The sequence below is a fragment of the Callorhinus ursinus genome, unplaced genomic scaffold (assembly GCF_003265705.2).
Source record: "Callorhinus ursinus isolate GAN/ISIS: 27379988/994484 unplaced genomic scaffold, GSC_fseal_2.0 scaffold13, whole genome shotgun sequence".
NCBI classification, from domain to species: domain Eukaryota; kingdom Metazoa; phylum Chordata; class Mammalia; order Carnivora; family Otariidae; genus Callorhinus; species Callorhinus ursinus.
The window spans coordinates 23,617,860-23,689,948 of record NW_027397075.1 but is presented as its reverse complement, the minus strand read 5'-3'; the positions used below and the strand labels follow the sequence as shown (position 1 = coordinate 23,689,948).

The 72,089-nt window shown below is 42.4% G+C and overlaps 2 protein-coding genes and 1 long non-coding RNA gene across 3 annotated transcripts in view; 2 read left to right on the top strand and 1 right to left on the bottom strand.

Annotated features, from left to right (window-relative positions):
* The first annotated feature begins 36,329 nt into the window (after positions 1–36,329).
* BECN2 (beclin 2) lies at positions 36,330–37,628 on the top strand. Its single transcript, XM_025878063.1, has one exon. The coding sequence runs from the start codon at positions 36,330–36,332 to the stop codon at positions 37,626–37,628; it is 1,299 nt and encodes a 432-aa protein (XP_025733848.1).
* A 27,337-nt stretch (positions 37,629–64,965) lies between these two features.
* Positions 64,966–68,874, top strand: LOC112828910 (uncharacterized). Its single transcript, XR_003209611.1, has 2 exons — positions 64,966–65,486; positions 68,701–68,874. It is a non-coding gene; the product is annotated as an uncharacterized lncRNA (long non-coding RNA).
* Positions 68,875–70,020: 1,146 nt separating this feature from the next.
* Positions 70,021–72,089, bottom strand: part of MAP1LC3C (microtubule associated protein 1 light chain 3 gamma) — a 3,763-nt gene continuing 1,694 nt past the window's right edge. Inside the window, exon 4 of the mRNA XM_025878060.2 lies at positions 70,021–70,309. Coding sequence (XP_025733845.1) covers positions 70,021–70,309 — 289 coding nt within the window. The remainder of the gene's footprint in view (positions 70,310–72,089) is intronic.

The following is a 72,089-nucleotide window of genomic DNA, read 5'->3' as shown; positions in this document are numbered from 1 at the left end:
CATTGGGTGTGGAGCCTACTTAATTAAAAAAAAAAAGTAACAATAAAAATCTGTTGCTAATAATTCTAGCATTTGAAGTCTTTGGGGGCTAGTTTATGCTGGCTTTTCTGTTAGTACTTGTTCATTGCACCTCATTTCCTTGTGCTAATTCCTTTAATTTTGTGCTACTTTGTTCCCTTGAAAATTTATCTGTGAGATTTTTCCAGAAGCCTAGGATGAACATTTCTTCAACCACAGAGGTTCTGCATTTGCAACTGCCAAGCACCTGGGTACTGGGGACCTGTAACCATTTAGAAGTAAATATGCCTGATATTGTTAATTTGGTCTGCAAGTGTTCATAGGGTCAGCATTGGTTTTTCAAACTTGGGGGCAGGTCTTTTCCCCCACCCAACCCCAAACTCTTCCCACCTGAGAGGAGGTAAGAAAGGGAGCCAGACATACTCTGGTCACTCTGTCCTTTCGAGGCAGCTCAGTTTCCACTCAGTTTCTCAGCTGTTTCCAGCCAGATCTGCAAATGCCTCCAGAACCAAAGTGAACTGTAGCCCACCAGCAACCTCTTGTTTCTTGACTTCCAAATTTTGAGCTATCTTTTCTAGACCTTTTAAGAAATTACCTTTTCAATAACTTTTAAGAAAGTTTTTTATATTCTATCCTTTTAAGTCATCTTCAGTAGGAATGTGGTCCAAATAATACAGCCTGCTGTCATAGAAAATGAAATACCCTTAATTATCATTCTGCTTATTTCCTCATTCCTATCAAGTCTCTGCATAGTCCAATATTAACCATAGAGTTTTCCTCAGCTCTTATATGGGGTTAGTTGTTTTTTCCTGGCAACAGAGTCAATGTGAAGGTCAAATAATATACCATAGGTAGAAGTTCCTATAAACTAGTGTCATCCAGAGGGAACAATTAGGAGGGATGTGAGCACAGTGAGTTCATCTTCTGTGTGTTCTTCTCAGCTCTAAAATTCCAAGAGTCCATATTTTTGATGAATATTTCCCATCTTCACTTATTTATATAAATCTTCACACCCTCCTCTGCTAATTTATAATACCCAGCACCATTTTTTTTCTATATAACTCTACCTATCCTTCAAGACTCATACAAGTATACCTTCTACATAAGTGGTCCTCATAATGGCTACAAGAAATGTATAATGACATATACCCATCATCATAGTATCATACAAGATATTTTCATTGCCCTAGAAAGGAATTTTTTCATTGCACTTCCTTTTGTACCTCTTGACCTTGAGCCATATAAATGAATTGCCTAGGTGAAAAAACATTTAATAATTTAAAATATTGCAAACCTGCTAGAGTGTAAGGTTCATGGAAGTAAGGGACTATGTCTACCTTGTAGGTAGTTCTATTCACAGCCCCCAGTACAATGCCCAGAGTGGAGTAGTTACTTAATAATAGCTGATGAATAAATGAATGATTAATGTTTTGTAGTGGGATTCCAAGAAATTTTTTTATAATTTGTAAATATTCTATAACACACAGGTATTGATTTTTTTGTAATCAGAAATAGAATTTTTGAGTGGAAAGAAAAACTCAGATTACAGTATAACTCTTAGACCCAGGCAAATGGGGCCCCTGCTCTGGGTCAGCCTTGTGCCTCTGGAAGCCCTGTGTGTTGGAGTGTCTTCCTCAAAATTTTCTGAGACCCCTCTTGTTGGCTGGGACCAGCTGGAACCTGTAGTGCCATTGCAGCAGGGTGCCACAGGTGCGGACCAGGTCCCAAGGTGCTCTCCAATCCCTGGCCCCTGTTCCCCTCAGGAGTGACCAGAAGCACCAAGGAACTCTAGGACTCATGTATATGCATGATCCCTGCCTGGCCCCTTGGCTGGGTCCTGGCTCCAGGAGAGTGACCAGAGAACAGATAGCTTTCATTGGCTGGTATGGTATTTCTTTTGTGGAATTGTGTGGAATGGGCCACCAGTTGGTGCTGATACCCTAATTTTGAGTGACTGTCACTCAAGTCAGACACAGGGTAGTGTGTCATTTCAGGTCTTGACCAATGAGGGTTCCCCACCAAGCCTTGAGCTTGAGTTCTCATGGAGTCTATGCACTGGTCATTTCTCACCTATCCATGTTCTGACATTTTGTCACCAAATTGTTTTCATAGACAGAACACACACACACACACACACAAATTTGTCAGGACTCACACACCCAAGGGTGTCCCTGTTCTAATATAATTATTTGTATTATTGGAAAGATTTCAGTGAGAGCAAATGAAAGTATTTAACCTTCTGACAAATCAAAGCAAACACTTTATTCTAGAACAGTATAAAAGAAATAAAATGGGATAGAATAATGTCAGTAAGTGAGAGAAGACAGCTAAGCCACTGTGGTCAGAGTCCCTACCCACCAAATCCAGAATCAGAGGAGCCCAGTGAGTTATACAGTGGGCTGTTTCCATAGCCGAAGTCCATAGTTTTACAGTGATTTAAAAAAAAAAAAAAGTATGTATGAGTACATAAACTTCTACTGCCTTGCCAATTCTTGGCAGAGTTCAGAAGAGGTCAAGCCCCACCACTCTGACACAGCTTCTCTGGACACTCTGCCACATGAGGCTACAGCCCACAAGGTCTAACACTACAGAGAGATTACCCAGCCCACCTCCTCTTACATGCTCATCACCCTGCACACCCCAACATGCTCTTCCAAAGAAATTAGCTTTAGAGAGAAAGGAGGGTCAGAGAGAGATTAGCTCAAGAAGAAGCCACCTTGGGGAGATAAAGTCAACTTCTTTCTCCTAAAATTAGAGACTGCTCTTCACCTATACTGTGCATCTCTGTGCTGACTCAGGCAATTCTGTATAATCCAAAGAAAATACCATGTCTCTGACTAAAACCCCCTTGGTCCTTCCCGCTCTAGACCAGTCCTTTCTCCTCCCTCCAGGAAGCTCTTGACTTTCCAAGTCAGACCCGAAGCCATGGAGAGACCCTCACTAAGGCCCACCAGCTCCTTCCCTAATGTTCTGTGAGGGCTGCAATGGAAGTGAAGCTGTAACTCATGACTTAGGTCAGGCCAACACACTATTGCACTCAGAAATCCAGCTCTTTCCCATTTCCATGGGTGTACCTGTATGTTGCATGTGATGAAATGTGTACACTGGCACAGGCAGAAGGAAGGGGCATCAGGGATGGAGGGCTTGTCACTGAGGCCAGATCCAGCTAGGTACCATGGATGCAAAGACCACTTACCGGGCTACGTGTGATGGGCCTGAGGATGTTTGACTTCTGTCTCCCCATCATTGCTCAGAACCTAACCCCTACTCCATCAACCTCTTGGTCCTGCTTAATCCACAGAATCTGTGATCCTTGCTCCACAATTTGTCCTTCACCATCTCCCCCAAACTGAGCAAGAGCCCACACAACCAAACAGGGTGGCCTGCACATATTTTGGAAAAGAGTCACAAGGCCCTGGGTGGGATGTAAAAATCCAGTAGTTTGTGAGTGGGGGTGAGAGAGGCGGATGCAGCCAAGCAGCCAGTTTTTGGCTCTCCACTGAAGCTTGGGACTGAACGTGCAGGTGTCAGCAGCAAAGCCAGGCAGAAGGCAAGCTAGCAAATGTGAGAGGAAGCACCCCCAAAAGCACACTATTAGTGGATTGCCTGCTACTGATGCCCATTCCTGCATTTATTTAAAAATACATTTCAAGCACCTACTATGGGCCACTCCGGCAGAAGACTCGCTCAAGTATCTGTGCCTTGTCTTATATCTGGGTGGGGCAACGCACATCTAAACAGGTAACTACACTTGAATCTGTCTGATCAGTCCTGGTCTGATGACAGGGAGGTTCTGACATGGAGCAGTGGGGACCAAAAGGGCAGAGCAGTCCCTTCTACTTGGGCCTTGGAGGTAGGGTGGAAGGGCAGCTGTGTTTTCATGCACAACATGAAGCTTGAGCTGAGTCTTCTAGAGGTGAGGAGGTAACTGGAGACCATGATGGGTCTAGAGATATACTTGGTAGAGTGAGCAAATGGGACAAAGGGGGCACATAAAGGCATAGTAAGATGTGCCAGGAGAAGAGTGGTTTCACTGGTGAACTTGGCTTGTGTGCCAGGGTGGAAAGGGGAGGGCAGAGAGAGAGCTGGGATGAGGAAGGGTTAGACTTAGCTCATGGGTGATGATGCGGAGGGACCGCAAGTCATGGCTTTACATTTTACTGTATTTTCATTTTCGAACATTAAAAAAAATCCATATTCTATGTAGATTGAAATACATGATACAAAATCATTGTATGTCAACAAAAATAATAGCAACATTTTTTGTACTGTTCCTAGATAAACTTTTGCAAAAAATCCCATTTCTAGAAGCAAGTTCATTACTATAAATCAAAACAAGGCAGTAGATATAGCCATGGGGAAACCTCTGCCTTGGACTTTAAAAATAGTCACAGCAAAGGCAATTAAGGGGGTGGGCTGTAGAGCACGAGTGCTTGCAGAATAGGCCAAGGAGAAGGACCCCAGGGAGGGAAATCAGTGGTCTTGGTCAGCCAGTTGGCCAAAGAGTCTAGGGGAGCTAGAAGGGCCAACAGGAAGCTGGGGAGCCAGGGAGGAAAGTAGTCAAGGGAATGATCATAGAAGAATTTGGCAAGTAGGAGATCATGGGCTATTTTGTCCAAGAATGTTCACCAGCTTGTTGGGTAGGAATGGCAGCAGCAAGCAGGAGAGGGAGATTGAGTGAGGAAGTAGAGCCAGTGAGGGTGCAGGTTAGTCTTCAGATCCTGGCCCTTGCTGGATAGAAGGAGGTAGCTGCCCAGTGAGGAAAGCAGTAAGAGACTTGAGCACTGCTGAAGCTGAGAGAAGGGGGTTAGTACAGGGGGAGGAGGTTAAGTAACAGTGGGGGTGGGGGAGGTTGAGCCTGTGGGCCTGAACTGGCAGCACCAGAGAAAGAGAGAGATCTCATCCAGAGGATCTCATCTCCTCCTCCAAGACCACTGGGAAGGTGGAGGAAGGCCCTGGCTTAGACCACAGAGGCAGGAGGCAGAGTGACTTACCACTTACCACTGTCCTGAAAGTTTAAAATTATTTCCAAATAAAAAGTTTAAAAGATTGTAAGGCATGCAGAGTTAATCACATTTTATAGTGCATTATTATTTTTTAAACAAAAATAGAATTATAACAACTATTTTTATTTTACTTTATTTTGAAGGTTTATTTATTTTTATTTTAGAGAGAGAGAGTGTGTGTGCACACGCGAATTCAAGGAGGGGAGGGGCAGAGGGAGAGAGAGAGACAGAATCTTAAGCCGACTCCCCACTGAACGCAGAGCCTGATGCAGGGCTCAATCCCATGACCCCGAGATCATGACCTGAGCCAAAACCAAGAGTCAACTACTTAACCGACTGAGCCACCCAGGCGCCCCCCAACTATTTTCAAAATCTTGCTCTTTTTTTTTGCTTCATGTATCTTGCTGACCTTTCCAGCATATACAAACCTACCTCATTCTGTTCTATGGCTGGGCACTACTGCTTTGTCAGGGTGAAGCATAATGTATCCCATCTACCTCTTGTTAATGAACCTAGACCTGTCTACAGTTTTTGCTTTTGCAAATGACATGTGGCCACAACACGTGCTTTTGAGCAAACACTGACCAAGATTTGCTTCTCACAAATGGAATGACTTTGAATATATTTTCTCAGTTCTCTCACTTGAAAAATGAACACTAACAATAGCACGTTGATTTGGTGGTTGTGAGAGCTTAATGAGAAAGCACTGTACACAGAACCTGACTTGCAGGAGGCCTGACTCTTAAAACAAGAGCACCTATGATGAACGCCATCTCTGAGCAACTGTCTTCATGTGTGTGTTTGTCTCATTATGCAGCTGTTTCTGGAAGTGGGATTGCCGACTCAAGTGTATGGATATTTCAAACTATGGTGATTATCACTGACTTTCTCTCTACAAAATTATTCTAGTTTACACTGCCATCAAAACCCCCCACTTCATCATGACACTGGAAGTAGAAATCTTTAACAATATTTACCACTGTATGAGGTGGAAAATTGCTCGATACTGCTCTATTCTGTGTCTGGTTTTTATCACCTGTCAAGTGTTTATTGGCAATTTGCACTTTTTCTCTTTAGTGAATTCTGCTTATTAGGGGGTGGGAGGGAGCTCATTTTTCTAACTGTTTTGTAAGCCTCTTTGCGTATTTATTAGAGAAATTTGTCTGCCACATGTGCTGTAAAATGGTGCCTTTTCATTTTGTTTATGGTTGGCTTTTCTTTTCTTACAGAAGTTTTAAATTTTTTATGAGATCCAGTGTTTCACTCTTTTTCTTTGTGGCATCTGGGATTCCTGTCCTGCTTATGATACGTGTTCCGCTCCATGATTATAAAATATGACACAAATGCTTTGTGTTTTTTCTAACACTGTTAAGATTTTGTCTATTTTATATGTAAATCCTGATCCACCTGGAATTTATATTAGTGTAATAAGAGAGGGAAGGATTCAGCTACCCTACTTCCCAAATGCTTTCCCACTGTTCCGACCCATCTATTGAAGAATTCATCTTCTGGTCCTGGCTTGGCTCTGCTGTGTGTGTGTGTGTGTGTGTGCACTCACACACGTGCAGCAATGCGGAGTCTGCAAGGGCCAGGGCCATAGGATTTACTCCTGTCTGATCACCAGGGCACCTAGCAGAGTCCTGAGCCCACAACAGCAGCTCCCAGGCCAAGTTGGTAAACTGGGAAGCTCACCTGGAATCGCAGCAGGACAGCATGGCTGTGCTGGGATGAGGTCCAGCCCCTCTTTGCCCTTGGCCTGTGCCCTAATGACCTTCCCACAGATGGAGCTGACGTTTCTTTCCTTCATACTCTTAACCAGCATGGTGGCTTCTCAGAGGCCCTTCAGCAGGAGCAACAGAGTAACAAACAAGTAACTATTACCCAAAACTGGGTTCACCTCTTGATGGGTGTTAAGCCAAAGACTAGGAGAAGGGAGGGTTTTACCTGCAACAAGTAAAGGAGTACACTGGGGATCTTTCCCAAAGCAGTGTCTCCTAGAACAATAAAACTGGGCAAGTTCTAAGCTAAAGGTGCATAGAAATTCATAAAGGGCTTGCACAATGAGGAATTCAGCATGGAATTGGGATAAAAGTCATCTTAGGTGACAGTGTCCAGGTCTTAGTAGATGGAAGTCATGAGGCCTGCCAGGGTTGGCACCATCAATCTTCAGGCTCTAGTAGGTCCGGTATCCGAGCACTCAAACGGGCTTAGATCCTGCAAAGATAACCCAAGAGTGTGCTTCAGGTCAGTCTCTACTTCTGAATCAGCAGTGGGAGCTTTACCACTGATTTATTGTCCCTGAAATGATTAGGCTATCTCCTGGCCTGATGGTACTTGTTTGTTCTTACTTTCTTTTGTTCTCTTAAAATCATTAACTAGTGAGGTCAATTCTTCTGCAATTTCAACATATTCCAAGAAGTTCTGCAAGAAATGTGTTTTGGGCAAGTAGTGCCGGTCAGACAGAGATCACAGGATGGCCAAGGGTCTAAAAGAACTTTTCTTATGTCAAGGTGCTATGTCTCGTCTTCCTTTTTCCAGGACCCCTAACTCTTTCTGCTTACTTAACCATTAACAAAGGGGAGGAAGAGTCCTTTGTTGCTGCCATCTGTTCCCCAGAATAGTCCAGAGCTGCAAAAAAGTAACAGGATCCACAGGTACAGACATATTTATGACATTTTAAATGGAAATAAAATTATGTGAGGGAATATATTGATAATCCCACTTTTATAATAAATATCAAAAAGTATGTATTTCTTTTCATGCAAACATTAGAATGATCTGGAGATATACACCCAAGTATTCTTCATGGTTGTAGCAAGGGGGTCGGAGAGCTGAGTAGTGGTCCAGAAGAGGAACAGAGAATGCTACAGGCCCCTGGGCCCCCAGTGGAGTTCTCAGGGTTTACTTCAATATTCATGCGCTCTCCGGATTATAACTGGGAGGTGCTAATCACATAATTTTCAAAACCCTTCCCGTTATAAAGTGGTTTCCCATGCAAATAAGACTTTAGGGAGAGAATGTCCAGATCACATTGATGACTTAATCACTTTTAATTAGTACATTGCATTGTGTTGTGCTTTTTACCTTTACCCATTATGAGCCCAGAAAACACAAGTCCATCAACTAGTAATGGATCTGGGTGCCCTGCATAGACTTATAGTTCACAGGACCTGTGCCAAGGACAGGCCTGGGAGCAGCCCCATCTCCCACCCCTCCCAAGCTCCCTGGAAGTCTGCAGGGAATCCCAAGGCTCTTTCCAGGCAACACCCACCCCTTAGGCTAATGTCAAGAGTAGATAAAATATCCTATGCAAAACACCTGGCTGGGTGCCCGGAAAATACTGAGTGCTCAGTGATGTTAATTCTGTCTACCCCATCTCTCCCTTTCATCAAAGGTTTCGGCCCTTATGGAGGTGATTTGTTTGCTGGTTGTCCTGTTCTCCCTCCTGCCCACTGCTTTCAGCTCTCTTTGGGATTAGTTGATCATTTGGAATTCCACTTTAAATTACATAATTGACTTTTAGCTATACCTCTTGGTGTTCTTATTATGTCGTGGTTCCTAAAGGTAATGAAATATACATCGTTAGCTTTTCACAGTCTACTTAGAATTAACCATGTGCCACTTCACATAAAATCCTGCACCTGAGAAGGGCCATTTCCCACCCCCTCTCCTTTATTCTGTAATCGTCCTGTATACATTTGCATGGGTCCTACACCACGCAATGCAAAGTTATAAATCTTTGCTTTAAACACTCATACGCACTTTAAAGGAATTAAGAGAAAAAAGTAGTTGTTAATGCTTACCCACACCACATACTTACTATTTCCTGTGCTCTTCCATAAGGGAGTTATAATGCACTCGGAGGGGAAGGACATAGGTGTGATGTGATCAGGAAGAGATAGGGGGTCCCCAGAAAAAGAAAGACAAGACAGGGCTGTCGTGACACGGGAGAAGTCATTTTAGGCCCCCAGCTATTTTCCCTGATCTCTGCCCTACTTGCTGGTGCAAACTTCTTGCAGAAGTTCCTAGGAGGTGTCAGAATTTCAAAGAAATGCAAAAACCTCAGCAGTTAAGGATTTTAAGGAACAAAGCAAATGCAAAAACTACTAGTCTCTACCAGGCCAAGAAATAGCCTGACCATATCAGAGACCGTAGGTCGGTGGTAAAATCCCAACTGCTGATTCAGAAGTAACCAAGGCTCTGTATTCCTTACCCCAGATAGGGACCCCAGAACCATCCAGTTTATAGGGACTCTCAGAGCATGCCCCAGGCCTTGTCTCCTCCCCAGTTACCTCTGCTTCATTATCATGTAAACGACTCTGCCTTCGGAGGAGTACAAGCTGCATTAACATAACGTACGATGCATGGATAGGCATGTTTTCTAAGCATTCCTGCACAACCTTATGCTCACTTTTACAGGCGTCTGATGATAAAGCTCCCCTTTCTGAGAATTCACCCTAAACCCTGAGTAAAAAGAACCTACTCGCCCCTACCCCAGGAGTCATGGCTTTAGAAATTATCCCCCTTGATCTTCTTATTTGCTGCAAATAAAGTTTCCTTTGGGTGACAGCTCCCTGTTGTACCTCACCAAGCAGTGAACTCCCATTAGTTTGGTTACAGTGAAAGCCAGAAAATCACCCAAGACAACATACAAGTATGGCTGCATTTATGGATGGAATTACCTGGGTGATTCAGGTACTGACCTTTTTCGGGAAGGAAGAATTTCCTCTGCTCTTCCAGGTCTTTCTAGCTGGACTTAGAATCAAGGTGACATGAGACAGATTAACAGGAGGAAATCAAATTTATCTTTTTTTTTTTTTTAGATTGTTTATTTATTTGACAGAGAGAGAGATAGCGAGAGCAGGAACACAAGTAGGGGGAGTGGGAGAGGGAGAAGCAGGCTTCCCGCCGAGCAGGGTTCCCAATGCGGGACTCGATCCCAGGACCCTGGGATCATGACCTGAGCCGAGGGCAGATGCTTAATGACTGAGCCACCCAGGCGCCCAGGAGGAAATCAAATTTAATAGGGTATGTATGGGGAATCCACACAGACATGGAAATGCCAAAGACAGGCAACTTGATGCTTATAGAAGCAAGGAGAGAGGTAGGCTCTGAGGATACAAAGGAGAGAAAGACCATTAGCTATACTCTAGGTGAGAGGACCCAATGTTTGGAAAACAAAGGTGGCTCTGTTATACCGAAAGATTTCTCAGGTGAAGAGGAATCTCTGTTAATAGCTCTCTTCCTATAAAGCAGACAGTTGAGGGGGAGGTTAAAGAGCTTTTCCCAAATCTGCTGGGTTTTGACTGCTTTTAACTCAAAATAATGTTCAGGCCAAAGTGGCCCACCTTGGGCAGCATACCCTTGGCCCCTACACAAGAACCCCATAATTCTAAATCTGAACCTGACTTTTATGAAGGTATATTGTTCAAAGCAGGAGGATAGAACTTATTTTATTTAAAATTTTAGTTTGATATAAATAATTCATGATTTAAATATGCAATTATGTGAGCCTTGGTTTGTACTCTTACCATGTGTATTATTATGTCTGGATCTGGGGCTAAGATTCTTAAAATTCCTGTCTTGGTCACATGCTGGAGGAACATAGAAGGATGGGATGTGAGGTGGGGGGATAGCAGGCAGCCAGTCCTGGGAATCGAGGAGGGGTGAGCCCCAGAGTCTCTAGTTTTCCAGGGCCACTCACTCTGTCTAGAGTCCCTGCAGCTGTCTGGGAAGTTCCAACAGTTCAAGAATCCAGAATTCTCTCCATACGTAATCTAGAGTCAACCACATTTTGAGCATCTAGAAATGGGCAAGCAATGGATTGTTGTCCAACATACATTTATAGGTCTAAACCATTTTATTTTATTTTTTTTAAAGATTTTATTTATTTATTTGAGAGAGAGAGAGAATGAGAGAGAAAGCACATGAGATGGGGGGAGGGTCAGAGGGAGAAGCAGACTCCCTGCCGAGCAGGACTCGATCCAGGCACTCCAAGATCATGACCTGAGCCGAAGGCAGTTGCTTAACCAACTGAGCCACCCAGGCGCCTCAGGTCTAAGCCATTTTAAACCATGTAATGAGTACATCTGAATCTTCCAAAAGGCTGGCATGGGGGAGGGGTGATTAGGTACAGCTGTGGAGGAAGAGTAGTCAGGGAAGGTAAATGGGTGTCTTTGATGTGAGTGCCAACTAGGAGGACCCTGAGTTAGTCACCTGGGGAAAAGAGCTGCTCAGGCCTTGATAGTAACAAGACCCCATAAAGGAAAGCCCTGTCCTCCCAAGTCCTGGTGCTGCCATGGCAACTAGAGGCCTGAATGACATCATCCCAAAGGCAGTGAGCGGCCCAGTGACCAGACCCAGGGACCAGGAGGGAGGTCTCCAACCACCAGGGGGAAATGGAAACCAGAGGAGGGAAAAAGAGGGAATTTCTGGTAACAATAAAATTAGTCACAGCTGTTAGGCTACAGTCACAAAACCTTGCACAGACCTTTTGGCTGAAAAAGAAGGAAAAAGACACTAAGTTTATTTTATTCTTGCGTGTATCTTCCATCAGAGGATATTAAAACATTTCACTCACACCAAGCACCTTGTTCAGGGAGCAGCTGTGTCCATTTCAGGAGTATTGCAGTGAGTCAGTGATTCATATTAATGGAGAACATGGAATGTATGAATAAAGACATTTCATGGGAATTGGCCCTGGTACTAAACATTTGCAAACTCATTTGAGCCCCCAGAATTAAACCTCCTGTTTAACCAAACTTGTCTCTAACCTCATAAATAAAAATGTAAGATTAAAGGAAAATTACCTCCAAAAACCACATTGATTGTGCAAAATAAAAACAAGTAAAATTAAGACTGAGGAATCATAATGAGGAAATGGTGCAGGCCTGCTTTAACCAAGGGGGAGGGATGAAGGCAGGTCACTAGCAGAGACAAGCACGTCATGTCTACTCCAGAGCCCAAATCACAAGGTTTCTTGGAAAACCCACAAATAGCTGAAATTATCCTCCCCTTTGCTCCTTTACTCAGTGCTCAGCCTGAGACAGAGGAGCAGCCTCGGAGCCAGGAGACCGCCTGGCGCACAGAACTAGGAATGGGGTCTCCAGTTGACATAAACAGTTTCACAGAATGAAAACACCCTGTGACAGAGACAGATCAGGACAAACCAAGGCTGCTCCATAATCATGTGAACACAGACAAAAGCAGGAACGTCATCAAAACCACAAAACTGACCAGACATCTCCTTATCCTAGTTAATGAGTGACAGCTATTTCTTGATCAGTTGTAGCTTTAGCCACCATCTATTCTTCCTACCTTCTAGGTATGAATTATCTAGATATCCAATCATAGAATTAGCCCTACTCCCAATCCCTAGCAAGGACCTCCCCAAATCCCTCACACAACCCCAAATCCTGTGACTCCTTTCTAGCCCTCTTACTGGGACACCCCATAGTTCTCCATGGTCTGAGTTCTCCCTTGTTGTGAGGAATTAATAAACTCAACTTTATTCAACTACAGCTGTATTCCTGGAAGGTACTGATTAGCCAATTGATTTACATAAGGGGTGCAGGGGTCACTGTTCCATAGACTCCAGATTTGCTTTTAAAAACCCTGTCTTGCTTTTGTTCATAGACTAATCTGGTGATCTGAACATTTTATCCTAATGGTACCTCTCCCTTTATCTCTTATAATGCTTTTTGCCTTTAGGTCAATTTAGTCTGATATTAATATAGCTGTACAGATTTGGGGGGAATTAGAATTTGCATGGTATATATTTTTCTACCTTTCTACTCTCAGTCTACATGTATGCTTTAAATGTATTACTTTGGGGCAGCTAGGTGGTTCAGTCAGTTAAGCATATGCCTTTGGCTCAGGTCACGATTCCATGATCCTGAGATCTAGCCCTGCATCAGGCTTCCCACTCAGCGGGGAGTCTGCTTCTCCCTCTCTTTCTGCTCCTCCCCACTGCTCATTCCCTCTCCTTCTCTCTCTCAAATAAATAAATAAAATCTTTTAAAAATAAATAAATACTTCTTTTTATTGGATAATAAATTTTAGTAAATTTTCCTTGGGTTACAGTCCATTTATATTTAGTGTAGAAATATGACACATTGGGGTTTTATTGTACCATAAAACCTATGCTTTTTATTTGTTTTCCTGTTTGTTTGTTTTTTTTTTCTGGTCTCTATTCTTTACTTGGCCTCTATTATATTTTATTAATCTACCTTTCCCCACTTTACTAACTGAGAAGTGTTGAAAGGAAGAAAAGAAAGCAAGAAAGAAAGCAAGAAAGACAGCAAGAAAGCAAGCAAGGAAGAAAGCAAGAAAGAAAGAAAGAAGGAAGGAAAGAAGGGAGGGAGGGAGGGAGGAAGGAAGGAAGAAAAGCTCAGGCCCCAAATGGTGTCACTTAGACCAAGTTCCCAAATCGGGGATTAATACCCAATCTAATTGCTGTTTCAACCTCCCCCAGAAATGTGGTCTTAACTGGTCAGTCAGGAATTTTCTGGTCAGCACCAATAAGGTAATCTGTCACTGGGCCCTCTCCATCCCTCAAAGGAGGATAAATCATCTGCATGATAAGATCCCCGCCCTTTCCCCTAGAAGAAAGTGACTTTGCCTGGGACAAAATTCCTTTTCTTTTGCTAATAACTTCCTCACCCCACCCTCCTTCCTATAAAACTTTCTATCTTGTAAAACTCCTTGGAGCACCTCTCTACTGGCTAGTTGAGGTGCTGCTCAATTCTTGAATCACTTAATAAATCCAGTTTCTTCAAATTTACTTGGTTGAATTTTTTAAACAGATTTTATGTATTTCTGTTCTTTTTGTGGTTGTCAAGAAATTACAATATGCCTTATAAATTAATTAATTAATTAATAGTCTAAGATCAATTTATTTACCTCACCCTCAATAATAAAATATAGAACACTTTAACTCCATTTACCACTCCAAGTTATTTCTGTTTCATGTCTTTTAGATTTTTTTAAGTGGTTTTTAAAAAACTCTATGACATTTTCTTCTTGATGAAGTCAAAGTCTGTCAAGATACCCCACATATTTACCACTTCCTTTAGAATTTTCATCAGATGAGAGTCTACAGGTGAAGAACTCTCCTAATGTTTACTTGTTCTGAAAATGCCCTTATTTTGCTCATGTGCTTGACAGATATTTCATTCAACATAGGTTCTAGGTAGGCAGTTTTTCTCCAGCCTATGAATGGCCTTATTCCACTGTATTTTAATGCAACAGAGAAGCCAGCTTCTAATTTCACTGCTACCCTTTTGGAGATAATCCTTTTTTTTATGCTTCTTTTAAGGTATCCTCATTACCTTCTACTTTCTGCAGTTTTATTATGATGTACTAGGTATGCTTTTTAAAAAATTTATTCAACTTGAATGTGTGATTGGAGTCTTTCATCAGTTCTAGAGAATTCACTGCCATTATTTCTTCATTAATTCTCTCTTCTAATTGGGACTTTCATTAAATGTGATATTAGACCATCTTATTCTATCATTTGTGTCTCTTAAACTTGCTACCATCTTTTCCATCTTTTTGTTTGTGTGGCATTGGGGATAATTCTCTCTGACCTATCTTCTAAATCTGCAACTTTTGAATTTTAAATTTCAGTTATTGAATTTTTTTCTTTGTAGAAGTTTTTTGTTTGTTTCTTTTTCAAATTTACTGTGATTCAATTCATAATTTTCTTTTTCTCACAAATATTTTTCAGTGTCTTATATTTTTAAATATTATAATCATCCTTTAGAATAATTTGCCTTATACATCCAATTTTCAAAAGTCATTGGAGGTCAGTTTAAATCCTGTGTTATTTTAGCTGATTCTTATTCAAAATGAACTTTTTTTTGATGATTCAAACCTTTTAGTTTCAATGTGAGAGAAGGCAATTCATGCAGAGGTGAGAAGAAGACGTTTGGAAAAGAGGTTGCAGCAGGGTGTCTAGGTGGCTCCGTTGGTTAAGTGTCTGCCTTTGGCTCAGGTCATGATCTTAGGGTCCTGGGATCAAGTCCCATATCTGCTTCTCCTCCCTCTGCTTGTGATCTCTCTCTCCCTCACTCTTAAATAAATAAATAAATAAATAAATAAATAAATAAATAAATAAATAAATAAAATCTTTAAAAAAAGAAAAGAAAACAGAGGTTGCCCTGCCAAGCAGATAAGTCTTTCAGGTGGAAAAGTTATCTCTGGTAATAGTTCTCTTCCTGGTAGAGGCTCCCTTTCTAACATAAATTTCCCTTACAAAAGGGTAACTTCTACTCTCTTTTCAGAGCTACTCTTTGTCTACAGTCTCTCAAAGTAATCAGCTCAAAAAAATTCTCATACCAAAAAGACATATTTTGGGGTGGCACATTCTGCCCTTCAATGCACACACACACACACACACACACACACTTTTAACAACTTTCCTAGCAGCAGTAATAGTGATAAACATAGCAATGAGAGAAGTGAGCAGAGATTAGATTGTCTTGATGGTTCCTTCCGATTCTAAAATTTTACAAGATTCCCTGCCTCTGCATGAGTAGTTCCTACTTCTGCCCACTTATTTATATGATTCCTGGTCATGTCTTCCCATGCCCACCTAAAATACTTCATTTCTCTTTTTTCCTTATGTGAATTTACTGATATTTCAAGATCCAGGGCAAATACATCTTCTACCAGTGTGTTTCTCAACCCCACATCCATTCTGGATTGCCTAGGGAGCCTAAGAAAATGCAGATTTAGGGTCTCAAACCAAACCAACTAAATCAGAATCTGGGTAAATGGTGGCATTTGAAGTTTTTCAAGGCCTCCATGATTCTACTGTGCAGCAAGAGTGGAGAATCACTAGTCATGTCCTTGTGCCATTTTTCTAGTGTGTTGGTTATTTTTCTAATTGATTTGTGGCAATTTATTATATATTCTGATACTAATCTTTTAACTCTTATATGTGTTTACAGGGTATATATACACAGGAACACACATATATACCTAAATATATGAAATTAAGAAGAGCATAATACATAAAAAATCATATAGTTATTCAATTGAGAAAGGTCACCAAAATTATGTGGCAATACTAGGTGAGGTCCTTTTGACAAGAACATGAAACATGAGGTCTTAACTGAGAAACTACAACTAATGTTTATCAAATAAAAATAATCTTTTTAAAGATTTTTTTTTAAATCAGAAACAAAATTTGTACCTTTCATGATTTTTTGAGAGTGGCCAAATTCATATAACTATGCCTAGAAGGGAGGAAATGGGTTTTATTTTTTTGTTATTTTATTTTTTTTAAGATTTTATTTCTTTATCTGAGAGAGAGAGAGAGAGCACAAGCAGAAGGATGGGGCAGAAGGAGAAGGAAACTCCCCACTGAGGGGCTAGCCTGATCCCGGGACTCCAGGACCATGAATTAAGCCAAAGGCAGCCACCCAGGTGCCTCAGAAATAGTTTTTAAATAAAACAACCACTAGTAAAAGTAGAATAACACACCATTATTCAGTTAGAAAATCTGAATATTCAGGTTTAGCATTTTTTTTTTAAAAGAAAGCTGTTTGTTTTATTTTTTTTATTTTTTTTTTAAGATTTTATTTATTTATTTGAGAGAGAGAATGAGATAGAGAGAGAGCATGAGAGGGGAAAGGGTCAGAGGGAGAAGCAGACTTCCCGCTGAGCAGGGAGCCCGATGTGGGACTCGATCCCAGGACTCCAGGATCATGACCTGAGCCGAAGGCAGTCGCTTAACCAACTGAGCCACCCAGGCGCCCTCAGGTTTAGCATTTTATTCATTCAATTATTATTTAATGGAAAGCCCTGCTACGTGCCAGGTACTGGGATTAAAGCATCCACAGAAGACAAGGTGACTGAAAAAAAATTTTATCCTGTACTTGAACAGGGCTCTCAAGGAAAAATTGTATATTTTCGCTAATGCCTGTAAAAGAAATCTCACCAGAAAATCAATGGGAAGGGACTAAAGATTGGTGCTGGCTAGGACATCACCAGAGTAGAAAAAGAACTACTTCAAAAATAAGCTTTCCAAAGTATCCTTTAAAAAAAAAAAAACACTTTATTGAGCTTTAATTGACATGTAAAAAGCTGTACATATTTAAGGTATACAACTTGATGAGTTTGGGGATAACTACACACCTGTAAAATCATCACCACCATCAAGGCAATAGACATATCCATCATCTAACCAAGTTTCCTCCCACTGTGTGTGTGTGTGTGTGTGTGTGTGTGTGTGTGTGGTAAGAATGCTTAACATAAGATCTATCACCTTAGGTGCGCCTGGGTGGCCCCTGCCTTCAGCTCAGGTCATGATCCCAGGGTCCTGGGATCGAGCCCTGCATTGGGCTTCCAGCTCAGTGGGAAGCCTGCTTCTCCCTCTCCCACTCCTCCTGCTTGTGTTCCCTCTCTCGCTGTGTCTCTGTCAAGTAAATAAATAAAATCTTTAAAAAAAAATGTTAAAAAAAATCACCTTAGAAAAATTTAAATATACAATGCAGTATTGCCAGCTATAGGTACCATACTACATAGTTGATCTCCAGAATTACTTATCTTACATAACGGAAACTTTGTACCCTTTGATCATCACTGCTCCATTTCCTCCTCCTCCCAGTCCCTGGCAACCACCCTTCTGCTCTGCTTCTATGAGTTTGACTACTTCAGATTCCACATATAAGTGAGATTATACAATATTTGTCTTTCTGTGTCTGCCTTATTTCACTCAGCATAAAGTCCTACAGGTCCACCTATGTTGTCCCAAATGACAGTATTTTCTTCCTTTTTAAGGCTTTATGTAATTCTTTTTTTTTTAATTTTTTATTAACATATAATATATTATTTGTTTCAGGGGTACAGGTCTGTGATTCATCAGTCTTACACCACTCACAGCGCTCACCATAGCACATACACTCCCAATATCAGTCACCCAGCCAAACCATCCCTCCCACCCCCCTCAACTCCAGCAACCCTCAGTTTTTCTGAGATTAAGAGTCTCTTATGGTTTGTCTCCCTCTCCTGTTTTGTCTTGTTTCATTTTCCCCTCCCTTCCCCTATGATCCTCTGTCTTGTTTCTCAAATTCCTCTTATCAGTGAGATCATATGATACTTGTCTTTCTCTGATTGATTTATTTTGCTTAGTATAATACCCTCTAATTCCATCCATGTCGTGGCAAATGGCAAGATTTCACTTTTATTCGTGGCTGCATTATATTCCAATGTATAAATATATATATACCGCATCTTCTTTATCCATTCATCTATTGATGGACATCAAGGCTCTTTCCATAGTTTGGCTTTTGTGGACATTGCTGCTATAAACATTGGGGTACACGTACCCCTTCGGGTCCCTACATTTGTATCTTTGTGGTAAATACCCAGTAGTGCAATTGCTGGGTCATAGGGTAGCTCTATTTTCAACTTTTTGAGGAACCTCCATACTGTTTTCGAGAGTGGCTGCACCAGCTTGCATTCCCACCAACAGTGTAGGAGGGTTCCCCTTTCTCCGCATCCCCGCCAACATCAGTAGTTTCCTGACTTGTTAATATTAGCCATTCTGACTGTGTGAGGTGGTATCTCATTGAGGTTTTGATTTGGATTTTCCTGATACTGAGTGATGTTGAGCACTTTTTCATGTGTCTGTTGGCCATTTGGATGTCTTCTTTGGAAAAATGTCTGTTCATCTCTCCTACCCATTTCTTGATTGGATTATTTGTTCTTGGTGTTGAGTTTAAGAAGTTCTTTATACATTTTGGAAACTAGCCCTTTATCTGATATGTCATTTGCAAATATCTTCTCCCATTCTGTCAGTTGTCTTTTGGTTTTCTTGACTATTTCCTTTACTGTGCAAAAGTTTTTTATCTTGATGAAGTCCCAATAGTTCATTTTTGCCCTTGCTTCCCTTGCCTTTGGTGATGTTTCTAGGAAGAAGTTGCTGCAGCTGAGGTCGAAGAGGTTGCTGCCTGTGTTTTCCACAAGGACTTTGATGGACTCCTGTCTCACATTTAGGTCTTTCAACCATTTTGAGTCTATTTTTGTGTGTGGTGTAAGGAAATGGTCCAGTTTCATTCTTCTGTATGTGGCTGTCCAATTTTCCCAATACCATTTGTTGAAGAGACTGTCTTTTTTCCATTGGACATTCTTTCCTGCTTTGTCAAAGATGAGTTGACCATAGAGTTGAGGGTCCATTTCTGAGCTCTCTATTCTGTTCCATTGATCTATGTGTCTGTTTTTGTGCCAATACCATACTGTTTTGATGATGACAGCTTTGTAATAGAGCTTGAAGTCTGGCATTGTGATGCCACCAGCTTTGCTTTTCTTTTTCAACATTCCTCTGGCTATTTGGAGTTTTTTCTGGTTCCATACAAATTTTAGGATTATTTGTTCCATTTCTTTGAAAAAAGTGGATGGTATTTTGATAGGGATTGAATTAAATGTGTAGATTGCTCTAGGTAGCATAGACATTTTCACAATATTTGTCCTTCCAATCCATGAGCATGGAATGTTTCTCCATTTCTTTGTGTCTTCCTCAATTTCTTTCATATGTACTTTATAGTTTCCTAAGTACAGATTCTTTGCCTCTTTGGTTAGATTTATTCCTAGGTATCTTATGGCTTTGGGTGCAATTGTAAATGGGATTGACTCAATTTCTCTTTCTTCTGTCTTGTTGTTGGTGTATAGAAATGCAACTGATTTCTGTGCATTGATTTAATATCCTGCCATTTTATTGAATTCCTATATGAGTTCTAGCAGTTTTGGGGTGGAGTCTTTTGGGTTTTCCACATACGGTATCATATCATCTGCAAAAAGTGAGAGTTTTGCTTCTTCTTTGCCAATTTGGATGCCTTTTATTTCTTTTTGTTGTCTGATTGTTGAGGCTAGGACTTCTAGTACTATGTTGAATAGCAGTGGTGAGAGTGGACATGCCTACCATGTTCCTGACCTTAGGGGAAAAGCTCTGAGTTTTTCCCCATTGAGTATGATATTCGCTGTGGGTTTTTCATAGATGGCTTTTATGATATTGAGATATTACCCTCTATCCCTATACTCTGAAAAGTTTTAATCAAGAAAGGATGTTGTACTTTGTCAAATGTTTTTTCTGCATCTATTGAGAGGATCATATGGTTCTTGTTCTTTCTTTTATTGATGTATTGTATCATATTGATTGATTTGCGGATGTTGAACCACCCTTGCAGCCTAGGAATAAATCCCATTTGATCATGGTGAATAATCCTTTTAATGTATTGTTGGATTCTATCTGCTACTATTTTGGTGAGAATTTTTGCATCCGTGTTCATCAGGGATATTGGTAGTTCTCCTTTTCGATAGGGTCTTTTTCTGGTTTTGGGATCAAGGTAATGCTGGCCTCATAAAATGAGATTGGAAGTTTTCCTTCCATTTCTATTGTTTGAAACAACTTCAGAAGAATAGGTATTAATTCTTCTTTAAATGTTTGGTAGAATTCCCCTGAGAAGCCATCTGGCCTTGGGCTCTTGTTGGGAGATTTTTGATTATTGCTTCAATTTCCTTACGGGTTATGGGTCTGTTCAGGTTTTCTATTTCTTCCTGTTTCAGTTTTGGTGGTTTCTAGGCTCTAAGAATGCATCCATTTTTTCCAGATTATCTAATTTGCTGGCATATAGTTGCTCATAATATGCTCTTATAATTGTTTGTATTTCTTTGGTGTTGTTTGTGATCTCTCCTCTTTCATTCATGATTTTATTTATTTGGGTCCTTTCTCTTTTCTTTTTGATAAGTCTGGCCAGGGGTTTATCAATCTTGTGAATTCTTTCAAAGAACCAGCTCCTAGTTTCGTTGATCTGTTCTACTGTTCTTTTGGTTTCTGTTTCATTGATTTCTGCTCTGATCTTTATTATTTCTCTTCTCCTGCTGGGTTTAGCCTTTATTTGCTGTTCTTTCTCCAGCTCCTTTTGGTGTAGTGTTAGGTTGCATATTTGAGACCTTTCTTCTTTCTTGAGGAAGGCTTGTATTGCTATATCCTTTCCTCATAGGACTGCCTTTGCTGCATCCCAAAGATTGTGAACACTTGTGTGTGTATTTTTAAAGATTTTATTTATTTATTTGAGAGAGAGAGAGAGCACAAGTAGGCAGAGAGTCAGGCAGAGGGAGAGGGAGAAGCAGGCTCTCCACTGAGCAGGGAGCCCGATGTGGGGCTTGATCCCAGGACTCTGGGATCATGACCTGAGCTAAAGGCAGCTGCTTAACCGACTGAGCCCAGGTGCCCCGAACACTTGTGTTTTCATTTTCATTTGTTTCCATGAATTTTTTAAAATTCTTCTTTGTCTTCCTGGTTGACCCATTCATTCTTTAGTAGGATGCTTTTTAACCTTCATGTATTTGAGTTCTTTTCGACTTTCCTCTTGTGATTGAGTTCTAGTTTCAAGGCACTGTGGTCCGAAAATATACAGGGAATGATCCCAATCTTTTGGTACCAGTGGGGACCTGATTTGTGACCTAGGATGTGATCTATTCTGGAGAATGTTCCATGGGCACTAGAGAAGAGTGTGTGTTCTCTTCCTTTGGGATGGAATGTTCTGATTCTATCTGTGAAGTCCATCTGGTCCAGTGTGTCATTTAAAGTGTTTATTTCCTTGTTGATCTTTTGCTTAGCTGATCTGTCCATTTCAGTGAGGGGGCTGTTAAAGTCCCCTACTAATATTGTATTGTTGTCAATGAGTTTCTTCAATTTTGTTATTAACTGGTTTATATAATTGGCTGCTCGCATGTTAGAGGCATAGATATTTACAATTGTTAGATCTTCTTGTTGGATAGACCCTTTAAGTATGATGTAGTGTCTTTCCTCATCTCTTACTATAGCCTTTGGTTTAAAATCTAATTTGTCTGATATAAGGATTGCCACCTCAGCTTTCTTTTGATGTCCATTAGCATGGTAATGGACATGGATATTCCACCCCCTCACTTTAAACCTGGAGGTGTCTTTGCATCTAAAACGAGTCTCTTGCAGACAGCATATCAATGGGTCTTGTTTTTTTTATCTAATCTCATACCCTGTGTCTTTTGATTGGGACATTTAGCCCATTTACATTCAGGGTAACTATTGAAAGATATGAATTTAGTGCCATTGTACTGCCTGTAAGGTGACTGTGACTGTATATTGTCTGTGTTCCTTTCTGGTCTGTTACTTTTAGGCTCTCTCTTTGCTTAGAGGACCCCTTTTAATATTTCTTGTAGGGCTGGTTTGGTGTTTGCAAAATCTTTTAGTTTTTGTCCTGGAAAATTTTTATCTCTCCTATTTTCAATAACAGCCTATCTGGATATAGTATTCTTGGCTGCATATTTTTCTCATTTAGTTCTATGAATATATCATGGCAGTCCTTTCTGGCCTGCCAGGTCCCTGTGGATGGGTCTGCTGCCAATTTAATGTTTCTACCATTGTAGGTACAGACCTTGTCCCGAGTTGCTTTCAGGATTTTCTATGTCTCTGACTTGTGAGTTTTACTATTAGATGTTAGGTGTTGACCTATTTTTATCAATTTTGAGGGGGGTTCTCTGTGCCTCCTGGATTTTGATGCCTGTTTCCTTCCCCAAATTAGGGAAGTTCTCTACTATAACTTGCTCCAATATACCTTCTGCCCCCCTCTCTCTTTCTTCTCCTTCTGGGTTCCCAATTATTCTAATGTTTCAGTTTATGGTATCACTTATCTCTTGAATTCTCCCTTCATGATCCAGTAGTTGTTTATCTCTCTATTTCTCACCTTCTTTATTCTCCATCATTTGATCTTCTATAACACTAATTCTCTCTTCTGTCTCATTTATCCTTGCAGTTAGAGCCTGCATTTTTGATTGCACCTCATTAATAGCCTTTTTGATTCGGACTTGGTTAGATTTTAGTTCTTTTATTTCTCTAGAAAGGGATTCTCTAGTATCTTCTATACTTTATTCAAGCCCAACTACTATCTTTATAATCATCATTCTGAACTCTAGTTCCAACATCTTACTAATGTCTGTATTGATTAGGTCCCTGGAAGTCGGTACTGCCCCTTGTCCTTTTTTTTTTGAGGTGAGTTTTTCCTGTCTTGTCATTTTGTCCAGAGGAGAATAGAGGAATGAGAGAACAAAATGCCAAAAAAAAAAAAAAATGCTAAAAGTATAAGAACAACCCCAGAAAAATATACACTAAACAAATCAGAAGAGACTTGAAACCTGGGAGGAAAGAAAGAGGGAAAAAAAAAAAAGAATATGATCAGGCTGGTGAATATAACAGAGCCATATACTAGATTTTGGATGTATTTTGGTCTGTTAGAAGAAATTGCCTCCCAAGGTTTTAAAGAAAGAAAAACATATATATAAAAATAAGGGTAAATATGATGAAGGGAAGGAATATGATTGTAAAGATGAAAATTAAAAAGGTTCTTAAAAAGGGAATTGATAAGATAAGAAGTTGGTTGAAAAAAGAATGAAAAAAATTAAAAGAAAAGAGATAGAATGTGATCAGGAGGGAGACTAGAGCAACATCATACACTAGATTTAGGCTATATTTTGGTCAGTTAGTAGAAACTGTATCCCAAAACTTTAAGGAAAGAAAAACATATATGTATATGTATACACATACAAAAAATAAGCTTAAATACAATGAATAGATAGAATATGACTGTAAAAATGAAAAATTTAAAAAAGTTTTTAAAAAAGGAATTGATAAGATGTTGGTCAAAAAAGAAGAAAAATTCAACTAAAAAAATAGAAAAAGAGAAAAATAGAGAAAATTTTCAAACTTAACTTTGAAAGACTAAAGAATCAGGGGGAAAAAAGCCATGGATTCTATGTGCTGTATTCCCCTAGCGCTGGAGTTCTGCCATTCTCATTGATTGGTAAACTTGGTCTTGGCTTGCTGTTCTTGCTGATCTTCTGGGGGAGGGGCCTGTTGCTGTGGTTCCCAAATGTCTTTGCCAGAGGTGGAATTGCCCCCCACCCTTGCCAGTCCAGGCTAAGTAATCTGCTCGTTTGCTCTCAGGGGCTTTTGTTCCCTGCAAGCTTACCGTACGGCTTTGGAGGATGAGAGTGAAAATGGCAGCCTCCCAATCTCCGCCCTGGAGGAGCCAAGAACTCAGGGCCCCACTCCTCAGTGAGCCCCCAGAGAAAAGCAGTCAATCACTCCCATCTCCCCGGTCTCTGGCTGCACTTCATCCGTGCTCACCCAGCCTGTGACTGACCGTTTCTATCTCTGGCACCCGACCCCATGTGGAGTCTCCAAACCCAGTAGATCCCTGTGGTGCACTCCTGCACTGCTTCTCCCATGAGAGGAAGGGGAGTCTCCTGGATCTACCACTTGTTGGGTCCCTGCTGGAAGAGTAGTGGCCTGACTGGGCCGCGGATCATGGTTTATGGCAACTGTGAGCTGAGAGCCCTTGCCTCGGCTCCGTCTCTGCAGCCGGCTTCGCTGCTCCGATACCTGGGAGCTCTGCCACATTCAGGCACTCCCAGTCTTTCTGTGACTCCAAGGGTCCTGAGACCACACTGTCCCAGCGAGGGTTCCACTCCCCCTTAGCCACAGGAGCGACGTCCCTCAGTGGAGCCGACTTCTAAAAGTTCTGATTCTCTATCACTTGCAAAAAGTGGCTGACGGGGGCCCTCTCCTCCACCACCTTATCCTCCCGAATGTTGCCTCGGATTTACTTCTCTGCACATCCTACCTTCCAGGAAGTGGTCACTTTTCTGTTCGGAGGGTTGTTGTTATTCTTTTCTTCAATCTCCTGTTGAATTTGTGGGTGTTCTGAATAGTTTGATAACTATTTAGCTGAATTTCTGGGACCAGATGAAATTTAGGTCTCCTACTCCTCCGCCATCTTGCTCCTCCTCCCCAAAGTATCCTTAAGTCAAAAGACATCTTAAGAAATGGCAGAGGAAGGAAAAAGCTCCAAAGCACATTTCCTGGCATTCTGTCTCAAGACTGTGCTGGAATTGGCAAATCCAATGGTCAGTGCCCTACAGTAGAAGCTGTTGAGTACACAACACTTGGGTGATCTCTGTGTGTCATAAATAAAGGAAAGAGAAGTCAAAGAGTCAGACTTAGGAAGACATGAGAAATAGCTTCTATAATCTCTGGGCCTCTGCTGTATCACAATGTACCTTGGCCTGTCAAAACGGCCAGACACACTGAGACTCCATTCTGGAACGGCTGGTCAACATATTTATGCAGCACAGAACCTACAGAGACAGGAAGGTCAGCTTTTATTTAATATTAATTTCTCTTGTAATCAGGATTAAATGCTGTGCAAAGTTATTGAATTACCAATCTTTAGAGTGAGTTTCTAATAAAAGAAAATTACAAAATAATTATTTATAGAGTAAAACTGACTTGTCTCCTGATAGTACAAACCAGTTCATGTGGTCCAATGGTGAAGGAATGAGCCAGCCTTGGTAAATCCCACTTTTGGAGGAAAGACAGCACTAATTACAAAAGATCAAAGATTACGAAGGTCGGAATGTTTGGTTATCACTTGTTAGTTTTCCATCCAGCGGGAACCGATGGAACAAATTCTGGTTCATCTGTAACAAGCCCCATGCAGGACATGGGTGTAGAAGCCACTTTTAGACAACAGGCTTGAGCAATGTAAACTTGATCAAGGCAAAAGGGCCCACAGCGACCCCCTGGCTGAGTACAGAGGGGCCCAGCAGGTGACCCACCTCAATATATCCATAGGCCCTAGCTGACCAATGGGCTACTTACAACCAGGCACAGTTACCAAAAAAGGGAGCATTCCATACATCCCTGTTCCTGTACCTCCTCACCTCCCCGATTTAAATACAGCCCCCACCCACTGCCAGGTTGCAGACAGCCTCGCCTCTGCTGACTGCTTGCAGCTCCCCTGCAATGTATTCAAGAAACTTCTATCCCCTTTGTTCTGCCTTGGGTGAACCTTTCTCCTCCTGTGCCATTGGCTTCCACCTGATTGTCACCCCATATTTGGGGACCCCATCCCATAGAGACAGACATCACAATGGGTACACTCTAGTCATTGTTAAAGAAAATTACAACTCATTTACATGAAAGGATGCCTCTATGTCACAGATAAGTGAATTATAGAAAGGAAAAGTTTAGTAAAGACTCTGCACCTAATACCAGCTTGTGTGTCAGAGGGTGGTTTCCCACACCAACAGGCATTTCTCCAGCACCAGCGGGGTGTCCTACAATTCAGCTCAATTCTGACACTGTCCACCTAGAGATAGCATCAGATCACACAGGTTAAAGGCTCAGTCCTAGAAGGCTGCCCCCACCTGCAGTTCTGACACTAATCACAATCTAGGTTGTCACCTGGGCTTCTGACTGACTGGCTGTAGATTGAAGGTTCTTACAGCCCCATTTGGGTTTGATTAGTTTGCTAGAGTGGCTCACAGAATTCAGAGCAACATTTTACTTACTAGATCACTGGTTTGTTATAAAAGGATAGAAGTCAGGAATAGCCAGATGGGAGAGTTGCATAGAGCAAGGTATAGGGAAGGGGTATAGAGTTTCCATGTTCTCTCTGGGCACACCACTCACCCTAAATCTCCATGTATTCACCAACCTGGGAGCTTTTCCAACCTTGTCCTTTTGGGATTTTATGGAGGCCTTATTACATACACATGATTGAAAAAATTGCTGGCCATTGGTGATTGATCAACCTCCAGCTCTTCTCACCAACTTGGATGTTTCAGGGGTGGGACTGAAAATTCTAACCCTCTAATCACATGGGTTGGTTCTGCTGGCATCCTTAGGCAAGGTCCAAAAGTTTCAGAGGGCTTTAGGAAGTCTGTGCCAGGAAGGGGGTCAAAGACTAAATATATAGTTATAAATTACAGTATCTCAGAAAAAGGGAACAAAAACTTGCAAAGTTTACCTAGGGAAGGGGGAAGATCTGGAGGGAGAGAAGAAAGAAAGGGAGACTTGCTCTGTTTTCCATTTGCTCAGAATGAATTCTCTGTACTGGTAAGTCTTCATGTATTACTTATGTGATAAAATTAAGCAACATTCTTTTTAAGATTTTATTTTTGTTTATTTGAGAGAAAGAGAGCAGGGGGCAGGGCCGAGAGAGAGAGAGAGAAAATCTCAAGCAGACTCGGGGTTGAGCAAAGAGCCTGACATGGGGCTTGATCTAAAGACCCTGATCAGGATCATGACCTGAGCAGAAGTCAAAAGTCAGATGCTTAACAGACTAAGCCAACCAGCTGCCCCAAGCAACATCTTAAAAGGGACAGAATTCAGCAGTTAATAGCAAAATGATAGTTGCCTTTCAGAGTTGATATAAAGATGCAATCAGTCACTCATTCACTGAGATTGTGAGGTGCCAGGCACCAGGGCCTCAGGAACCAGCAAGTCAGGCAGTCCCTAACGTGACAGAGCTCCCATCATGATGGGAAAGACATGATAAACAGCTAAACCACAAGTCACTGTAGATAGAATTCAGTTTGGTAAATGTGCTCTTAAAGAGGATGTCTGGGGATCCCCACTGCACAAAATGGCCTCCTTGGGGAGGTGAGCCAAAGCTGAGTCTGGAAGAGTGATGAACAGCCTGCTGGGCTTGCAGAGCCACCTGGGAAGATGAAGGGGCAGACTCAGGGGGAGGGCTCAGCATGTTCCAGAGAGAAGAAAGTCCCCAGTACTGCATAACTGAGAATAGTGTCCCAGTGCTGGTGAGGGGTCAGGCTGGGTAAATTCCCAGACACCAGCGGGACAGGGCAAGTGGGGGTTGAACACCTTCAGAGGAGTTTCTTCTTAGGCCATGGGGCCATGTTCAACTGCCTTAACGGCCAGTCTGACACTGAACGCAGTACATTTGGAAAATAAAAATGTTACTCAGGATCTTTTAAAAATATATTGGAAATTCCTTTTCTGGCTGACTCTGTGACCTGCTATCCTTCCCCAGCTGATTTCCAAACTGCCTTTCCACCCCCTGTTCTGTTTTTCCCTTTCCTACTTTCCAGTGGTAAGGGATTAGTAAGCCCCGCAATGCTTCTTTATGCCAGAGCATCATTTTTCATCCCAAGGGTTGCAAACACCTGCAAGGGTGACTCACAAGAGGAGAGGAGCCAGGGCTTTCTGGCCGAGGAATGTAGAAGCCCTCAGACAGGGTCACATTGTTTCCACTCTCCCCGAAGGTACTGGAGCAGCCTGATCATATTTTCTCTGGGATGCCATCTGTGTCTCTTCCCAACTATTCTGTGAAGTACACAGGTAGGGAGAAGGGAGAGAAGGGGCTCTCAGCAGCCAGCCATTTGCATCCTTATGGCATCTGAGGCTGCTTTGCTGATGCAGAACTTCCATCAGGATGTCCACTCCTGGGAGGGTCTAGAGCTCTTATACCTGGGGTTACTGAAAGAATATTCAGTTAACATTTTCTCTAAGACCACTTTTCTATTTTAAGTCAAATATTGCTTGACTCATCAAAGACTAGAGTCGTCACATTTTAATGGAAAGCATGGCTTTTGATTTGATGTCAAATATGCCTGGGCCCAAAGCCCAACACCTGAGGGATTCTGATCCTCACCTGAGATCCTGTTGCTTCTTTCAGAAAGATTAACATGTCTCAATTATCCAGCCTTTGCTGTGATAATAAACCCTAAGTTTCAGTGGTTTACAACCCAAGCATGTATTTCTCAATTGGGGTGTTGCAGGTTGGCTGGGCTGGGCTTCAGATGCCTTCTCACTTGGGGACAGAGGCAGAAGGAGAGCTCCTCCATGGGATATGCTGTTCTCATGGTGGAAGACGGGAGCACAAGAGGACTAGGAGACACTTGGGGCTGGAACTAGCACGCTGTCACTTCCGCCCACGGTCCACGGTCCAAAATCACTCCGAAGGGAGGGAGAGAAGGATGAATATTTGCTTGACAATACAATTGCCACACTAAGCAGAACGTGTTAAGTCCTCAAAACGCTGTTAGCCTCCATCCCTTTCCCCATGCTTACAGTAGGATTCAATGAACCAATGGTGCAGATGATAAGCCAGCACTGTCGTCAACCCAACTTTGAATGTCAAGCCAGGTGGCCAGTGGTCACACCGGCCCCAACAACCTTGGCCTTCATCCCAGTCCTGCTGCCCCGAGCATCCCACCAGCCTCAGTTTCCTTGTCCTTTCCAGATCCTCGCCTCATGCTTCCATGTAGCATGCCACTTAACTCATGCCTTGACAGTGGGTGGTGGTCTCCACTTCCCACCGTCTCCAGGATCCACCAGGCCCTGGGTCCACACAGATTCCTGCTATTCCAGTCCATTCTGAGCTGTGACTGCTAGGCCTGTTGTGAGTGTGTAGACAAGAATATGACATCAATCACCAACTTCTTTGTCATTGAAAAAGCATCCCAAACTACCAAAATAGGTGAAAACATAGTCCATGGCCTTATGGTTATATCACATGGCTATCTTCGGGTATAAGCTTATGCATTTTAATAAATTCTAGTTCTCAAATTATTTCTCAGTGATATGATTGTGGGGGTTAGGAGAGAGCGTGGGGTGGGCACAGAACTAGTTGGCCACTTGGCCTAATAAAAGATGGAAAATTAATAATAAGCGAGGTTGTGAGGACTTTGACTATCACTTGCTCCAAGTCCCTTATTTTACAAATAAGAAAACTGAGAGGTCCAGAGAAGTACAGTCTATAGTAAATTATGATCAGAAACCAAGTCTCCAGAATCCTGGGCCAGAGCTCTTCCCACTGCACAAGAACAGAGTGGAAGAAATCTTTAGGCCACCAAATGTCCTGAACCCCAGAACAGGCTGTATGAGAGCAGTTATGTTAATTTAGTCTTAAAGTGAAGAAAATATATTAAATGGGGCCCATGGCATGGATGAGAGCATCAGAAACAGTGGACATTGTCCAGGGGTAGGCAGCAATTTGGCTGCTACTACTTTGGCCTTAGGTATAAAATATAGTCCTGCCTGTGAGCATTCACGATCTTGAAGGGACTGGTTTAAGGCATCAAGACTTGAGGGGTGCCTGAGTGGCTCAGTCGTTAAGCATCTGCCCTTGGCTCAGGTCATGATCCCAGGGTCCTGGGATTGAGCCCCGCATCAGGCTCCCTGCTCGGCAGGAAGCCTGCTTCTCCCTCTCCCACTCCCCCTGCTTGTGCTTTCTCTCTCGCTGGGTATTTCTCTGTCAAATAAATAAATAAAATACTTTAAAAAAAAAAAAAGACTTCAGCTGCTTTCTGAGGACCTTCCTCTCCTTGCTAATATCATGAGGATGATGAGCCCGAATATTGATGATGGTGTTTCCATACTCATATAGCCAAGGGCTTGGGGAGTGGGTGATCCTCACAGTCCTCTTGTGAGGGAATGATATGTCATCATCAGGAATTTCTAAAGGCACTCCTTGTGACAAGGGATAGCAATCCACTACATGCAATAAATTGATACTCCTAGATTTTTAGTCCAATTATCAAATCATTATGATTACCATGCAATTTTCTGAAAAAAAAATTACCAGTATATTTTAGTAGAATGAGCTGTCCCATGTATGGGATTATTTGAGTCAGAGTCATGGTATCTAGAAGCCCTTCCATAAGAATAAAAAAAAAAAGGAAAAAAGAAAAGGAACAGAGCGGATGAATAGATGTTAAAGATACAAGATGGATTTCAACAATATCTTCAAGAGGCATATAGTCCAGTGGAGGGGTAGATATGCCAAGTGCCATCCACTGAGACTAATGGATGCAGGTGCCAGTGCATAGGTGAAAGAGGTATCAATCTTCACAGGTGGATTGACTTGGAACATTCTGCGCTTCAACTGGCATTGACTCCCAACATTTTAATATTGATTATAAAGAGTTAATGTTCTGTAACACACATTAGCCAGCAATCTATTTGTAGGAGTTCTGTGAATCTTTTTGCAAATAGAGAATATTTGTCTTATATGAACAAGTTAGCTCTGCATAAATCCATATTTAATTTTCTGGCATGGCTTTAGATAGACATTAGTGGGGAGTAGCATGGGGTGGGGGCTCCAGTCCCCCAGGATGAGCACTTCCATGCATTAGTAATGCATGCAGAATCTAGCAATGGTTTACTGAACACTTACTTGACACTACACAGCGTGCAGAACACTGAGGGAGCATGGTGCAGATGTCTTTGCCCTCAACAGCTATCGTGAGTAATGTTTATTGTTAGCATTGAACCCATTTCACAGCGTTTAAGCAGACTGAGCTGAAATGACTTCCTAAATCAGCATCTGACCTGGGACAGAAAGCCAGAATCTTGGCTCTTTTGATGGTCTGAGTCTGGAAAAAAATATTCCCATTCCAGCTTGTCATGATTAACTTCTCTGGAGTTTCTATAGCAAAGAGGATATTGGCTGGTCTGAAGCAAAGCAAAATGAATTAAAGCTTAAAATTCCTTTAAAAATTTTTCTTATGTGAACCAGAAATCTGGGCTCCTCTGTAACTATGAGTATTGCCTTCCCATCCTGTATGAGTCACATCTGGGCCTGCAGGTGTCTGGACCTCTGCAGCTGCAAGAGTCCTTCCTCAGACACTTCAAATCCCCACGCTGGCCTTTGTGAGGCCACAAAGTCTGTGGAGGTTTACAAAGGAAACGGGGGACATTCTGAGGCCCATAAGCCAGTGCAACCTCGAGGTTTTTAAAGCTATGGTAAGACACACATAACACACATTTTTTCACTTTAATCATAGCAAACAGAGGCATATTTGCTTAGTATTTTTGAGCTGAGACTATTTTTTCTAGTTAATGATGGGTCTTGAACTTTGAGCCCAGCTGAGAGTCCCAGGGCATGTTAAATCTCTAGGAAAGTTTCTAATAGCTACCTTATTGCCCCAGAGGCCCTGTAGAGAGAAAGAGAGCTGCTTTAGACAGGTCCTTTAATTTCTTTTGTTATATTTTAATGGTGATAAAATACCATCTTTACAATTTTTAAGTGTGCAGGGGCATTAAGCACACTCACATTTTTGTGTGAGGGAGTTCGGAATGAATCACCCTGGAAGCGTCACTACGGCATGCAGATTGTCTTGAGCTGAAAACCATCAGAGATCAAAAGACTCAGGAAGAAACTTTGATCTTCTCCCTAAATGTCTAAAAGAATTTAGTTGGAAGACCTGCTCCAGGACAGGAGCTATCACCATAGATAACTACAATATAATATGAATGAGGGGTAGTAGACAGGGAGGAGGAATTTAACCAATAAATTGTGTCCCATTGTTTCTGAATAGCCCAGTGAACATGTGTTTACCAAACATTTACCCCTTTTCATCTTCCTGTGCCTTGCTTTCCTTCCCTTGGAAATCCCAGACCCCAGTCCCCTTCTTAGTTCAGGACAACATTTATACTTCATTTTGCCTGTCTTTGGAATTTCATGTTTTTGTGGATTCCCCGTACTTATGAAATTAAATGTTATCTTCTCTAGTTAATCTGTCTTATGTCAATTTAATTCTTAGGCCTGTTAGAAAAACCTTGAAGGGTAGAATAGTTTTTCCTTCCCACATGTGCAGCCATCACCAACATCCATCTCCAGAACTTTTTAATCTTCCCAAACTAAAACTCTGTACTCATTAAACACTAACACCCGAATATTCTGACACCAACTAGCACTCTGGTCGCAATTCCAGTGTGTGAGTTTTTTCCTCACACCAAGCAATTCTGATACCAACTGCACGTCTTATAATTCAATTCTGACACCATATAGCATCAGATCACAGGCTATGAGCTTAGTCCTATAAGACTGATTTCCCATTCCCCATTTCAGATGCCAATTGCCGAAAGTCCACGTTGTCACCTGGGCTTGTGACCAAATAATTCCCTTGACCCCTCCTCAGATTTGATTAATTTGCTGGAGCAGCTCACAGAACTCAGGAAAACATTTACTTACTAGATTACCAATTTATTATAAAAGGATATAACTTAGGAACAGTCAGATGAAAGAGATGCAAAGAACAAAGTATGTGGGAAGGTTGTGGAGTTTCCATGCTCTCTCCAGGCTCACCACTCTCCCCAGATTGCCACATGGTCACCAACCCAGAACTTCTCTGAGCCCACTCCTTTTTGGGTTTTCATGGAGACTTCGTTACATGGGCACGGCTGATTAAATCATTGGTCATTGGTGATTGATTTAATCTCCAGCCTTACTCCCCTCCTGAAGATCAGGGGGGTGGAGCTAATTTCCAACCCTCCAATCACATGGTTGGTTCTCCTGATAATCAGCCCCCATCTTTAGGTGCTTTCTGATAGTCACTTCATTAACATAACAAAAGACACCTCGATGATCGCTCTGGAAATTGCTTAGGAAATTCCAAGGGTTTAGGAGCTCTGTGGTATGAACAGAGAAGACCAAATACATATTTTTTTATGTAAATCATAATATCACAGTGATTTATAGAGCGAGCCCTTCTTCCCCCAGCCCCTGGCAATCACCACCCTACTTTCTTTCTCTATGAATTGTATCTGACTACTCTAGGTACTTCATTTAAATGGAATCATGAAATATTTATCCTTTTATGATTGGCTTATTTCATTTAGCGTAATGTCCTCAAGTTTCATCCAGACTGTTGCATGGGTAAGAATTTCCTTCTTTTTTAAGGCTGAATAATACTCCACTGTATGTATATACCACATTTTGTTTATTCATTTATTCATCAATGGGCATGTGGGTTGCTTCTACCTTTTGACTACGATGAATGATGCTTCTATGAACATGGGTATACAAAGACTTGAATTTTTTTTTTAAGATTTTATTTATTTATTAGACAGAGAGAGACATAGCAAGAGAGGGAACACAAGCAGGGGGAGTGGGAGAGGGAGAAGCAGGCTTCCCGCCAAGCAAGGAGCCTGATGTGGGCCTTGATCCCATGACCCTGGGATCATGACCTGAGCCGAAGGCAGACGCTTAACGACTGAGCCACCCAGGCACCCCCATAAAGCCTTGAATTTTTAAAGGAGGCTTTTATTCACACTTTGCAAGCTTCAGAAAAATTTAGTTGTCTATATCAAAGACAGATTTTTACTTTTTGAAATTCAGAATCTCTTGGCAGGATGAGTCAGCAGGGTGGAAAAGGAAGATCAGAGATCTAGGAGAATCAGAAGCAGCAATCCTCTAGAATCCAAATAAGGACTTTGTTTTCCTCTTTTGATGAGGAAAGGATGGCAATCACCTCAAATGTTAAAGAATGAGCACCAATTTGGAAGAGGACAGAAAAGATGCTTTGGGATGTGCTATTTAAGAATTCATTGCTGACCTTAGCAAGAACCATTTTATCCCATTAATTATTGAGACAGATGCCAGATTGCAAAGGTTGAAAGAGGTTTGATGAGGATTTGGAAACAGTGAGAAGTAGTGAACTTCTCTTTTGAGAAGGTGCACAAGGAGGAGAAAGCCAGGCACTGGCCACATAGGTGACTGCTAGTGAGAAGAAACTAATGTCATTTGAGGTTCTAAACATCATCTTGTTTAATCATCAAAGCAATCCTCTCATGGTGGCTTCTATTTCATTCATTTTCAAATGAAGAATCTGAGCATCAAAAAGGTTAAGTAACCTATTAAGTAAGCAAGATTAGAACCCAAGACCCTCTGACTCCAGAATACTGTGACATATGCCTGGAGGAGCCAAACAAAGGTCATTTGTTTCAAGATGGGGAGATGAAAGATGATTATAGACTACAGGGAGCAAGTCCTCTGTTGTATCCATTTCATGCACACTCTCTGACTATCTCCTGTATTTACTCATCTGGTCTCCTGCTATCCTGATTCCAACACTCCTTCAACCTCCCAGAACAGAAATACATCAACTCTTCCTTTTCCCTGTGTCTCCCTCCATCCCCATTCTTCCTTCCCAGGATATATTGCCATCAACCTTCCTAACCACTTCCCTGCTGGCACCTTCTCTCCTGCCTCCCTGGTTTAGTCTTGCTTGCTTGACAAACCATGCGGGTGGGTGGCTGGACAAAAATGTACACCTACTCATGACAGCAAGCCCCATGTGGACTATTACAAGTGAAGAGCAATCATTCCATTTCTCTCCTCTATTCAATCTCCTACTCACCTAGGTGACTCTCACATCTCTTCCCCATGCTCACTTTTGGCTGGAGACCTTTCTTCCTATTCCAACAAGATTAAATTTAGCAACACAGGCAACATTTGTGACCTTGATATGAGGACTTTCTATAGTGTACTGAGATTAAAGTTGAATCACAGTGGGTTTAAGAGAGAACAGAAGAAGAGGAACTGGAGGCAGTAGGTAGACACAAATCTTTCCTGGAGGTTTGTGACAAAGCCCAAGGAAAGGAGCAAAGGTTGGAAAGGGAAGCAGGGACAAGGTAATTCCTCTAAGTGCTGGGAATACAGTAGTGCAGAAAATCCCTGCCACCAGTGCCCTCCAACCCATAGAATCCTCACTCTTGGGCCCCTCCCAGTTTTCCCAAAGGAGACCATGGAATAAGAAGGTAAGAATTGGAAGAAGATCTCCAGAAATAAGGGATTTCCTTCCCAACTAAAAGCAACACTCCAGTTCCACTCATTCCTTCATGAAAGGAAGGCTCCACAGAGGGATCCTGGATTATCCTAGAGACATCATTCCATTGTTAGATAAATCAGAGTCTGAACAATCTCTACTCCCCTTCACCTCTGTGTCCCTTAGCCTGTTTGGGTCATCATCTGTCTGGGCTGGTTCAAACGCAAAGCCAGGTATGGCTTGGATTTGTTTGGCTTTGGTGGATGGGTAATTAAAATGAGGTTTAGCCTTTAGCAATGAATATACTTTGCCATTCTATTCCCAAGGATGAATCAGGACTCAGAATTAACCATAACATTGAAAGCAGTTCCAAACTTATTCTGCTATTTCCCAATCCTTTGAGAAGAAGTATCAGGGTGAGGAAAGGCATACTTTGTATTTCCAACCATCACTCCAGGGATCATGGAGAAGCCCATGTGTGAGGGTGGCAGGAAATTAGGAGAGAAGTAGCTGGGAAAATGAGCAGAGGCCTTGGTGTCAAGTTAAGATGATGGGACTTTATTTTATGGTAAGAGAAGAGCATAAAACCATTTTAAGGAGGGAAGTGCCATGATCAGAGCTTAGTTTATAAAGATTACTCTTAAGATATGCTTTGGGAGTGTTAAAGGACAAAGTGAAATGATCAGATTTTCCTTTTAGAAAGAATCACTTATCTAAAAGAAGCTAAAGAAGTCCTAGAGGTATCTAAAGAGGGTACCAATGTAAGATTTTAAGTAGAAGAGTGACAAGATGAAATATGCATTTTAAAAGAATCACTACTCTAAAGAAGCTTAAAAAGGTATAAATGGATAAGTGGGGAGCCAGAAGAAACTTGGAATCAGAGTAAGATCCGAGGCCTCCACCATGTCCTCCATCTGCTTCATCTGCCATGGCTGCAGGCAGCCCATGAAGCTGGATCAGTCCATGGGGACCTTGGGTCTCGAGACCACCCAAGAATCTACAGCTTCCACATTCACCTCAGCTCAGCAGAAGCCAGGAGAAACCCTGGAGCGTGGCCCTACCACCGAGGTAGAGACAGACAGTGAAAAGCTGCAGGATGGTGCCTCCTGTTCTACCCTCCCTGGTGATGGCAAGATGTCAAGGGATAGTTCTAACAAGTTCATCTTGCTTGGAAAGTTTGACTCTGGAAGAATGCTCAATAATATCCAGAAGACTGCTAGGGATATTTTCGACATCCTCACTGGTGAAAAAGATATGGACAACCCCCTCTGTGAGGACTGTACTGACAAACTTTTAGAGCAGGTGGACACCCGACTCATTATTGTAGAATCTGAGAACCAGAACTACAAATATTGGATGGGGAGGATACGTGAGGAGGAGATAAAGACACTGCAGGAGGAGCTGGAGGGCCTGGAGCTGGAGGAGGTGAGGCTGATCCAGGAGCTGAAGGAGGTGGAGAAGAACCAAGAAAGAATAGCAGAAGATCTTGAGGCAGCCTGGGCAGAGACTAAAATGCTGGACCAGCAGGATGACCAGTACTGGAGGGACTACAGTAACTTGCAATGGCAACAACTGGAAATGCAGGACGAGCTGAAGAGCATAAAGAACCAGCTGAGACATGTGCAAATCCAGTGGGGCTGGCTGAAGAAGACCAATGCCTTCAGTGCCACCTTTGAGATCAGGCATGATGGCCCTGTGGCCATCATCAATAGCTTCAGATTGGACTGCCTCCCCACCATTTCTGTGAGCTGGAAGGAGATTAACATGGCCTGGGGCCAAACAGCCTTACTGCTCCTTGCCCTGTCCAATAAGATTGGGCTGGAGTTTCAGAGGTATCAACTCGTCCCCTGTGGAAACCGGTCCTATCTGAAGTCTTTAACAGATGACCCTGTTGAGCTGCCATTGTTCTATATTGCAGGACAGAGAACTCACTTGCATGTCAAATTTGACCAGGCAATGATGGCTTTTTTGGACTGCATGCAGCAGTTCAAGGAGGAGGCTGAGAAAGGCAAGTGGGGTCTTTGCCTGCCCTGCAGGATTCATTTGGAGAGTGGCCTAATGGAAGACTCTGGAAGCAGCGGTGAGTTCTTTTCCATCAGAACTCATTTGAACATGGAGGAGCAGTGGACAAAGGCACTCAGGCTCATGCTTATAAATTTTAAGTGTAGTCTCGCTTGGGTCTCTTTAAGATATCAAGAATAACTTTTTCTTTTCTTTTATGAGGGAGACAGAGATTTTTTTTGCTTTAAAATATTTTATTTGTGAAAAGTAACAAATTGTAAAATTGAAAGATATAACATGCTTATATTTTTAAAAATGAATGGCAACCCAAGCATTAATTGTTCAGAGCAAACCAAAAGTCATTACTATCTTCCCCTGCACGTCTTTGTCCTCTCTTCCTTGTACTTTCCTCTTCCCTCCTTCCCCACCTTAACAAATATCCAAAATGGCAGCAAAGATTGAATTACAAGATGACCAGATTACTAGTACAAAAAAAGGATCAAAAGATGCAGAGGGAAAGTACTAGGGGGGGGCTGAGGGAAGGCGGGTGGTGAGGAGAAAGCTGGAGTCTTCATAAAAGTATTTGGGCCACTAATGTATGTAGTGGGACTTTTGCGGGGAGGGTGAATATTCAAAGATACATTAAGTTTTTGCTGCAGTATATAGTGTAAACCCCTCTTTCATCCCTGAAAAGCTTTCAGTAAGTTTCTATATTTTCTTCAGTGATTTAAAATGAGAAGTGATACTGGGTTGTGCCATTATGTTGAGACTGACCCGGTGGGGGTGTGGCCAAAGAGGACTGGTAACGTCTTGGCTCATAGGTCAATCCAATTATCAGCTGAGAGTCATCAGGTGAACCCTTAGAGACCCGAAGATTTAAAAGTCAGCAGGGGTGGGGCCACCTGGGTGGCTCAGTCAGTGAAACATCTGCCTTTGGCTCAGGTCATGATTTCAGGGTCCTGGGATTGAGCCCCAAGTTGGGCTCCCTACTTAGGGGACAGTCTACTTCTCCCTCTCCCTCTGCCCCTCCCCCACACTCATGTTCTTGCTAGCTTGCTTTGTCAAATAAAATCTTTAAAAAAATAAAAAGGAGTTGGCCAGAGAACTTTTTAGAAATGCAAATTGTATCGTATTTTTCACCTGCTGCTTCATTGCTCTCAGGATAAAATTCAGCCCTGGGTCCCTCCGTGTCTCTCCAGACTCACCTCACACTTCTTCCAGCACCTTCTTATTCCAACACGTGCTAAGTCCAAACTTCCTCTGCCTTTTGCCCAAGCTCTTCCTCATGTGTCAGGGTCTTTTAACAAAACTAAAACTTCCCGAGAGCTACTTTAGCTTCGTAGTCTAGTTAGTGCCTAGAATAGTACCTGCCTCATACATACTAAGCATCTATAAATAGAAGTCATTGTGGAAAATGAGAAAAGGGAGGTGATTAATTTGTCACAGACTAAGATACCAGGAGATTAATTAAATAAAGGTCTAAGCCTATGATGGAATACCATGTAGGTATTAAGATGTTATAGAGAAATATTTAATTATGTGACATTTAATGGCAATGCTTATAATACAGTAAGTAAAAAGATTAAGTTATAAAACATAATATGAAAACTCAGAAAAGTAGAGAAAAATCCAAAAAAATGTATCCCTTGAATACAATGGTACTTGCATTAAGTTTTGTGTTTAAAAAAAGTCTCTCTCCCCTTGCGATTAGGAAAGAGACAGGATACTGGTTATCAGCATTTCTTTTTCTTGTTTTTTTAAATTATGTTATGTTAGTCACCGTACAATACATCATTAGTGAGCATTTTTATTTAACATGTGTTGGTGATCCTAGCTGGTGTAATAAATAAAAAATTAAAGGTCTAGAGATTAAAAGGGAAAAGTTATTTTCATATGAAATAACTATAACTATCAAAATTAATCAACAGATAAATGGTTAGAATTAAGTCACTTAAGAAATTCAGTAACCACAAAGTAAATACAAAAATAAAATATTTTTATATAAAGGCAACAATTAGAAAAAGAACTTTGAAGGGCAGCTGGGTGGCTCAGTCAGTTGAGCCTTCCAACTTTTCTATTTCAGCTCAGGTCATGATCTCTGGGTGCTGAGATGGAGCCTCGCCCAGGGCTCTGTGCTCAAAAGGGGGTCCGCTTGAGATTCTCTTCCTCTGCCCCTCTTCCTCCTTGCATGCGCACACTCTCCCTCTCTCTCAGATAAATTAAAAAAAAAGAACTTTGAAATGGTTCAAATCAAATGCTTAAGAATAATCTTACAAAAGGCCCTTAGCATAGAAAGCTATGTTATCAATTGCCCCTAGAGCAGAAGTTGGCAAATTCTTTTCTATAAAAGGCCAAACAGTAAATATTTTAGGATTTTTGGTCCATGTGATCCTGTTACAACTACTTGTTCGTGCTATTAAAGAGTAAAACCAGCCCCAGAAAATATGTAAATAAATGGGCATAGCTGTGTTCTAGTGAGACTATAGCCATCAAAGCAGGCTGGATTTGGCCCATGGGTCATAGTTTGCTGCCCCTCCATCTGGATGATAGTTTTCATTGAGTCATGGACTTATCTCCTTTGCAGTGCGTCCCTAACTTCCTGCACAATGCCAGCCACTAGTAGATGCTCAATGCATAGCTGAATGAATAAATTACTGAATTATAGTGAGTGGTGGGATTATGGGAAATTTTATTTTCTTCTTTGTGGTTTATAAATATTCTCTGGTGTGTATGTATTTGTCTTATAATAAAAGAAATGAAGGGCTGTGACTAGACATCAAGTTAACCTGCTGTTACGTTATTCTGCCCCATTTTGTGACTGTCCATCCCCATCCCCACCCCCCACCTCCTGCCAAATTTCTCGCACAGGCACATATTTTCCATTGAAATCATTTGAATGGCAGACACTCTGAGGCCAAGACAATTTAGGCACCTGAAATAAAAGGTAAATCAGTTTAGTTTTTTTCTTTTTACATGTCTGTGGTAAGAACACTTACCATGAGATTTACCCTCTTATTGGATTTTAGGTGTGCAGTATAAAATTGTTAACTATAGTATAGATGCTATGTTATACTGCCAGTGGCTAGAACTTAATCAACTTGCACAACTGAAACTACACCCATTTAATAGCAGCTCCCCATTTCCCCCTCCCCTTAGCCCCTGGCAACCACCATTCTACCCTCTGCTTTTATGTGTCTGACTCTTTGATACTTCATAAAGGGGGCATCATAACTGGAGTTATAGGGCAGTATTTGTCCTGTGATTGACTTAGGTAAATCACTTTTGGAAAAAAGAAGTTCTAGTTTTCTCAAAATGAGGTCTGGAACAGCCGCACCAGCAATAACTAAGAGCATGTAAGACATGCAAACTTTCAGGCCACCCCAGACACACTTAATCACAATTTTTAGTTTAATAAAGGAAGAATTTGGAATGAACAGAGAGAGGCATGGACAGGGAAAAGCCAGGAGCTCAGTGTCAGCAGGGCTGGAACTCAGTGTTTGTTGCAGGTGGGGTGGGGATGGAGCTTGCTGCTCAGGGAGAGAAAATGGAAAGTTCAGAAAGATCACTGCTGGAGGGCCATCAGTGCCCTGCCAAGGAGTTTAAATTTCTAGTCAGTGCAGAGCCACCCACCCCCACCCACCTTGGCCATGGCTGACAAGTCCAAGAAGTCACAGATTCACTTTTAGAAGCGGTGTAGACTACAGAGGAGTGACCCAAGCTGGGAGTGGGGTATCCTCCAAAACACCAGTCCTAGAGAAACTCATGAAGGGAATGACAGGTGACAGTTAGCAAATTAAGCAAATAAACAGAAGTGAGAAAGAGAAAAGAGGAAAGGTTTCCAGAAAGTCAAGAGAAGAAAGATAATTAGGCAATTAGGAAGTTTTTACTGTTTTGATGAGAGAATTCTCAGAGCAGTGAGGGTGGGATCCAGCTGGCAGTAGACGGAAGAGTGAAAGGGAAAGAAGTAGAGACAGTGAATGCAGACAATTCTTTTGAGACCTTTGACCATTGGGGCAAGGACATAGATGAAGCAGGAACTTTGAAACTCAACAAATCTGAGTTTTTACGGTATAAGGATGGACGAAGAAGAGAAAGAATAAAAATACAGTGTGTGCATGACATAAATTGATAATGTGAGACAAGAAAGTAGAAGTCTAACTGTGAAGGACGTTGGGAGGATCATTTTTGGACAGGAGGAAATATGTCTGAGCCAAGTGAAAAGGTGGGAGGGGGTCCAGATATGGATCATTTGTCACAGGGTATGGGTTGTTAACAGGAAGTAGCTCAGGCAACTTTGAAGAGATTGATGGAAGGAGGGTGCACATGGTAGGGTAAACTGGGATTGTGAAGGAAGCTTTAAACCAAGCTCCAAAGCCTTCGGCAAATGAGGGGGAGTGTGGGCCATAGATGACAGTTGAAAGAAGGTGGGAAGTTTATCATGGAACAGGGACGATAAAGAGGATTGCAGTGAGATTCAAGACCAGAAGAAGGATCTGAAGAAAGACAGTGGAGAGAAGTGTGGTTATGGTAAGTGAGAGGAAAGATCTTAGAAGCATTGACACTGGGCCTGTGGCCAAGGTTAACAAACGAAAGGCATGCCTGGATTGCCTGCCATCATGTTTATGGTCAGTGAAGGTTGAGGTTTCCACTGGTGTCAAGAGTAGCAAGAGTTTTGCTTACACCTTCTTTGCTCCACTGCTCTAATGAGAAGCTGGAGGTGGTCTGGGACCTCTGATTAGAATTCACCAAAGAGTGAGGAGGGTCATTTGGGTCCTGGATACTTATCACCCACAGGACAGTTGACATTTAGAGTTCTGGGGCTTTGTAGAAAAGTGTCAAAGAGGTCTGATGCCACTTGAAAGAAAAACCCTTCACTAGAGTTTTCTTCACGTGCTTGGGAGGAGGCTGGTTGAATCCCAGATGGTTGCCTCCTGATAGAATCACGGTGGCTTCCAGTGAGCAGCTAGTAGTTATATCTGTGGCTACATAGGAGAGCTTCGGCCAGCTTCTAGACAACAGTCTTGGAGCAGAGCTTGCTATAGGGATCTAGACAGGGGTTGGAGTCCATTGACATGGCTAGAAAGCCATGGCTCGTCTACAGATTTGAACAGTAGAGGGGAAACAAGCCTTGAATAGAGTTCTCCTCAGTATGGGTCATCTTAGGAGAGACATTTAAACTCAAAAGAGCATCACACTCGATTGTCCTTAGCTAGAGCCAAGACAGTAACAAAGCGTGGCCTGGCACACATCTTATCTAAAGGAGTCAAGGGCTTTACCACTCCAACCAGGTCCAACCTGGAATCCTAGGTCCCTGCATCAAGGCTTCCAACTTTTCAGGAGAACCTAGATATCTAGATTTTAAGAAGAAATCCTTTGGTTTCTAAATCACAGTATCTAATTAAAATATTTGAAAACATTTTGGGTCAAATGAAACAGTTTTGGGGCCACATGTGGCCCTAAGGCCATTAATTTGCAACCTCTGGCTTATTTCACATGGTTGGCCTGAGAAGTAATGAGATAAGTTTATGAAAGACTTTTGTCAGTGAAAAAAATCCTCTAAGAACAACAGGTTATTTTTTTCTTGAGAAGGTTAATTGGAATAAGGAAAGACCTCTGTTTCTTAGAAGTGGAGAATTGGGGTATTGGATATTTGTAATGCTTGGGCTTCAATCAGCAACTTATAATAAGTAAGATATAACACATCTTCCAGATCTTTGAAGATGTGTCTTAAAGAGGTTAGTATCAGGCATCAGGTACAGGGGGACAAGTTTATCATATTTCTTTTCTTTCTTTCTTTCTTTTTTTTTTTTTTAGAGAGAGGGGGGTGAAGGAAGGGGTAGAGGGAGAGAGAATCCCAAGCAGGCCCCATGCCCAGGGCAGAGCTCCATGCCAAGCTCGACGCAGGTCTCGATCTCATGACCCTGAGATCATGACCTGAGCCGAAATCAAGGGTCGGAGGCTTAACTGACTGAACCACCCAGGTGCCCCTATCATATTTCTGATGATCATTCTATATGCACTGATTTGCAAAGCTTTATTTCATCACTCTATTTCAAATGTCATTTTATACCTACATAACCCCAATATCATAACCATATTAATACAATTATCAGTTATACCTTGGCTTCACCTAAAACTCAGGGAAAGAAACTAATTTACCTATTGTCTCAAAAATGTCTTTCAGCAGTGAGTTTTGTCCATTTTAAGTTACCGATTGAGGGGAGGAGTGAAGTGGAAGGGATAGAAATGGATGTAAGACTTTTTTGAGCATATTTTTCATAAGGTTTTAATTTTTGAATAATGTAAATGTTTTGTATATTCAAAAAATGTAAAAATACATCAAAGAGAAATAAAAACCAATTGTAAAACTGATAATATAAACCTAATATATCAAATTTTAACATTGTAGAGAAAAGGATTAAGTACTTTTGTTAACAGTAATGTGACAGCATATTTTTAGTAGCTATACTCTAAATATTAAAAGTACTACAATTAATTAAGGGCACCTGGGTGGCTCAGTTGGTTAAATGTCCGGCTCTTGATTTTGGTTCAAGTCATGATCTCAGGGTCAGGAGCTTGAGCTCTGCATTTAGTCCCGCCTTCAGGCTCCATGCTCAGCGAGGAGTCCGCTTGAGACTCTCTCTCTGCCCTTCCACCCCACTCTCTCATGCTCTCTAAAATAAATAAATACATCTTAAAAAAAAAAGGTACTACAGTTAAATATTAAGCATTGCCCTGTAGTTCCATTGGTAGTAGTAACATGATTTATAATTTTAAATTATTATTATTATTATTTTTAAAGATTTTATTTATTTGACAGAGAGATGGTGAGAGCAGGAACACAAGCAGGGGGAATGGGAGAGGGCAGACTTCCTGCTGAGCAGGAGCCCAATGCGGGGCTCGATCCCAGGACCCTGGGATCATGACCTGAGCCAAAGGCAGGCGCTTAACGACTGAGCCACCCAGGCGCCCCTAATTTTAAATTATTTTATGTATATTGTAAAATAAAGCTATCAGTATTTGAACTGGAAATATTAGTACGAATTCTTGTGTGTGTTTGTTTTCTTAGCTCTGTTTACTCAAAATGTCTGGAAGCAATAAGCCGGTCACCACAAGTGACCCAGTAACCAGATCTTGGTTTCTAAGTCCCATTCCCCAAGAAAAGGACACTTCTCAGAGAAAAGATGAAGAGCACGCTTCATCATTTCCGCTCCCATGTTGAATTTTAGCCATATCGGTGACCTCAGATCAAGACAAATGAGTGTTTTTCTCCTTCCGTTTCTGGTATCACTAGGAAGTCAGATTCTTTTTTGGGAGGAACTGCAGTTCATTACCAGACAATAAGGGAATATTTTAGAGAAAATGTGTTTAGAGAAAAATGCCACTTCATAAATGTAGAAGGAACAATCGAATAGAAAATAACCACTTTGCAATCCCTGAGGAAATCACTGATTCAGGTAAGGGTAATCAGAGACGCTGAAGGAGGGTCCTGGGGAGGAGATTTGTGGAGCGCCCAGTGTTATCCCACAGACTGAGCAGCTCATTGATGTACATTTGTAATGGAGAAGTTTGCTGCCACACTTTACTCAGGTTATCAAACCTAACATCATTAATCAGGAGATGATCTAATATGTGTCTCCTGACAGGATGTATTAACCTCACGGCATCGCCTGTAAAGTCTTGTTACTTGAAAAGTTTAATGTAAATCTTACCGAGCCTCTAGACCTATTTTCCAATTTATGGCAACAAACTAAGTGCCATTACAAAGAAATAAACAGATTAATCCAAACAATTGGACGAGGTTTCAAAAAGTCACTATTTTTTTTTTTAAATAGGAGGGGTGTATTAGATTAACAGAGACAAGACGTAACAACCAAATAGAATGTTAATTAATTCAGAGAAAGAAGTCCTGTCAGCTGAGTGGGACTGCCACTAACAGCTAGGCCATGGAGTTCTCCTGACAAATAATAAACAACTTCACAAAACTAAAAACAGGTCACTCTGTGACCAAGATGGAGCAAGACAAAAACCAGACCACTCTGTAATCCTCTCTAAGGACAGACAAAAACAAGAACATTGTCCAAACCACAAAAGTGGCCAAACATCTCCCTTCCCTCCTTTGTTCCTCCTGCTTCTAGAAAAAAAAATTAAGAAAATCATAGAATTGCCTTTGCTTTTTGTCAGCACCCAGTCCAGAGCAAAACCACCATGCCCTGACCCCTTACCAAGGAGCATTTTCAGCCTTTCACAGGGCTCTTCCCTACCCCGCCCCCCCTTGCAAAGAGCCAGTCAATCCAGCTTTGTTCAAGGCATGTTCCCACGGAATCTGGAAGCAGGGCATCAACAGCTCAGACTAGATCCTGGTTTGGAAAAAATAAGACAACTGTAAGACTTTTTGGGGAAGAATTATGGAAATCTGAATGCAGTCTGGTAGTGTGTAGAAAACCATGAATTTTCTTAGTTGTGATAATGGTGTTATAAATTATATAATTTTAATGTATATATTTAGGCATAAGATGTGTGTTCAGTAGACTTTGAAGTGATTCAGCAAATTAAGAAAATGTATTCATAAAATCACTGTGGTGAAATGTTGAAACTTGGTGGTGAGTAGGTATGTATTTTTCATACAATTTCTTCAACTTATTTTTTCAATGTGCACTTTTTCGAGATAATTGATGTATAACATTGTATTAGTTTAAAGCGTACAACATAATGGCTTGATATATATATCTATTGTATACATGATGCATAAATGCATAAATGATCACCAAAATAAGTGTAGTTAACACCCATTGCCACACAGAGTTAAGCATTTTCTTGGGATGAGAACTTTTAGTCTTAGCAACTTTCAAATACACAATACAGTACTATTAATTATATCACCACGCTGTACATTACATCCCTAAAACTTATTTATCTTAAAACTAGAAGTTCCTATCTTTTGATCCCCTTCACCATCCCCCACCCCCTTCCCTACTAATCTTTACTCTGTATCTGAGTTTGGGGTTTTTTTTAGATTGCACGTATAAGTGAGATCATATCTTTCTCTGTCTCACTTATTCTTTAACTTTCTAAAACAAATTTACAAAAGACACTTTTACAAATTTTTTTAATCTTGAAAAATGTCAAATTTAGAAGTGGAAAAACATTCCCAACTCCCCAGCTCTGCCACTTATAAGATAAATGAATGGAAACTGGGTACTCTCTTCAAAGTTTAATTTTCTTTTCTATAAAAGAGATAATAGTATTAATCTCACCTAATTGTGGGGATTCAGTGGTAGGGATTCAGTGGTAATATTTAAAGTGCTCAGTAAAGTGCTTGGCATTTTATTACTATTATTATTATGATCATAATTATGAAGATATAAATATCTTTGTACTTAAATTTGTGAGTATATGACTTGTACAACTATTTCTACATCATAAGTTTCTGGACAGGGAATTTCTGGGTGGACAAATTAATATTTTTAAACTTAAAAAAGTTTTTACCAAATATTGTTCCACATGATTATATCCAGACCCACCCTAATGCTTGTTGGGTCCTGAACAGAAGTACATCTTCATAATTGGCTACTCCGCCAGGTCAGAGATGCACACACCAGCAGCACAATCTGCCTTTGGGAAAATGGTCTAAGGAAATGAGAGTCCTGTTTAGTTCCCGACATGGGCACTGGGCCATTTTTGCAGAGAAGTGCAGGGCCCTAGATGTCCGGAGAAAGATCTAGAAGGGGTGGGGTGTGGGCTCCCGATGAGTCTGCTATCTTAATGCTATAGAGTATTCCCCACATTGGAGAAGTCTGCCGCAGATCAGGGCCTGAATGGGGTCCTCTAAATTACAGAGAGGCCTCTCTTTCTTCTGTTTAAGGGGGTGCTGGTTTAACCAGTTTATATTCCCACTGAAGGTGCCAATTCCATCACAGCATAATTAATCCTGGATAATATCAAGCTTTAAAAGTATTTACCAATCTAGTACGTGAAAAAAATCTGTGTTTCAACTTGAATTTCTGTAATCATTGTTAAACATTTTGGTGTTGATGGGCCTTTTGGATTTACTCTTTTATGAACTAAGACAATCTTAATTTTTAATTTTTTTCTATTAAATTGCAAGATCTTTTTGTATATTAGTGAAATCGGCAGTTTGCCATATGAGTTACAAGTATTTTTCTTCTCAGTTTTCCCTTCCATTATAATTATAGGGTTATCTAGAAATTTTTATTTTCAGTTTTTATGTGGTCAAGACTGGTAGTCTTTTCCTTTATGACTTCTGGGGTTTGTGTCATGGTGAGAAAGTTGGTCTCCATGCCAACATTATCAAATTATTCACCCACGCTCACTTTGTTTTCCTCTAGTACATAACAGTTTCATTGTTTTTACATTAAAATATCTGATCCATCTGGAATTTATTTTAATGTAAGATTTGATTTAGAGTTCATGCTTCCCTTTCATTCCAAATGGCAAGCTCCTTGTCTCAAATGCATTTATTAAATAATCCATCCTTTTGGCACAAGATAGTCTGACTTGCACGTGGTGTAACCACACCTTAACTCCTTAACAACACTCTACAGTCTTCAAGGACAGAGACTGCATTTCTTCTCTTGAGAACCCATGTCAATGCGCAGATCCTAGGTGCTCAACAAATACTTGGGAAAAGGGGAGAACTTGCTGGCATCGACAAAGAAAGTAGTTATTGCAAAGATGAAATAGTACTTATTAAGTACTTAGTATAACATTGCTACATGTTAAGGTACTACTACTATTCTTTTGTTTAGTTTTTTTTTAATTATATCTACTGTTATATTAGGACAATGGTATCAACAATATATTAAAAAGAAGGATTGTTGCCGTTTTAGTCAAGACTCCTATCCTTTGCCAGCTTCGATGCCTGAGTCACTCTTTCCCCTCCCTATCCTCGTCCATCCTCCCCAAATCACAGTGGATAATAAGTCAAATAGCTGTACACCTATTCCCAGTTGACCTCAGCTTTTTTTTTTTTTTCTAATTCACATGGCTTACTGTCAAAATTGAGATATTATGGGGGAAGAGGGAGTAAAACACAACAGTAAAGGGGTTTCGCTTGTTTGTTTTGCTTTTGTTATAACTAATAATGAAGAAAAAGGCTTTTTCAAATCTATGTTGATTTCATATTTACAAGCCCAGAATCCTATCTGTGTCAGTCCCCATAGGTCGGTGCCCTGCTCCATCTCTGCGTGCTGGTCCTGAGGCCTGCAGTGGGATTCTAAGCAGGTACTGTCACTTCACTAGGAGACTGCTTCCAGTCTTTCAGAAAATTTCCCGAGTTCAGAGCTGAGCTCAAGGCAGCTTGATAGAGTCACATGCACCAAGGTCTAGTGCCTGGACTCTCCTGGGCAGTATGAACACTCTGCTTCCCTTCCACCCATTGGAGAAGCACCCTTATTCTGGTGGATCTGTGTCCATTCTGTTTCAGCTCTGGTAAAACCAATTCAACAGAATGACTTGAGCAAATAACCTTGGTCAGCCATGGTTGTGGTGGCTGAAGCATCCTGGAAAGAGCCTGGGCTTGGCAATCAGACAGATCTAGTTTCAAAAGACGCGCCTGGCAATGGGGGCCTGGGAGAGTTACTTAATCTCTGTGCTGGATTTCCTCATCTATAAAACCTGATCATGTGATTTGGAAAGATCCACATACAAATGGGCAAGACCAGTGATCTGTATAGCATAGTAATCTGGAAATGAGAAGGTCTGGAATGAGCCCCCAGGAATAAAGAGCTCATAATGATGTCACTGGCGAGACTGTGCCCTACAGTGTGCTCTTTTCACTTGAACTCTGTACCTCTTTGCTCACCTGGACGTGGGGGTGAGGGCCAACCCTGCACTGTATCAAAGGGTTCCTGAGAGAATTCAATGAGATAATACAGGTAAAGCACTTAGAATCATCCTGGCACCTGGTGAAGAACTAGTCATATTATCACCATTTCTTCTGTTCTTTTTTATGTCTATTTTTACGTCTTAGGTAATGGAATTAGCATCTCTAAAAGTGTCAAAGGAGAGGGCGCCTGGGTGACTCAGTCAGTTAAGTGTTTGCCTTGGGCTCAGCTCATGATCCCAGTGTCCTGGAATCAAGCCCTGCATCGGGCTCCCTCCTCGGCAGGGAGCCTGCTTCTCCCTCTCCCACTCCCGCTGCTTGTGTTCCTGCTCTTGCTGTCTCTGTCTCTGTCAAATAAATAAATAAAATCTTTTTTTAAAAAAAAGAATGCAATAGTGTGGAACAGGCATGTCATAAATGATAAAAGATTAATTATCACTAAAATGTACATGTGAAACTAATATAATACTGTGTGTTAACTAACCGGAATTAAAATAAAAACTTTAAAAAGATGAATAATCATTTATTTTAAAGTTGTTTACCTTACTCTTAACCATAGAGAACAAACTGCTGGTCACCAGAGGGATTGTGGGTGGGGGATGGGTGAACTAGGCGATGGGGATTAAGGAGCGCACTTGTGATGAGCACCTAGTGATGTATGGAAGTGTTGAATCACTATATTGTACACTGTATGTTAACTGGAATTTAAATAAAAACTTGAAAAAATAAAGTTATTCACCTTACTCAAGCCTAAAGATATGCAAATTTAAATGAATAATTTTAATTATTCTTAATTAAATTCATTTATTATTAAATTAAATTATTTAAATTTGAATTTAATTTATTTTAATCTATTTAAATTTAATTATTCTTTAATTAAAATAATAATCCACTCAACATAAGGGAAATATAATATGTTGTCAAATAAATGTGATATTGGGGGGAAAAGGTTGAGATATTTACCTTTAGGACGTATATGTGGGAAAAGATTCTCTTATACATTTTAAAGCAGTATAAATTCGTGGAACACTTTAGGAGGATAATTTGGCAATGTCTGTCCAAATTTTGAATGAACTCTCTTATACACAAATTTTTCTATTTTGGGGGGCACCTGCATGGATCAGTCGTTAAGTGTCTGCCTTCAGCTCAGGTCATGATCCCAGGGTCCTGGGATCAAGCCCCGAGTTGGGCTCCTTGCTCAGCGGGGAGCCTGCTTCTCCCTCTCCTTCTGCTCCCCTGCTCCTGCTGTGTCGCTTGCTCTCTCTCTATCTCAAATAAATAAATAAAATCTTTAAAAAATTATCCTATTTCTAGGAGCCCTGGAATATTTGTATGAGAGTGTGAAAATTAGACAAGCATGCATTCATCAGATACTTGTGAGGATCAGCTCTGGACTCTTCTCACGCCTAGGCACCATGGGAGGGGAAATTTTTCTCAAGGACTCAGAACCAAGACAGAGAAGAAGCACAGATAACTACCCTAATTTCAGGTTGCTTGAAGGAGTGATGAAGAAGGTGACGCTATGGAAGAGAAAGCTAACCAGTCAGGGAGAAAGGGGGGGAGGATGGGTACTGATGGCAGGATGGGTTTCCCTGAGGGAACCAAGGGCAGGGAGGGCGCAGCCCAGGGGAAGGTGTGGGGCAAGAGTGTTTGGCTCTTTGGAGAAATAGCATGAAGGACAATAACAGCATAATTCACCATAAGTAGAGGCATGGGTAAATAAAAATAAAGATAAATCAATTTTATGTTATATCATGCTAGGAAGAATGTTAGAAACATGTCCAAGATATATACATTTTGAGGAAAAGGCATTACTGAATGATATACTGTATATAGTATAATTACATTGAAAATATAGATATATGTATGAGTTAATATTTTTCACTGGTATGAATATTTTTGAAAAATTAGAATCTGTTACAACAAATTTAGACTATATTACTAATTTTTAAAAATTATATATGTATATATAATATTTAAAATTCAATGAATTTTATGAACTCTTTTCCAAGGACATCCAAAATATGAACAAATTTTGTGTACCCTTTTTGGCGGCTCTTGTGTCAGATTAAGAATTCCTGATGCAGAGTATAGGAAAAGGAGAAAAAAGAATGAGACAAGTCGTGTGACATCAGCATTGTTTCTGAGCTGTTCGAAGGGTAAATCACAGTGTATGTTTGGGAGTTACAACTCTCTCGGGAAGAATTCTTGAGACTATTAGCTCTGGAGCTTAATAAACATATAATTTGTCTTGTTTTGTCTCTATGTTCATCAAGCAACCGATTATAACTTGGCTTCTTGTGTGAATTAGTTTCCAGGGAGGGAATATGCTGATCACATCGGTGATTTGATAGAGCTTCTTTTATTTTTATTTATTTACTTATTTATTTTAAGATTTTGTTTATTTATTTGACAGCGAGAGAGGGAACACAAGCAGGGGGAGTGGGAGAGGGAGAAGCAGGCTTCCCACGGAGCAGGGAGACCGACGCGGGGCTTGATCCCAGGACCCTGGGATCATGACCTGAGCCGAAGGCAGATGCTTGGTGACTGAGCCATCCAGGTGCCCCTGATGGTGCTTCTTTTAGAAGATGTTCATTATTATTGGGGTTTCTCATTGGTCTTGTATGAGTGTAGTGACATGAAGTTGTCAATGAGAGGTACCTGTCCACTGGTACATGGACAGGTAGAGACTGGGGTCATGAAGCTCGGGACCAGCTCAAGGACAGGGTGACCTGACCTTCCAGGTCCCATGGAGCAACTTGTGGCATCCTGAGCACCCACGATATTGCCCCATCAGCACCCACCTGCACAGACAAGGTGCCCAATGGTGTTAATTTTGTCTACCCCTTCTTGGTTATACATCAAGGATCTCTGATCTCAAAGAGTTTATAATATTTTCTGAGAGAATGGATTGTTTAATGGAAACTGGAGAAAAATATACTACAGTGCAAGTTTAGAAAAATAATGTAAAAATTGACAGAATTTGTAAATAGTTAAGGAAGTTACAAAGGGCTGATGGGGGGGCGCCTGGGTGGCTCAGTTGGTTAAGCTACTGCCTTCGGCTCAGGTCATGATGCTGGAGTCCCGGGATCAAGTCCCACATCGGGCTCCCTGCTCAGCGGGGAGTCTGCTTCTCCCTCTTCCCTCTCGTGCTCTCTATCTCTCATTCTCTCTCTCTCAAATAAATAAATAAATTTAAAAAAAAAAGAATATATTGACCCAAGAAACTGTTATAAAAAAAAGGGGGGCTGATGGGATTATCTGGATAGATCCCATTCTAAACTTGACTTTCCCTGGATTTGATTGCATTTCCTTGGTTAAAAATCTTACATACTGTGTGGACTTGTTTTCTTTTGCCTATTACAGGAAGGCCTGGCTTAACAAAATGGGGTCACTTTCTTGTTTTTAAGAGATTTATAGCAATGTGGTTGTTCTGTACAATGCCTTTCCAGGGCAAGAAGGACAAGAGTCTTCTGTCTCTGTCACATTTACCACGATATTGACACTTCGACCTGGAGACTCCCTTATGATTCTGAAAAAGGAAGTTGTTTAGTCTTCCAAAGAGCAGTTCACAGGAAAGGAGCAATGAGATTTTGGTCCTTGCTACTGGGGAGCTTGGGTCTGAACCTCCACTCACACAATTTCCTGTGTGACCTTGGGCAAAGTATTTAAACCTCTTTGCTTCCATTTCTTTTCACTGATAAAATGGGGATGATAATAGTATTTCATAGAGTAGTTGTGGGAATTAAAAAGCAAGTAGAGGGTCTTAGGAAATGACAGGGTCCACTGTAGGCCCCCAGGATGTGTTATTATTGACAGAGAGAGAGAGAGGCAGAGAGGCTTAGAGATGCCCTAACTCAAGAGTTCTCAAACTTTAGAGTCATTTGGAATACATACTAGCATTGGAGATTGTTATGGACAGATTGTTAGGGTCAGAGTGACCTACCTGTTTCTGCAGTTTTCTCAGACTCCTTGAGCTCAAAATATTTAATAAGTCAAGTTATCTACAATCCAAGAAGAAAACTCTCACCAGAAACCAAGTTAGCGGGCACCCATATTATGGGATTTCCCAGGCTCTGGGATGGTGAAAAATACATTTGTTATTTAAACCACCTAATCTATGGTATTTTGTAAAGGTAGCCCAAACAGACTAGGACACCTGTTGTTGCTATCATCTCCTGTCCTAAAGGGATTTGTAGGTCTGAGTTGGGGCCTGGAATCTGCCATTTTAACCAGGTGATCCTGATGCAGGTAGTCTTCAGGAGACACTTGGAGAAGCATATAGGATAGTCTCTTCACACAGTGAGAACTTGGTGTCATGCTTTAACTCTGTCCTGTACCTTTCCACCATAGGCTCCCCTGCCTTCTGACAACTCTACTGTCCTGCAATCTCTCAGAAGCTTCTTAAATAAAAGCACAACCAATTCCTTTAAGAGGTTGAGGAAAAAGTTATTTTAAGATCATAACATTACTAACTTTTCAGAAAGGCAAAGGATGTGATAATTAAAGATTTAAAATATATTACAGAAAATTAAGAGGAAAATAATGTGGTTGAAATAAACATATGATAGAGTTATTTCTGAAGCCTTATTAACAGTTTAACACTGAATTAAAAATACATAGACAAGCAGCCAAATGGTATCTGGCTTCGTCCTATAAAATGGAATGAAGCTCTGGTCACAGCCTGTTGTTTCTGGGTTGCATTTCCAGCACCAACTGCACCAAATCTTTTCTGCTTGGTAGATGCCTTTGCAGCCCACTTTTCAGTTTGCCAAAATCAGCTTTTCTCACTGCCACCTCACGTTTCCTCTTCTTTATCCATTCATTCAAAAAATATAAGAAAGCAAAGGTGAACAACCCAGAAATGGTGTGTGCCTTCACGGACCATCCATTCCATTGGGAAGATACATGAAGACAATCTAAAACTGTGATGAGTTCAATAAAGAAAACAGATATAACAAACATGGAACAGGGCAGGATGAGGAAAATAGAATCTATTTTGTAACTTTGTATTATGGATATTTCCAACACACACAAAGATGATGGATGTATAATGACTACCCATCATACAGCTTCCATAGTCTTCTACATACAACTGATCTTGTTTTATTTGGGCCCTACTCATTTACTCCTCTCCCAATTACTTGGAAGCAAATGCAAGACATTATATCATTTCATTCATCAACACTTTTGTACATATATTCCCAAACATAGCCAGGAAACCATTACCACATCTGAAGAAAAATGAAGTCCTACTTTTGATGAGTTGGTCCAAGAAGACCTCTTTAAGATTACATCTGAGACCTAGAGCAATATTTCTTAAATTATCTATGGTCAAGAACCAGTTTCTCGGGGCGCCTGTGTGGCTCAGTCGGTTAAGTGTCTGCCTTCGGCTCAGGTCATGATCTCAGGGTCCTGGGATCGAGCCCCGAGTTGGGCTCTCTTCTCAGCAGGAGCCTGCTTCTCCCTCTCCTTCTGCCTCCACTTGTGCTCTCTCTCTCTAGTGCTCTCTCTCTCTCAAATAAATAAATAAAATCTTTAAAAAAAGAAAAGAACCAGTTTTTCTGCTTTTTGTGGGGTTTTTTGTTTTCATTTCCAATGATGTGGATGAGCACTTTTATGAAATACAATGAAAATAAATTGTCTCATAAGCAAAATTTTAAAAGTTTATATAGAACAGGGGCTGGAAGACTGTGTCCTTCTGGACAAATCAGGCCCATACCCTGTTTGTCTATGGATCATAAGCTAAGAATGTGTTTTTTTACATTTTTAAATAGTTGGGAATAGTAAAAAGAAGATGTCATGATATGTAAAAAGTATATGAAATTCACATTTCAGTGCCCATAAAAAAGTTCTGTGGAACTTTCAATCACTTATGTACACTTTCACATAAGCTTTTGGGTAATCTTTCTTTCTTTCTTTTTCTTTCTTTCTTTCTTTCTTTCTTTCTTTCTTTCTTTCTTTCTTTCTTTCTCTCTCTCTCTCTCTCTCTCTCTCTCTCTCTTTCTTTCTTTCTTTCTTTCTTTTCTTTCTTTCTTTCTTTCTTTCTTTAAGAGTGAGCAGGGAGGGGCAGAGGGAGAGAGAATCTTAAGCAGACTCCACGCCTAGCACAGAGCCCCTCGGGGTTCCATCTCACAACACTGAGATCATGACCTGAGTCGAAGTCAAGAGTCCAACACTTAACTAACCGAGCCCCCCAGGCACCCCTTGGGTATGCTTTCATATGTCTTCATGATGCCATGGAAGAGTCGAAGAGTTAGGACAGAGACGGTGTGACCCACAGGTCTAAAGTATTTGCTATCTGGTCTTTCACAGAAAATGTTTTCTGACTCTGACACTAATTCCAAGCCCCAAATTATGTTCAAGAGACAGAAAATTACTCTGTCAAGTCGTTATTAATGCTAATCATAATTTTTGTACTTTTCTTGCTGGAAACCTATAACGAACAGTTTGCAAACTACGTGTTGGCTCTCCCATCTTTACAGCAGAACTAACCACAGTCAGTGGCCCACACCCTGAATAGCTTTGAGGTAGAAGGCAGAGCAAGGGGACTTGCAATGAGCTGCAGGAGAAGTATTCCAGGTACTGCTGGAATGACGAGTACAAAACCAGTCACAGGAAAGAGCTTGGCATGGCCTAGGCTGATGAGTCAATGGCTGTAGGCAGCGTTCCCATACATGGGTATCTTTTGGCCTACACGGGTATTTAAAACAAATGAGAATTCTGTGCCAGTGTTTTTGCATGGAGTGATTTCTTTTAAGACCTGGATTTCTGATTTCTTTTGAGGCAATCTGAAATGTGGCATCATGGACCAACATAGGGTTTTAGTAACCGGGGGCAGAGAAGCATCTTCCTGCCAGAAGGGGATGTGTGGGTGCATTGCAGGCAACCAAGTCTGTGACCCCTGTATTACTAGGTGACACAGGTCAGGGGTCTGGGGCAAAGTGAACAAGGGGAAGATGGGCGGGAACTGTCTGGAAAGAAAGGCAGGTGAGGACCAAACACCTCAGGACTGATGGGTGCTGGAAAGGACATTAGATGTGAAGGGTTCCAAGTCAGGGAGCAAGTTTGGATATTAAGGTCACTTAAGGTCAATCTTCAGTTATGTTGATGACAGACTGACAGGAGAGTAGCTGGGAAGCTGTGGCTGAAGCCAGGGGAGAGGTAGGAGCCTGCACTAGAGATGGGCAGAGGAAATGGGGAATTTGAGACTATTCTGTAGGAAAAATCAGTGGGACTTGTTGACAGGTTTGAGGTGGGTCTGGGAAAAGGGAAAAATCAAAGGTGAAGGATGACATCCAGGTTTCTGACCAGATCCATTGGCTGGCCTGTGTGGCCATTTATGACAGGGGAGGACCAGCAGAAGGAGGAGAAATGGAGATACTGTTCAGGAAGAATGCCCAGAGCATTCATCCTATACGAACTGTCTGTGAAATTCAGAAATGAAGCTGCAGGTGGCAGTTGACAAGAAGAGTGTGAAGGTTGGTGAGCAGGCATTCCTCTCAGGCTCTCTTAGAGGAGTAAGCTCAGTCCCTTCTAAAGATCACCACCCCCTGCTTCACACTGTCCCACCCTCACCCCCAGCATCCACTGCAGCAAGTGTAGGAAACATTCGTTGAAGACTCTCTTTCTATGAGGCAGTCTCTGATGAAGCACAAAGGTTGTAAAAATCCCTACCCTTATAAAGAGCACAGTCTGAAGGGAAAATTGTAGATTTTTAATCACACAGGTTTTACTCTGAGCTTTGCAGCTCTTGCTGACTCCATCACACTTATGTGGAAACTGCAGGCCAGGAGGGTGAGAACTTGTGTTGGAAGGTGGAGGGGTGGGTATGTGGGGAAGTAGAGGATGTGGGGGGAAGTTGGCTCAATGTCAGCCAATGAATCCAAGGAATATGAATGAGGTAAGGGGACCAGACATGGGAGGGGAGTCCAGCAATGACAGGGGAGGCTGGTGATGGAAGGGTGGCCCAAGCACAGTCCTTGAATGGATAAATCCTGTAACTCCAGGCACGTCAATCTCCCTCTCTGGCCTCAGTCCCATCAGTGCAAGGCTTTAGACTGAACAGATGGTAGGCAAATGGTTGTGGTGGGAGCTATTATGGGTCTTGTCTCAATATTTCCTAATTTTATAAAGTACTAAATGATGCAAATCATTTCTGCTATGTATTGAAATGAATTGAGTTTATTCTTCAGTGGGAGAAGAACAGCTTGGAATTACACTAAGAGTGGATCTTACAAATGCCCAACATTATCATAAATATCTTGATGAAGGAAAAGTTTGCAAAACTTCTAGACTAAGCCATTTTAAACCTCCTTACAACTGCAGTCTGTGGTTTTGAAGTGCCTGTGTGTGGAAAACTGAAAGAGACTCAGTACCTTTCAGAATCACAGCAAATTATTTCTGAATTAAACCAGGATATAAATAAAAAGTGACACATGAGATTACTATCTTTTCTATCTCTCTTGCTATCTTTTAAGTTCTGGAATTCCCATCCTCTCCCATTGGGGAGCTGGGCTGGTGCTCTGGCTCACATAGTGTCCTCCTGATGAACATAAATCAATTTCATAGAGCACTGACCTCAGACAAAGCTGTTCTGTGACCTTGTTCATGATTGATCAGGAGAAAAACAAGACCTCTCCATTTTCGCGTCTGAACACAGACAAAAACACGAGCGCTGTCCAAGCCACAAAAATGACCAAACACCCACCTCCTGGTTAATATGAGTGACTGCTGCTTCATTACCAACCACAGTTTTTGCCTTATTTCATTCTTCTTCCTGCATAGACTAGGTTGATTGAGATACCGAATTATGGACTTTCCCCTGCTTCCCAACAGCATCTAATCCCGAGTTATACCTTCTCTCTTAAACCTGCCTCAAATCACCTAACACTAGCCAAAACCACCAGCACCTTTCTGTCATCTCTTAGTGAGACACCCTGTGGAGGCCCATGGTGTACCTTCTCCACCACTGTAATGGGGAATAAACCCAACTTGTTCAATGGTAGGTGTGTTTCTGGTGGCTTCGGCTGGAGAGCATGAACCCATTCCAAGCTAAACTATTCCCAAGAAAATGAACCACGATGACCATTGTAAATGTTCATCATCTCTCAGCAAGAAGCCCAGAGCCTTCTCAAAGCAGGATATGGTTGACACTTCTGCAATTGTAGAGCATTCTACTCAACTTCTTAGGGTTTAGAAATGCCCAAGAACTCATTGGCCATACATGTCAAAAGGCCTAAGAGATTTTAAAAACCTAAATAGGTGAATGTGAATTGTCTGAAAGTACTTCAGCCAGTTGGGGGGTGAGGAAAGGGTTTGCAAACAGCCTGAAGGAAAGTGGACCGCACAGGGGCATCCACTTCCACTGACCACAGTGAGAACAGAAACTCCTGGCATCCTGTGTCATGCAGGTCCTGGATTGGATACAGAGTTAGGTGAAAAGCAACGAGGGACATTAAAAGAGTTTCATTGGAATATTAAGCAAAGGGCATCTGAATTGTCAATGAGCTGAGAACACCTCACTGCTGAGATGAGGAATGCAAAAAAAGTCCTCATAAAGGGAAACACAACCTCCAAATCTTTCATGCTGCCATAACAACAGGCAGCTGGGGAACTCGGAAGATGAGGGCAAGATCCCACTGTGAGGGAAATGGAAACAAGGCAAGGGAAAATGTAAGCTAATCCTTGTCACAAAAATAAAATCTGTCACAGCTGTTAGCTGTAAGAGAGGGAAAAAAAGCAATAAGTGTATTTTACTTTTGCATGATGTCTTTCATCAGAGGTTATTAGAACACACTTCACCATTATTAACTCATTCCTTGAGCACCATGCTGAGTGTGCAATCACCCATTTTATGGCAATACGGTCAGCTCAGTGACTCATGATGAGGACGCAAAGGAATAAAACATTCCACAGCAAATGGCCGTGGTGCTAAGTATTGCAGACTTGCTTGAACTCCCAAATTTTCCTTTACCAAAATTTTTTTACCTTTATTTAATAAAGTGTAACATTAAAAAAAAAAAACTTCTCTCAAAATGGGAAATATGAAATCAATTGGCTAATCTTGGTAAAGGGTATTGTATTATTTTTGCAATTTAGCTGTACATTTGAACTCTATCAAAATACAAAGTTACAACAAAATAATTTTTATGAGGGCAGGGTTTTCTGGCTCTTTGTTTGTTTGTTTTTGAGAGAGAGCATGTGAGAGTGGGGAAGAGGGAGAGGGAGAGGGAGAGAGAGAATCTTAAGCAGACTCCCCGTTGAGCGTAGAGCCCTACCCAGGGCTCAATCTCTTGACCTTGAGATCATGACCTGAGCCGAAATCAAGAGTCGAACACTTAACTGACTGAGCCATCCAGGTGCCTGGCTGTTGTGTCCATTGTTATGGCCCGGTGCCAAGTCCAGAGCTTTGCCCTGTTGGTGCTCAATCAGTGCTTGCTGAGTGGACGGTAGGCATTCAGTGAACAGTAGCAACTGTTAGTAAATGTAGCTTGCCAATGCCTTCTCACCAACTAAGCAGCTCCAACAAGTTCTATACTGTGGGACATTCTCTGATGACTTCCTTGGCCACTGACAGTCTTCTATTTATTCCACACATATATCCCCCAGTGTCTGTAGGATGCTAGGAACTGTGCCAGATGTTGGGTAATCAGGGTTGATGAATATCCAGTCCACGCACTGGTTAAGTTTAGACAGACATGAAACACACAACTCACAAATGGGAATTGACTCCCAGTGGTGACAAAGGCTATAAGAGAGGGTACAGGATGCCCAGGGAGGCTGGGGCAGGGAAAGAGGAGAGAATAGGAAGAATGAACCACATGTAATGAGCAAAGAAAAGAAGAGTATAACACTAGCCTGAAAAAGTGGATGGAGACATGTGTGTGTGTGTTGGCGGGGGGGGAATGAATTTCCCTCCATTCTTCTGAGTTCTTGACTAAGAGCCTAACATTGTAGGAGTTCAGAATATGTCATCCCAAATATGCCACACTGGCATGTTGAGTATATTGATTTAAAGGTACTTGAGAATCAGCTGGTGCAAAAAAGACACTCTGACCTTCCCTTGCCCCCTGAAAGCAGAAGACAAATCTCCCATGGGAAAGGTAACCTCCCTGCACCAGAAGGGTAGAAGGCATCCTTACCACCAGAGATGGAATTTCAGGGCTGAGAATGTCATATATATAAAACAGAAAAAAGAAAAAAAAACCTGTTCATTCTCCACCAATTTTCTACCCCAAGCCCGACTCCTCTGTCTTATTAATTCTTTGCAAATTTATTTTCTTTTTCTGAAAGATATAAATGCTTTCTACCCCAGTCACTTCTTTGAGTCTTCTATTTTTATGGGGCTCCTGTACATAGGTACTAAAATTAAATTTTGTTTTTCTCCTATTAATCTGTCTTATGTCAATTTAATTACTAGACCAGTTGAAGATCCTAGAAGGGGAGAAGGAAAACTTTTCCCCCTACAACATGTGTACCTCATATACATATGGGAGATACCCAGGAAAAAAAATGAGCAAATTCCGGGAGGTAGCTTAGAATTCAGACTTCAAAACCGTCTAAAAGAGGAAAAGAGAGAGGGATGTAGGCTTCTTAGGGGAAAGTAAATGATTTTTAGGGAAGGTGACTGGTCCCTCAGAAGAATAGATGGGAGGTGTGATAGTCTGTGATCAGCTTATCTGGGTGTGGTGAGGACCTCTAGTCTCCTCTGCTGTGATAAGAGTTCACCCTCTCAAGCTGATGAAACTCCTAGGGAGGGGACTTATGACAATTGGTCCCTTTTGGAGGATCTGTCCTTAGGCAGATAAGGGGAGTTCAGAGAAAGCCTCTCCATGCATTTGCTGTTTTCCAAGTGCCTACAATTCACAACCATCAATATGCCTAAGAGGTGGCGTCTCTTGTCGTGGCACATTCTGCTTCCCTCCTCAGGCCACGTCTGGCCTTGTAGCCAAAGTCACGGGCTGAGCTTTATGTCAGACAGTGGGAACACCGAAGGATGTCAGCTGGCCTGACCAGACTTGTACCTTTCAAAGATCCTTCAAGCTAGTCCGAAGTCCTTTCTACTGAGTCTTACTGCCAGGCTCTTTAGGGGGACAAGGTGGAATTTCTAAAAACTAATAGAAAGTAAAGCCTCCATTGGTGACAGCCCTGTGAGGCAGCCAAGTGCCAGAACCCAGCAAGCCAACTGCCAAAGAGTGGTAGCTAATGCTTAGCGTTTAATCTTTGTCAGGCTTTATTTTAAGCTCAGTATACACATTAACTCATTAAATCTCCATGAAGTCTGTGAGGCAGCTGCTATTTTGGTCTGCATTTTTTACAGATGAGGTTTCTGAGACTTGGAGAATTTTAAGTAACTTTGCTAAAAGTCACAGAGCAAGTAGGGGAAACACGATTCACATTCCAGCAGGCGGGCTCCCAAACCAGCAATGATGGTAGAGGAGGTCCCGGTGTGCCACCCCAAATATGCCACTTTGGTATAAGGATTATTTTGAGCTGAAGGCAACTGAGAATCAAGAGATGCAGGAGGGGAGCCTGTGTGGTTCAGTCGGTTAAGCGTCATTTCAGCTCAGGTCATGACCTTGGGGATGTGGGATCCAGCCCCACGTTGGGCTCCGCACTGGGGATGGAGCCTGTTTAAGATTCGTTCTCTCCATCTCCCTCTGCCTCCCACCCCCCCTCTTCATTTCTAAAGAAAAAAGAGATGCAGGAACAATTCTCTGCCCTCCCCCAATCTGCCTAAAAGCTGGACATGTTTCCCTTTGTAAAGTCGTCTTCTGTACCAGGAAGAAGACAGCAACTCTTGCCACCAGAGATGAAAGAAGAGTTTCATGAACAAACCTTACTGAAATAACCCCTATTTTCCATTAGTTTCCCCATACATCTCCTACTCCCTTTGCCAATTTATCATTCCTTGAGTAATTTATCAGTCCTTTCCTTTGGTAAAAACCCTGAATCTAACCACATCTTCTTTCATGTGAACCCCCCTGCACATAAGTATGAATAAAAATTGCATGTCTTGGGGTGCTGGCTGGCTCAATCAGTTAAGCGTCCAATTCTGGGTTATGGCTCAGGTCATGATCTCTGGGTTGTGAGATTAAGCCCTGAATTGGGCTCCATGCTCAGTGGGGAGTCTGCTTGAGATGCTCTCCCTCTGCCCCTCACCTCAGGTCTCTCTCTCTCTCAAATAAATAAATACATCTTTTTAAAAATTGCGTGTCTTTTCTCTGTTAATATGTCTTTTGTCAGCTTAATTTGCAGGCCCTCAGGACTGAACCAAAAAACCTTTTTCTCCCTTACAATAGTAATGGGTGTCTAGATCACAGAGGGGTTGGGAGGTCACACATCCATGTGGCTGCCCTAAGATTCAGATACCCAGCTCCCTGGATCCCAAACCACCATGAAAGCACTTTGGTGACAGAAAACAACCACAAAGTAAAACATACATCAAACACAATTGGAAACAACCCCCGAAAGCCACTTGGATTCTGTATCACAGCCCTGGTTTCTCTTGTCATTGGTGGAGAGAGTTTCTGCAGAGATAAAAGAGAGTTCAGCCCCATCCCTGCACCCTCTAGAATCGTTTCCTTCCTATTGGGGCTGGGGCTCCTGGAACCCAGCACCCAAGACCCAAGCCCACACCAGGTTTTTTTTTTTTTTTTGGTTTGTTTTTTTGTTTTTTAAGGACGATATTAAGAGAGAGAGAAAGCATGCATGCGTTGGGGTGGGGGGGAGTGGTGGCAGAAGGAGAGAGAGAATCTTAAGCAGGCTCCATACTCAGCACAGAGCCTGACACAGGGCTCCATCTCCTGACCCTGAGATCATGACCTGAGCTGAAATCAAGGGTCAGATGCTTAACTGACTGAGCCGCCCAGGCGCCCCCACACCAGGCTTAGGAGGCCTCGTCTCTGGCACTCCTGGGGGCCTCGGGCTCTCCCCGAGTTGACCTCTTACTGTGCTCTCTGCCGGCCCGGGTGTGAATCCTTTTTGTCTTGCTTCCCTCTTGCCCCAAGGCACCTCTGATGGAAGCCAGCCCTGACGTTCTGGACCACAGTCACTGCTGATTCAGGATGTCAATGCCACCTACAGGTCACTACACAACAGTGACTGTCAGCAGGACTGGAGACAATGAGACCGGGGCCGTTCCTGAGTTCTAGGCCCGAGGCTTCAAAGCGTGTGGTTGCTAGACCTGCAGCAACAGATCACCTGGGAATGATCGGGAGTGTTCAGGCTCCTCCCTAGGTTTTCTGACTCAGAAACACAGGTGAGACCTTACAGTCTTGTTTAATAAGCCCCCCAAGGAGGCTGATTAATGCTACAGCAGAGCTTCTAAACCAGTTCAAACTCAGCAAACTGTGGCCCGTGGGTCAAATCCAGCCTGCCATCTGCTTGTGTCCCGCTTGCAAGCTAGAAAGTGGAGAACACCCTATGGAAAGTTTGAGACCTAGAAACTGGGTGTAGTTCCATTTGTTTAAAACTGTGCAAAGGGAGAGTCCCAAGGGACAAGGCTATCCACAGCCCATATTAGAGCCACACATGGGGTTGCCAGACTCAGGAGATAAACACAGGACACACAGTTGAATTTCGGATAAACAACAAATCACTTTTCCTTTTAGTGTAAGTATGTCCCATGCAATATTGAGAACACAGGATGATACAGATGTGAGTTTGATCTGCAGGTTTATGGGTTCTGTGCCTTTAGAACTTGACTTTTCTTAACCTCAGTGTCTTCATCCTTAAAATGGGAATAATAGCAAGTATCTTTCAAGGTCTTAGTGAATACTGACTATGAGTTCTAGGGTCACGGTAGCTCCCAAATAAACAAGAGTCATTGATAAAATGGAAGGAGCACAGAACCAAGTCATGAAGCTGTCTTGAATCTTGAAGCATGAGTTACAAGGGTTCATCCCTCGAGGGAGGGACACTCCAGGCTTGAAAGAACATGAGCAATGACACTGAAATGTTTAAAAAATAATAAAAATAGGGCACAAGCAAGAAAGGGTGAGCAGGTACATGAAATATTGGGCAGGAAGTGACAAAGACACATAGTGAAGAGAAAAGGTAGTGTCTTCAAGGGACAAAGTGAGGGGTTGCTTCCAAAAGGATGTTGCACCTAGAGCGAACCATGATACTTAAATTCACAAGACACCCTCCGTCCATTTTGTTTTATGAATGGGGCTGGTCATTTTCAGTGACTGAAAATCCTTTATTCCCCATGAGGAGCACCTCTTTCTTCCACGTTACCGTGGAAACCGAATCAATTTAAGGGAGATTTTTGCCCACTGACCCCCTGACTCCCACTCAGACTCCTGTTTCCTGTTGACCCAGAGGTCTACACTGTTGATTTATAAGTGTTAATCCAGTCTTGGTAACCAAAAAGCCATTCTAATACCCATAGTTCAGTGCCTGAGATCATGGGGGTGGCTGAGCTCTCTGAACTAGGGGCCTGGGGAGGAATCATATTTATTCTTTGGATAAAAGCCATCAGAGAAAGGTAAAATAACATAATTTGGGGCTTGTTTTATTTCCGCTACTACAAATTCTCTACTTTTATCCTTCTCTTGACTTCCTTTCCCACACGGCTGGTCTGTGGTCCTCACTCTCCAACCCTGCTCTCAGAATCCATTTGGGCCATTTGAGCCTTTGTGATGACTCTGGTTGCCATGGCAGCACCAGGAGTTGGGAGGACCTCGCTTTCCTTTCTGGTGTTTTGTATCTTTAAGGTCTGGCCAGTTCTCTCCTACAGGCTAACTAGCATTCCTGTCAAGGAGACACCTTTAATGTTCTGTCGATTCTTCCCCCACAGTTATGTCTGATTTCCCCTTCGGCTAGAGCTAGCCTTTGCAGAAGTTTCAGTTACCCAGTTAGGAACTTTAAAATTGGGGGGATTTAGGTTAACCGGCCGCAAACTGCTTGGCCAAATCTAACGAAGTGGTGTTGGCGCCACCTGGTGGTACTTGTGAGCTCTGATTTAAATGTCAACAGAGTCCCTCGGGTTCCGAACTAGTTGGGAGTTTATAGGGTAGAGGAAGCCGCTCCTGGTACGGTCCTGTTAGTGGGAACCTTGCTGCCTTTGATCTCATCGCTTGTGAGAAACTTACATAAGTGATCTGCAAACTTTGATACCGAAAGTGTGATCTTTCGACAATTACCTGCTCAGACGGCCTTTGTTTTCTGAAGCACAAACCAGAGATTTTTCAGATGAGGACACTGACGTAAGTAATCTCCCAGACCCACAGGTGCTCACTCTTCTTTTAAACCTGGGTTTGTCTGATGACAAAGTCCCGGCTCTTCCCAGGACACGGCATTGTCTCTTAATACGGTGCTGGGCCAAGGTGTGTGCTCACACAGTGGAAGAAGGGGTATGGGGGAAGCATAATTTCTGCACTTTCCAAGGAGGGAGGAGACAGACAGTTACCAACCATAATGTCTAGGCTTGTGCTTCTCAAACTGAATGTGCCTACAAATAGCCTGGGGGCTTTTGATAAATTGTAGATTCCTATCAGTAGTTCTGAAGACAGCCCTGACCTTCTGCATTTTTAACCAGCTCCCAGGTGAGGCTGACCTGCATGTCTACAGACCACACGTTAGGTCTAGAGGAGGCTTGAGCTATGTATGGTTTTGAGCAGGGAGCAATTTCACATACCCCCACCCCCCACACACCCCCACCCCTCCCCACCTGCCACCGAGGACATTTGGCAAAGCCTGGAGGCTTTTTGGTGTCTCTATTGGGGTGAGGGGACCGTGCTACCGGCATTCGTAAATAGAGGCTGGGGTGTTGCTAGCACCCTCTGATACCACGGCAGCCTTCACCACAGAGAATTACTTGCCCAAATGTCAATTGTGCATAGGCTGGGAAGTCCTGCCCTGAATCTAGAATCTAGTCTTGTGTGAGGGGCCCGTGGGCTGTGAGCAGCTGAGGTCCCCTCACCTGGAGGGGGTTTGCTGGGAAATTGGTATGAACTGGTTTCTTTTGTTTCTGAAAAGAAACAATTCAGTTCTAGAAAGCCCCCGCGCATATTTCAGAAGCAAATGAAGGGTGAGTGAGTCCAGCGGGGCCTTGCAAGTATGAGCCATGATTAGGAGTGTCTTCATTCAGTCAAGGACTTAGCCACACAAAATCAATGAGCCCAGTGGTCTGGGAGGTGCTTTCCTTCCCAGCTCCGGTAGAACCAAAACAACAACAATGAAAAGAAATGTCTTCCCAATGTGATTTATCCGCCAGGAGCTCTTGATGATAAAATTATTACCGTAAACCTAGACTAGGGGGTCAGCAAACTTTTTCTGTAAAGGGTTGGATAGTAAACATTTTAGGCTTTGCAGGTTATATGGTCTACGTCACAAATACTCAACTCTGCCAGTATAGCCCAGAAGCACCCAGAGACCATGGTAAAGAAATGGGGAGGCTGCATTCATTTCAGAAGTACTTTATTTACAGAAATAGCCCCATGTCAGATGGCTGGAGGCTGTAGTTTGATGATCTCTGGTCTAGGCGCTCAAGGGAATCGGATCAGCTTTAGATCCTATGTTAGCTGTGACATAAGCAAGTGCATTTTTATCTGCTCTCCTTTGGTTTTATGGGCGTGAGGAGAGGGTGGCTAATGCTGTAAAACAGGCAACAAAACCAAAATGGTTTCGTGCCTGACCTCATCACTGTGGAAACAACCAATGGCACAATCCCATAATTCTAGTATCTCCCTCTGACAATGCAGGTTCTCGAATTTATCACCAAACATTAATGAGCCAAATGTGCTTAGCATTACTGGGAGCTGCAGGGAACCCAAAAAAGGAAAGTCACAGTCCACTGTTCTTAAGCATTTTGTTGTTGTTGTTGTTATTATGGTAATAAGACATAAACACATAATCACAGCAAATTCAAACACCCATAGATAGATAATTTATTAAAAGCGCATGTGACACTTGGTTAGGCATTTGGGAAAAATGGAACCTGCATACTTTCTTCTGTTACCAAAATAAATTCCAGTTGGTTCCAATACTTAAATGTAAACAAAGTGAAATCATTGGTGCTAGAAGTAAACACAGGATGGGTATACATTGTTTATAATCGTGGAGTTGGGAGAAATTGTCTATTGAGAACGTGAACTCAGAATCCACAAGGAAAAGATCACATAAGGATAAAAAGCAGCTATGTGAGAAAGTCTGCCATAAACAAGATCAAAAAGAACTGGGTAATTATTTTAATACAAAGGGTGAATTACTCAACTTTGTGAACTCATAAAAATCAATAGGAAATGATTAATACCATAACAGAAAAGTCATAATTTATCGAAGGACACATTGCCAGTTAATCTTATGCATCTGAGTAGATGTGACGAAAATAAAGAAAAAGAAATCATGACCAAAATCAATTGAGATTCATCACCTGGGGAGAGGTCAGCTGCAGTCTTGGCTCCTTGGATCGCATGCCCTCCTGCTGCTCCTGAGGATGGCCATCAGCCCCTCCAGGCTCAGCTGGGCCCAGCCTTGAGTCATTCTGGCCCAGGAGTCAGATGAGAGACTGAAGAAGCCTCTGGATGATCCCAGCTCCCAGCTATTCAAGTCACTCCCAGCCTTTCGGGTCTCCCAGCTGAGTCCCCAGACGTCAGGGAGCAGAGACAAGCCTGTGGCCACTGTGCACTTTCTGGAATCCTTACCCACAGACACGATGAGCACAAAAAAGCCCGGATGGTTCTATGCCACCTACGAATTTTGGCTGGTTGGTTAGATAGCAGCAGGAAACACCGTGCACCGAAAACAAGGCAGCCAGGGGTTGACGCAGGAGGGAAGCCGTACTGGGAACGGTCTTGGAGACCAAACAGAACACAGCAGCTCACCCAGCTATGACCCAGTATGACAAGCTTAGATGCTGGATTCCAGAGCAGGCACGGAAATAGATAAGGCTGAGAGCAGGAGCACCAGCCCCAGGCACCGGCAGTTAGGTGGTTGTCCAGGGCCAACCACCTCTCATCAAGGTCGGAGTCAATCCTGGGACATAGATTCATCCAGGAAGAATATTCGTCCCTCAGGGTGAAGCAACAGGATCTGGAGAACAAGCAGGGCAGGCTCTGTTTTCCTTGGCAGGTGGCAAAGAGGACTCGATGAATGGGTGTTAGAGGAAGTGAGTAGAGCGGTAGAGCGGGCAAGCCGGGCAGGGAAAGGACAGCCGAGGGCAGGAGAGAGGGCAAGCTGGCCGCCTAGAAGTCAGGAAGCTGATCCCCAGAGTGAGCGGAGGACACAGGCCAGCTCCGTGCTGCTGGGGGACGTAGCGGGGGTGATCACACCTTCCCTGAGCCTCTTTTCTCCAGTTAGAATGCTTCTCCTTTCCTACTTAGCAACCTTAAAACAAACTCCAAACACCTTAGCAAAGTTGACCCCATAGACCTGGCCCCTGCCTAACTTCTCTCCCCCTCCGCGCTGCCTCCGCCCCAGAATCCTCTCCGTTCGTCAGGCTCACATGTTTGGACCTGCCCGGCCACCTTCCCTCTCTGGCATGCTCAGCCTCCACCACTGGCTCCTGGTCATCCTTCGGGTCCGAGTGAAAGTTTTTCCCTCCCGGAAGCTCTCTCTGGCCATCCTACTGAAAGGATTAAATCTTTGAATCACTTTCTGTTTTGTTTTATTTTTCTTTATTGTACTTATAAGCATCAAACTCGTCTTGAATATTGTCTTTCCTCCCTCCCCGGAATCGAAGTGACTCCTGAGGGCTGGGACTTTTCCTGTCTTGGTTAATATTGTATTTGCATGACCTCGAATAGTGCTTACCATTTAGTAAGTGCTCAGTAAATGTATGTTGAGTATAAATAAGTAAAAATCCTTTTGAGACAAACTCCTATCCATGCTTCAAAACCCTGCTCAAGCTGAACACCCTGCAAAGCCTTCCCCGAAAAATATGCTGATACTTTGTGGGGCAGCTTCTAAACCAAACACCCACCGTCATTCATTTGCCAAGCTCTCCTGCATGCCCCACTTTTCAGGTCTCCCAATGGGCTAAGTTGGTGAACATGGGCTCTGTAGCTCAAGCAGCCAGCTGGATCTGGCATCAGAAGGGGTTCTCACAGAGAATGAGGAGTGCGGGCAGCTTCCAAAGCCAGACTCCCTGGGCTCCCATCCCAGCAGACCTTGTTGTGTGACTTTGGAAAATATTTTTGGCCTTTCCGGGCCTCTATTTCCTCATTGTGTAACGAAGATCACAATAATTAGCCATAGAGGGTTGTGATGAGGCACACGGGGTGCCTGGCACGTAGCAAACATGCACAGGAGTTAAGTGACTTTATATTGAACAGTTGCATCTTTGGCATGAATCTGTACCGCATAAATACACACAACAGAATCGAGGAAATAAGCAAATTGAGAGAACACTGTGGAAATACAACGATCATCTCTGTAATGATACAGAGAAGGACCCCACCCCCAGATGAACCGGTTCACACCAGCTCTACGTGGGGGCTCCACGGGGACCCGTCCACAGCCCGAGGTTCCCTATGACCGAGCACACGCGGGACTCCTCCCCACACGGGGATGAAATCAGACGCCCCAAGGGCCTGCCGGCTCCCACCACAGAAGACACGTGAAATCCATCTCCAGCTCACCGCACAAAACCATCACACAAGCTCACCATTTCTTACTCAGAAAAGATTTAGTATGTCTTAGTTCCCAAGAGCCACCCCACTGTCTTAGAGCACACAGAGCATGGAGCCCCATAAAGATACAGGGGCGGCCAGGCCTTCCTGTCGTGGGGGGGGGTGCCGATCACTGAGGGGCAGCCCTGCTCCCTGGACCTCCCGCCACACACACAGGAGATGGTCCATCCCTCCGCAGGTTAGAGGACTGGCTCTTGACACGCACTAGAGAGTATGGCAGGGTCCGCGCTGACCCCGAGCAGCCAAACATCTCCTGGGAGGCGTAGGTCACATACACAAAGCCGTCGTCATCCTTGTAGTCTCTGTAGACTTCTGCCATGGTCACACTCATGCTGACCAGGCTCCTGTTGTTCACCAGCAAGTAAAAGGCTTCGGTGGCCCCGAGCACCAGGCGGCTCCTGGGTGGGGAGGAGGGAGGGGCAGGAAGGGAAAACTTCAACTGGGCAGGGAATGGGCCCCTGACCCAAGGCCTGACTCACCTCTGTCCGCTGCAAACATGTTGACCCAAGGAGCCCACCTCCCCGCTCGAGCGCATTGTCCTCAAACACGACAAGTCCCCAGGAGGGCCTGTTGAAAGCAGATGCCTGCACTCCACACACAGAGATTCTTTTAAAGATTTTATGTATTTATTTAATGGAGAGAGAGAGAGTGTGTGTACAAGCAGGGGAAGGGGCAGAGAGACAAGCGGACTTCCTGCTGAGCACAGAGCCTGACATGGGGCTCGATCTCAGGACCCTGAGATCATGACCTGAGCCAAAGTCAGATGCTTAGCTTAACCAACTGAGCCCCCCAGGCGCTCCTCAACACCCAGGGATTCTGATTCAGCTTGCCTTGGAAGCATCCCACAGGGCTGCAGAGTCATGATGCTCAGGAAGACTGAATAGCTCCCTACTCCTTCCCTGTAGATTTAAAATACCTTAAGTCCTCCCCGTTGGACCAAAAGGGCGAGGCCATCCTATCATTAACTAGGAGACATACCAACACAAAAATGCTACGCTAATAAGCCCCTTTTTGCTCTGAAACTCAAGGTATGTACATCCACAGACATACAAAGGTGATTCCAGTATCTCCCAGCAGCTCACTGTTCAACAGCCTTGGGATGACATTTTGGAAGGTTGTTTCTCTTTCTTTCTTTCCTTCTTTTCTCCTTCCTTCTTTTTCTTTCTTTTCTTTCTTTCTCTCTCTCTCTCTCTTTTCTCTTTCTCTCTTTCTTTCTTTTGCTCCTGAGCAATGGGTAGCTGCTCTTTCCTCCCCCTGCCATCCCTCCTCCCATCTCAAGGAGATGGAGAAGCAGCAAAGTTCAATTGGACATGCTGTGAATGTCAAGGTCAATCTGAGGCCTGACTCCTCCTGGGGTGGAGGACAACATGGCCATGTGGACCCCCAGGTAAGGACTCTTTCCCTGCAGCACACTTCCATTTGCTCTGCTTGGAGAGACAGGCCTAGCCTGCCCACTCTGGTCTCAGAGCTTTGAACTTTCAGGTGAGCTAGGTCTGTGTGGCTGTGGGACACACGTGGCTGGAAATCGATTAATTTTACAACCAGATAATCCCTCCCAAAATAACCCCAAAGATTTTGGCTTTGACAATTGCATGGGTGTTTTGGGGTAAAAGAAGTGCTCTACAATGGGAGTGGGTGGAGCTGAGAACAAGTGCGTGGCCTTCAGCTTTGTAGGGAACTCTGTTCCCAGAGTCTGCATGCCCACGTCCTATCTTTTGCCACGCTCTTCTTTCCTCCTTTCTTTCCTCCTTTCTTTCTTTCTTTTCTTTCTTTTCTTTCTTTCTTTTCTTTTCTTTTTCTTTCTTTCTTTCTTTCTTCCCTCCTTCCTTCCTTCCTTCCTTTCTTTCCTTTCCTTTTCTTTCTCTTTCTTTCTTTCTCTCTCTCTCTCTTTCCTTCTTTCTTTTTCTTTCTTTAAGACTTATTTATATATTTGAGAGAGAGAGAGAGCATAAGCTGGAGGGGCAGAGGGAGAGAGAGAGAAAATCCCTAAGCCGACCCTGCATCGAGCATGGAGCCCAGCACAGTGCTCGATCTCACAACCCTGAGATCACAGAGCTGAAACCAAGAGTTGGACACTTAACCGACGGCACCACTCAGCTGGCCTGCCATGCTCTCTTTCAATGAGGGTTTTGGCATTCCCTGGAGAAGGAGGCTGTGGGCAGGGATTTTTGTCTATTC

What these genes read in the sequence shown, in the direction of transcription:
- BECN2 (XM_025878063.1), top strand. Translation starts at nt 36,330, where the DNA reads ATGTCCTCCATCTGCTTCATCTGCCATGGCTGCAGGCAGCCCATGAAG.